Consider the following 72,089-nt stretch of genomic DNA (forward strand, 5'->3'; position numbering starts at 1 on the left):
TCTTAATTTTTTTGATACAAGAAATCTATACTGCTTATAAAGTGAGAATAGGGTCTGCTTTTCTAGAATTTTCATTGGACATAAAGTATCCCTTGATCATCATAATTTCTTGGGGATAAATGTACACTTTGACAAAACACCATAATTAAGAAATTTAATATTGCAAAAACCATTGTTGAACCATAGAAGCCATTTATGTGGATACATCCACCTCGTCCTCGCATTAAAATTCACCCAATCAAAAAGAAACGTATCCTCAACTTCACATACACCATTGTAAACGTAAAGTTACCTCCTATTCAAGGGAACAAAATTTACAAACAGAAAAGTTAATTATAAGTATATGACAAGAAATAATAATTAAAGGAACGAAATCTAAATCTAATAAGTTACCTAAAAGTGCAAAAAAAAAAATGTTAACAATATAAAATACTATCATCATCATAAAAAATTGCTATATGCAAAACACATGCACATTTACTAGTAAGATAAAAGACATAAATTCTAATGAGTTAACAAATCTCTCATGGATAAATTCTAATACTCCTAAATTAAAATGGAACATATGGTAAATTTATTGATCCTGTAACCTGTGTCCCCAGACCCAAGCTTTTGTCATGTGTCTTTTGTTTGGGGCATTAATTGAGAAATGGGATGCTAGGTGAGGCCTCCCATAGGGAGGGAGAGATATGAAACTAAAGAACTTCAACAACCCAAAACGATGTAAAGGTTTCTTTCATTCAAAAATGCATTATCTAAATCTAATCCAACATAGGTAAGAAAAATTATGAGTAAAGGGATGTATAAATAGAGGAATAGATAAAATGGAAAACATAGTTACCTGGACGGGGAAATGGGTGATCAAGAAGGCCCATGGCCTAATTTGGCAACCCCCAGAGGGGTGCCCACCCAATAACCTCCATTGCACTGGATGTGTCAAGTTAATTTTCTTGCTTTGTAAGTTATTAGGACATAGGCCCAGCATTTTTGGGCTTAAATTCTGATTAAACGGATCCAGGTCGTGAAATATACATGGTTCAATCTTGGATCTTTGATGGCTATGATCACAAATCAACTCCAATTACAGGTCAGGCCTGGTCTAAAGTAATGGGTCCAGGCCTGGGCCGTGCTACGAATAATCAGCCCTATTTGGGTTGCCTGAGGCATTAACCTAACTCACCCTATTCTACACAAAGTTACCATTTTCTAATCCTAACCAAACCCTACATTTGTCCATTTAGGTTGAGTTAGGTTCAAGTTGGCCCAATTCAAGTGGCAAAGGACCAAGTAATTCTGTAACGGGTTGCAACTTGCAAGTTGCAAAGGTAGTATTGTCTCCGGTGTTGCAGCAACTGAGAGAAGCGGGGAATTAGGTTAGAGCATCCCTGAAATACGAGTAATCAAAAATCAACTGCCATGGAGGAACCACAAATTCTAATTCAGGTTCTTTTGATTTTAATGGTTTTAATGGTCTGCAGTCACCATTGAATCAGACTCTTTATTGGCAATCAATTTTCAGAAGAAGAATGAAGGAAATATTTCATGGACCAGTCTTCATATTGAAGATAGTATTAGATAATGTGTTTAGTTTCTATTTATTTATATTTCATCCCTCATTCTGTTAATCAGACAGATCATGTAATGGCTCCACGTTCAAAATCTTGAACTGCAAGTGCTTTATCTGAGGGGACCCCTCTAGACTGGTTAATGCCTACTGGAAGAAGAGGGATGCAAATGAATGGAGTTTTAGTCCATACATTATATATTAATCAGATATCAAATTGAATTCGGATATCAGATTTTCATCGGATCATATTTAGATATACCCTACCCGAATTTGATTCAATCCACTTATAACCCTAGTTAGTAATTGCCAAAAAAAAGGATAAATAAAATTGTCATTTGTCAGTTAGGTAATTCAGTCTGTAAAGAAAAACTGTCAAAAAACAGAAACTTGGAAAGCTCATAGTTCTTTAATTCGAAACTTGTAAACTTGTAAAGCTCATAGTGCTTTTCTAAACTTGTAAAGAAAAACTGTCAAAAAACAGAAACTGTCAGTTAGGTAATTCAACAGTTTATTGGGTTCAATTCCAAGTATCATAAAACTGCAATTTAGTATTCGAATAATGACTAATGACATTACATTCTATACTTGATAAGTTCTTTAAACTCACAATCACAACTAAGAAGTTTAAAACCCGAGATGGTTTGTACTGGTTAGATAAAGCTCCAGTACAAGGTATAGAGTATACAGATAAGAGGAAATGCACGAGTAAATAATCTAAATTAAAAGGACCCCATAGCTGATGGATGGTTGTCTATAAAGCTTCCACAATTTAGTATTCAGGAAAGGTTTCTGAAATTTTTATAGAAGTTATCACAGGAATGATTCATCGTTTACTTTTTATTTTCTATTTGTTTCCCACTTTCTCTACCCGCTACACCGCTCCATTTAGAAGGTGGGCGGTTGGGATTCCAAACAAATGCCAACCCCAGCCAACAACCATCCTCTCTGGCATGTAGCCTTGGCGCTCTTAATGGGGCAAAGACATGTAGGTACAAGGGTTCACTTACACGTTCCACATGAAGTTGCCTTGAATTGGAGATGTAAACTTGGTTATCAAACAAACACCTTTAGAGTCAAGGTGGCAGCATTCACATGCAGCACAAGCAGTGTACATTTGGCCCAGGTGGTCGCACTGAGTTTGGTTGGTATAATATCAGAAATTATCAGTCAACACTTGGCCCAAGGTCGCATAAATGGTGTTTATCCCAGAGTGGGCCATGGGCGGATGAAGCATTCCTTGAGATTATTTTACTAAGAGAGGTGAGCTAAAAGATGCTCTTCTGTTCACTTGGCTGCAGCACCATAAAGCACCAATAGGGTCCCAGATCTAGTACAACAGCCTAAAAATTGATAACAACAGAAGGGGAAAAGAAAAAAAAAAAGAAAAACATAAAAGGATAGACAGCTAAGGTGATTATCATAATTTGATAAGACTGCATTAGGGTTTCGTTGTTTATTGAAGGTACTGTAAAGATGGAAGAGCCACTAGAAATCAGGAGTTGCATATTCATTGAAACTGTGTTAATAACAGGAGTCAAAATAATTAATTCCATCAATGCTTCAATGAAAATAAAATGTACATGTCTGATCTAAAAGGCCACAAAGAGAAACTTGGGCCAAGTTCACTTGAAATTATATCCATGTAAGTAGGAAACAGAATGGTTTCTGAAGCTCCTGAACTCGTCAAATACCTGAGCAGGAAACTCATGAGTCAATAAGAGTCAAATCTGGAACATGTTTTGTTGAATCTGAAGAGTAAGTTTTGGTTGATATTCTCTGGAAAGGTTATGCTAAGTACTGGAGCTCAACAGCATGGTTGTTCTTAGTATGCTCTGCATTCTATCTATTTACAACTGAAGCCTGTCTTATTTTATGGCTTGCAGGGGATGATTCTCAGACCCTCCTAAATGTTAAACTTCTGTTTCTTTTTGTCCATGCATTATCCGGTCACAGATGAGAGAAAACCCATGTCTCTTTGATTTAGCTTGGTGTTTAACCTTATTCCATGTAAGACATTCCATTTAGCAACACACAGATGTAGAAAGAAATGAATCTCTATGAGGCGAAATTGGTTGAGCTAGCATATCCTCACTTGCTTTGTGGTAAAGAATTTTCTGCACATAGTAAATCAAGTAGCCTTGTGAAGCTCTCACCACCCCTTCACTAACTTGTGTAATCCATGCATCATCACATTTGTACCATTGGTTCTTCAGGCGCAAGTATGTCACATAATGGCCAGATTCAAGCTTCCCAGAATGAGTAACAACTGCAAACACATCAAATTCTGTAGAAATATCTGCTTCGTCACTCTCAAAAGCAAATATCCTGTTCCCAAACCTATTCCTCACGATTGAAGATGATAGATATGGGGTCATGTCTAATGTGAAAGGGAACTGCAAGTACCGGTTTATCTTTCTTGACATTTTTCGGATTGGGGAATGCTCAAATCGTTTTATATGGAAACACAAGACCAATGGAAGCCGTCTGATGGACATTTGCTTCAATGAGTCTCGTCTTACTTGACAGTGTTGGCAGTATAGCTTCTGGTCAGAGCCCAATTTTTCTGGCCTTGTGAAGAGGTCTAAGCAACCAACAAGAGTAGACATGTCCTTGGTTTCACTTTGTTTGATGAACCCATCAGCTACCTCCATTGCACAGCCGTTTCTTGGGTCTAAATCAAGAGATATATCCACACAGGGATCATAGGTTGTTGAAGTGAACCCACATGTTGTACAAGTAACATCTGATCTCAAGACCCCAGAGAATACTCTATGAGTAATACAATGGCAATCTCCATTATCTGTGTAAAAAAAAAAAGAAAAAGCTTATAGAGAATCATAAACTGGGCTAAATTTAGAAAAGCAAGTTACTACTTATGGGCGCCATTGTACTCATTTTGGGCCTAAAAATGGATGTCAAAGTGAAAATATGGAACAACATTCTAGAATTTGATACTTGTAAGTAATGCTAGACCTTGATATTTCAAATACCTTTGTTTGAGGGTCTGGCTTGTTCCCCCCTTTCATGGATTCTGTCAAGGAGTGAGATGAAAAATTCATGTGCATCCTGTTGTTCATAACTGGCAAGATCTGCTGAATGCTTCCACCAGCTGCAGGAATAACAACAGTGTTTTTGAAATCAATCAAGAAGCTCATACTGAGTGACTGCTTGTAATGAATCTCCCTAGACATTTTGTAAGGGCAAACAAAGTAACAAGATCAGGAGATCTCCAGCGTTATTGGACAACAAGATGAGTTTGAAATGCCTAATTCAATAAAGTAAAGCAATCACCAAAATACTTTTTCCTGCCATCAACAATTGAATCTATTCAATTCGACCACATTTTAGAAGATGGTAGAAAATCGCTGCAGGGGAAAAATCCTTTTTGAAGTTTACAGCTGCAAATGTAATTTTGTATCTTTAACAACACGCATAAACCATAAGAAATATTTATGAAAGACATCTCGATTATCAGATTAGTGTACTGAAATGCAAGTGAAGATGGTGATTTTTGTAGCTGACGGATTGTCATAAAAATTAGATAGATGACTAATAAACATAAATACTATTTAAGCGAGAATTACAGAATACTCTTGGCCTATTGTACAGAAGATAGTGATTTCTGTAAGCAATAATTACAGCTGACGATACATTATCTTACAAACACTTGGTGAGAAACCGCACGGTCCGCACCCAATATTTTTGCCTATTGTACAGATTCCACTGAAATTGATAATGGAAACCACTGGAAATAACAATTAACAATTAGCACAGAAAATAGCAGAGATAAATCAATGTCTCACCTGTAAAGAAACCGGGCAGGACTGTAAGGTGCCCGATCCCCAGAAAAGAAAGCAGAGAAGAGAGTGGCAATTTCGCAGCGCAAGCAGAGTCCATCAAATGAACTCTTCCGGCAACTTTCCCGGCTATGCTGTTCAGTAAGGAAGTAGTTCCTCAATGGGGGTGCATGAAGCAATGCTTGCAACACCGAGTTCATGAAACAAGTACTGCCCAGATTGTTCAATCCCCTCAAGCCCCAAAGAAAGCATGAATTTGATTCTCGACGCAACCTCATAACCAAATCCCTTGAATTCTTCAAATCAAGGGCGGTCTTCTTCGGAGCCACCTTTCTCCTCTTATTTGAACTCTCTATACTAACATCAACAACATTGTTGTTACAGGGCATCTCCATAATCTGTTTACACATCACCGCCTTATCAAAATCGGGATCATAGACCTGATCACAGCATACACAGCAAAAGAGCTCGGCTCTTTCCATGTCCACAGCAATCTCATGACCCTTCACAGATTGGGAATGCAAGAAGGCGTGGTTTAATTCAAGCGAGCTAAAACATGAAACGGAGGAACAGATCAGACAAAAATAAAGCCTCCCTTCATACCCAGAACAAAAACTGCATCTGGGTATCTTGCTCTGGTCTCGATTCATGGCAGTTCTTCCATTTGGGGTTGTTTTGAGGCTCTTCTGAAGTGAGTTGTACCCATCCAAACCATGTTTTAGCTTGTAATCTGCAAGATGTTTGCAGGGTTTTGGGTTGGTATACGTGGGATTTCTTCCAGACATGTTAATAAGATAGAAACGTACCTAAATTTATCAAACTACCAAGATTCAGGCCGAAAAGCAAAATCAAGTAGTAAAGGCACAGGGTTTGAGCTTGGATTTGCGGGTTTTGGGGAGAGGAGAAAAATGGGTTGTTATTAGTTTTAATAACAGCTTAGTCGGTTGTGGTTGATTTGCTAAATAGGAAAGTTCAGACTAATCGACCAGCGTGGTCTCAATGTGGAACAGGAGACTTGGGCTCGCTCTCTGTGTTCAGTTGTTATTAGAGACAGTGGATGACAAATCTCATTCTACATCTCTCTTAAGGTAAAGCATCTTGAATCTTGGTAGTCCAAATCAGTGCCACGTATAACAATCTAATCCATTCATTAAGTGGGTCATCTTAGGTATTGTTCATTATTCAAGTCAAACGTCAATGAATCTGATGGTTGAAATTTGCAAGTCATAATGATGTTTGAATTTGGTACATCCAGTATTTGATTATGTTCTACCAAATTACTGGTTTGGGGTGTTGAATCATTGATTAATTGAGGGTTAGGGGGGCCACTTGTGCCTGCTTAGATGACCAACTCCACCAACTTCATTGGAGTGTAATGGCAGAGCACAAGCACACATTTAGTTCAAATGGTGCACTTTGAAACCAATCTTTTCTTTACTTTAATAGAGTTTTATCATTCCAATCCATAAAATCATGAAGAACATACCCACTACAAGAGTTTTAGTGTATTGCTTTGATGATTACTGGTTAATCATTTCACCCATGTCAAAATGAGCAGTGTTTGGTGGTGAACATCATCAATGGGCAAGCTAGCTTGGCCTCCAAGCAGATCGAACTCAAGACTAGAGCAATATGACTAAATCCAGCTGAGCCCAAATCATCATACAATGGCTTATATTCTAAGGGTTAGCAAAGCCCCATTGCTCCAATTGTTCCCATGGACCAGTTGAATCATTGAATTTAGGTAAGAAATTTGAACACTGGTAGGAGAAGTCAGGACACCTGGCAAAACTAAAACATTTGATCATGGCTTCAGCTTTCAACAGCTTAATCCCCATCAAAAGCATTACTTGTTTTGCTCACTAATTTCTATCCTACCAGCTTGAATGCTATTTATAATCCCCCAATAAACTGATCAAGACTACTTCAGACGGTTTGACATTAATGGTTTCTAAGGTAAATGCTAAACTCATCAAGGGCCATGTCTTGTGTTAAAATGTGAGTTCTTGGGTCTTTCTCACTCTTCAAGGCCAATTCTTCATTGTTAAGGCGAGACAATGCATAGTCCTTAGTTGGAATGGAAGTATTGAACTGTAAATATCATACAATCAATCGTGAACTATTGTTTGGAGCTGCACTGTTTTCATCATTCTGTATACTTACAGAAAGAGGAGTTTCAATGGGAGCCTCCAATGAATCATTTATTAGAGAGAATAGTTCCTCTCATGGCCGTTAGCCAACCAATCACTGTCGTAACTTGGAAGAAAAATATTTCTATATTACTCAGTGAATAATGTAGGCATGTGGAATGGTTTGGATTATCCAAAACCAAATCGATGTGACTTGTGGGCCAAATTAAATCCAATAAGAAGAAGCTGCCAGATAATATAGGATGTAAACAGATGTTGACTACATAAAACTAGCGCCATGAATCAGAGAAAAGTTTTTCATGCAATTATTTTCTATATTTAGTTGATAATTTGATGGCTCATGGATGTATAAAAAGCAAATTTGAAAAAGTAAAGCTTGACACTTTGACAGACTTGGAGCGGACAGAAAATTCGAAAATTCACCGGGGACTCCAAAATCTCACTGGGTCACTGGTTCAACAGTCTAATCTGGTCTGAGTCTGATAGAACCCCATCTTAGGTTGAGACTGATTGCTGATTTCAAGAACAAACAAGGCATAAAAGTGCTTATTTCTGTTTTAATGGCGGATGCATAAGAGAATTTAATAACTATAGACTAACATATGAAACAATGGGGAACCAAGAGAGCTTTCTTAGCTTGGAAGCAAGGAAGACTATCCAACGCTATTGCTACCCCACAAATAATAAAAAAAAGGGTATCTTTTGGACTTTTCCAGCTATCGCTTCAACGATATTATTTATTAATAATCATTCACTCAACAAGCCTATCCATCCGTTCTTTGGTACATTGCTATGACTTTCTTTTAGTCTAGTCATTTACTTTGACAATTTTGTCAAACCAATTTAGGTTGTGTTTGGTACCGTAGGTGTTTCAATCAAAGCATTTTTGGTTTGAAAAACTGTTTATTCTTCCAAACAGAAGTGCCTTCACTTATGCTTGAACCAGAAGAAACCTCTGCATCGAGCTGGTTTCAAAAAGATGTGTTTGGATCTCTTATCCATACATTGAGAACATCTCTCGTATTTATATGTTATCATTCATGAGAAATGATCCTAATGTACAGTTGTAGAGTCTTGTGGGTAGGTATGAGTATGAGATCTGAATTGTAAAAAGATGCCCACGTTACATTCAACTTCTTAACCAAATTGGTTGTGGGTGAGGTTGGATATGTCATATTTAATTTTTTTTTATTTTAGAAATTCAAAAAATATACAAAATTTAAAGGAGTTAGGAAGAAACGTGAGGAATCTGACGTCGACAACTACAATTTAAGTATAAATATACTTAGACTCTGTTTGGTAGGAAATATGTGTTTTTTCATCCATATCAAACCACATTAGCACCAAACCACTAAAGGCTTTGAGACCTTGCCTCCCTCCCACAGTAATTTGGCTTTTAAACACCCCTTGACATGAATTTTCATCAAAATGCAGTGTTTTTACCAAATACAATCTCCAGCCAATTAGAAATTTGGCCGTTCAAATCTAATTAAATGCCTATATGGTGCTGACATGAAATCATTTCAAATCATTTTGACTCAAACCAAACAAAATACAAAACACTTTCCTAAAATGGTGTTTGGAAACATAGACGTTTTTTGGGACTCATTTAAAAAAAAAATGTCCACACTTGCTAGACCCGCTTTTTACAAAAAAACACCTTTATATGGTTGATAGTGTTTCTGCCATGTAGGCATTGAGTAACACTAATGTTATTTGGTAAGATGATTTTCGTCACCACTTTTTATGTATGTGCACATACATGTAAGCACCACATCATTCAACCATTGGGGGAAACGGTTCACTGATCATGCAGTGGTTGGGATGTGATTTACGATGCATGTCCATTTTTTTAAAAAATGCTTGGAACATGTTTTAATTGATTTCCAGTGGTTTTTTATGAGTCAAGGTAAAAGGATTATAAGCAAGGTTCAAAAAATCAATACAATACGCCTTGTATCGGATGTATCATATCGTATCTTTTGAGTCCTAAAACACCAAAAACCAACTTTTAGCTCCCCATTTTTTTAATAAAAAATCCATTTTTATCTCCCAAAAACCAAAATTTGAAAAAAAAATTAAAAAAAAATGTATTTCCATGTGTTTCTAAGTACCGATATGCAAAGGCGTATCGATACTTTGAACCATGATTATAGGAGGGAAAAATTGGGATTTTAAAAAGATAAACTATAAGTGATATAATGTACAAATAGATCTCGACAAATTATTATGGAAGGGAGATCTCTATCCCATAATTTCATTGGACAGGAAGGTTTAAATCCATTTTAAAAATAGAAAGTCAATATAAATACAAATATGTAGAGTGCAAAACCTTTATTTGTTCCTACAAAGGGTGTATCGGGGTTTTGACCGATTCAGGGGTGGACAGACCTTATACCGGCCCCTCTAAACCAGATTTAAAAAAAAAAATCACTAATACTACCCAATATGCCTCTACCAACATATCAAATGTATCGATATTTTGAATCTTGATATATATATAATTAAAGGAATATAAATACAAATATGTAGAGTGCAAAACCTTATATTTTTATGTATTTGTATTTTATATTCTTTCCAAACTAAGCCTCAAATTCAAATTGAAACTCACCGTCGGGTTAAGATTAGATTCAAATATTATATACCATTAATAAATTAAACAAAAATTATCAAAACTTACCAATTATAAACTAAACTATAAATGACTTTGACGTAATAGCTTCAATGAGACTTCAATCTATGACTTATATTAAATATATTACTTTCAAACCAATCAGATTCAAATGACTTTGATTGGATTGGATTCAAATTTGAATGCAGGCAGATGGATACATTTGCATCCCTATTTCAGTGCTATAATCTATGAGGCCACGACTAATCATCTACGGTGGATTCATTTCATGAACATTATGGTAAATTAAAATTAGTTCATTATAAAATTTTAAATAATTACCTTTAGTTCTATTTAGATTTTAGACAATCAAGTAGGTGTTTGGGAAAATAATGCCACATCAGCATTATATCAGAAATCCATTTTCTGAGAAAAACCTGTTGTTAGGTTGGCCGTTTTTCTGAAAAACGTTTTTCAGACCACACCTTGAAAATCGGGAAAGATCTGGTCTGCTTTTCTACTGTTGCTAGCAATAGTATTGTAATGTGACATTGAAAAACACTTATATGGCAGCAAAAGCAATGATGCCAAAATGAAAAATATGAGAAAACGCTTGCTAAAAAAACAGCATGCACCATTTTCTGAGAAAATGCCTCTCAGGAAACAGCATCTATCACAAACACCGCCTAAGTCTATCCATAACCTTGTCAGAATTGTACCTAAAATGTTCAGGGTTGATCAATACAAATTGACGAAAAATAAGTATTATCACATCATATAAAAATGCGTGTGGAACTGATCTTTACGGTTTAGAGTTTGAAATGTCAAAATTGACAGTGAAGTAAAAAGAGCAATTTGTGTCACCAACCCAAAAAAGTTTCAGGTAGAAAAATTATGTTTCATAAGTTTATATTGGCCAACTCCAAACGTTTAAGGTAGAAATGGCAATTGTATCTTCCTTCACCCTCAAGATTACAGATTCAGTTCCGACTTCTTTCAAGATTATTTTAAAAGGTGGGGGAGCCCATCTAGGCAAACAACTCAAGGAAGAAGGCACTGGAACACAAAAAGAAAGCTAAAGAGATGAATGAGAACAAAATGCTGCAAAATGAGCTGCAGCCCAACTGTCCAACCATGAGAGATGGCTCAAGAAGATTAGAATCATGGTCTGTCCAATGGGCACAATAATCCGGAGTTTCATGGAGTTAGGATTGCCACAGTGATTCCTCTAGTCAATGTTATCAAGCTCAGATCGAACCAGATGCTTGAACCAGTAAACCAGTGATCTAGTGAGGTTTCTATAGCATGGTTCAAAATTGTGTATCACGCATTTCAAACACTAAATCCTAATAATTAGAGTTTCAGTGACCCCGAAAATCAATACGTATCATACCAATACTTTGAAGTTTGAACCATGGTTTCCACGCCTCAGTTTTTTTTTTTATGGTTCTATGTTCTGATAAAACCAGTATAACTGTGACTTAGGGAGATCTTCGGTTTTTCTTCTGGTCCCATTCTAACAACACTGCTTTCTAATCAACAGATCATATGCAGTACCTGTGCCTCATGGAATATCATCAATGTAGGCTGCAAATAAGCCACATTACATATATGCCACGGGGGTCTTTCATGGCTATTCCACAAAATCCCACCAAAATCATCTTCACTTCACCTGAGTAAGATCTAGCAGTATTAAAGAGCCAAAACTTGTGATTCTGGGAGTCCTGCTTAAACCATCTAGGGACCTATCCAAATCCAACAGAGTTTTGTATTTGTGGATGGACTACATCTCTGTTATTTGGTTGATTCACATGAACATCGATTGGATACTGGGAAAATAAGAATCACTAAGTGAGACCTTCTGGTTCCAAGATATACATTTTTCTCCAAGAAAATCCATGTTGATACAACAAAATATGGGTGCAGCGTGGGCTCAATATCCATAATAAACACCATGTACCTCTATCTCAGGTGGCAAAAAGTTTAAAACCTCACCATGACAGAGAATAGGTAAAAGGAAGCATGATTGGCTTACCACTTAGCAGAAGGGAAAAAAGAAAACAGAAGACTTGAAGCTTGGACAGCTAAATGTTGATGGAGTTAGTAGCTTGGGCAATCCAGGACCCTCAGGCATTGGGGGAGTATTCAGGGATGATGCAACATTTTGGGTACGTTTTCAGGTCCCTTGGGCATTGAAGACTAAAGCTACTGTAGATGTGAATGTGATGTGGGCGCCGACCGCAACAGCAGTAATTTAGTGTTCTCAGCAGCAGCAATTTAGTGTTCTCATCCTATCTTATCTATTCAGTATTCTTACCTTATCTGCTTTCAGTAGCAGGGATTAGTAGGAGTCTTATCTATTCAGTTATCTTATCTTATCAGTTCAGTAGGATAGATTAAGGGAGTCTTATCTTATCTAATTACAGTTCTTATCTTATCTTATCAGTTCAGTAGGATAGATTAAGGAAGTCTTATCTTATCTTATCAGTTCAGTCTTATCTTATCAGTTTAATAGGATAGAGTAGTAGATTAGCAAGGAGTCTTCCTAAAAGTAGGATTCTACCTCTTGTAATCTCCTATTTAAGGAGCTGATATTATTCAATAAACACATCGAAAATTTCAGTCAAGAAAAGAATGAGGAGAGTTGGTGATCTCTTGAACAAATCACCATTAAAGCACCAAAATAGGTTCCTCAAGAAAAGGGAGGAACAAGGGAAAACAGGAGGTTTTCCCCGTGGACCGACCCGTTACGAGATCCTATTCTCTGGCCCATAACAGAATGCTATACTGCAGGGCCTTAAACTGGATAGAGCAGCTAATTTCAATAACATATTTAGTGGGCACCTCAAAAAGTCATTATAGGGTGGCTGAAGAATGAGGAAGAAGGGGCTTGGAATTACAGATACGCAGAAGAGAATGAATCATTTAGTTTCTGACTTAAATGTTAAGTTTCTTTGGTCTCCAAGGGATGCAATATACTGCAGGGCCTTAAACTGGATAGAGCAGCTAATTTCAATAACATATTTAGTGGGCAACTCAAAAAGTCATTATAGGGTGGCTGAAGAATGAGGAAGAAGGGGCTTGGAATTACAGATACGCAGAAGAGAATGAATCATTTAGTTTCTGACTTAAATGTTAGGTTTCTTTGGTCTCCAAGGGATGCAAATTCTATGACAAATGGGCTGGCTAAGTTAGGGGTAAAAAGATAAGAATTGTTTTGGGCGATGATTATACAATGTGATGCAATACTGTTGGCTAGCTGAAGCTAGCTTCATCCTTGTATCTTGCTTTTTGTTTTTTTAAATACATTTAATGAAGTTATCTGTTACTAAAAAACAAAATAACTAGCAGAGTCTGTGGCTAAGGCTGTGTTTGGCTGCAGTACAAATTTCATTTGAACTGGTGTAAATGCATGGGAGTGCAAATAGGCTGTGCAAATTCTTTTTTTTTTTTTTATCAATATAGGATGTGTAAATTCTGGTTTACTGTTGCTTCAGATTTGACTATCTTTTCTTTTCTGTGAAAAGTAAAATACTATGGTCCCACCTTATGTGCAAGAGAATAGAGGCAGGAGGGTTATTGAGCGACATAGGATGCTAGAAGATGTGGTCCCCACTTTATATGAGAGAGAATTGGGGTAGGAGGAAGGTGGTGCAAATTTTGCATCAGTTTTTGATATGCAAAATTTACACTTCTAATGAATGCACATGAGACAAAAAGTACAAATTTGTCATGTAAGATTGCAAATTATAGCTACAAACAAATAAATGAAAACTGAACAGGGTGCAAAATTTATATCTGGTTTACATTTTTTTTTTGATAAATATATCTGGTTTACATTTTCAATGCAACCAAACACAGCCTAAGGCTCAATTTGGGAAGACTGCAAATAAAAAGTTTAGAAATACCGTATACAAGGCTTTGCACTGTACATATTTTCATTTGCACTCTTCCCAAATTCTGGCTCCATTTGGAAGGAGAACAAATACAAATATGTAGAGTGCAAAACCTTTTATTCTGTATGTATTTACCGTACATAATTGTATTTGTACTCCTTCCAAACTGAGCCTTAATGAATAAATGCCTTAACCTGGCACTAACAGCCATCCCCATGAAAGAAAGATTGTGTCCATCTTCCGTGATACAAGAGAATGTCAGCAGTTGGAACAATGATCTATGATTCTTAAATGAACTTAATATAATAGAAACAAAATTGTAATAAAGAAGGAGGAATACTTGGTCACTAAGCATGGATTAGTGATGATGCTGGGGACCTGATAACAAAAAAACCCCCCCGTGTAGTGGTTAATGGTTATGCAGTGCTATGAGACACTCAATGTAACATTCCTTCTTCCTACTTTGCTGATAAGAGGAAGCTATTGAATGGATGGACTGCTTTTTTCTTGAAAAAGATAGATTATGAGTCACATAAAATTAGAACTTGTCCAGAATTGTTTAGTCTAAATCATAAAAAATCAAGATGTAGCCCTACTGATTAGACAATTTGCTTTCCACTGTGATGACAAACCTAAATTTTAATCACAAAAACTAAGAGTGAGAACATCACCATTTGTTTGGCCTACTGTAGATAACAGCCCGCAATCAGATGAGCCAAGAAAGCATTGCCCCAGGAAAAACGAAAACATTAAAAAAAAAAAATGAAATGGCTTCCAAAATAAGAACTTTGGTGGTAGCAGTCAAAGTAACCCTGGTTAATATAGGTTTTTCTACCTTTCCTTTCAAACCAAACACAACTAAAGAAGCTTCCTTGGCTCCTCAGAATTCATTTCTTTCCAATAAACATCCAAACAGTTCTTTCTGATTCTATGGAAGTGCTTCTCCACGCTTATGAATATCCCAAAATCTCACCATAACAAATTCAAAAGCCAAATTTTCTCTTGAGAAGAGAGACCTCTAGAAGTAATTGAGTTCTGACAAAACCCATCTTCCTTTTGGTTTATTCTACAGAAAATCTACTGTACCCTCTATAGTTTTCTCCTGAGAGCAAAATCTTGCGGTGTTTAAGGAGAATGAAAACCCCAACAAAAGTCACAGAAAATAGAAACATAGCAAAATTAATGGAACCCATACCGCATTCAAAAGTCACAAAAAGTAGAAACAGGAAAAAATTAATAAAAAGCCATACGACCTTCATTTATTTGTTAATCTACAAAGTTTCATTCAAATTCAGTACCATTCTGATCCAAAATCTCACTACTCCATTATAGATATTAACCAGCATAGACCCACTTCACCAAACAAGGATAAACCCACAAACCAAGTAAGACCCAGAATATTAATTCGATCAGAATATCTATATATATTAATTCGACCAAAGCATCTATATGTATCTGAAAGATAAAGAAAAGAGGTCTAGACAACGCTGCCAACAACAGGATACTTAGCTTCAAATTTCTTCTCCCAGTCGTTGAGAACGCCCATCTCTTTCTCAGACAGGCCGTCCAGAGAAGCACAGATGTCTTCTTCGTTCTTGCTCATCTTGGCCAAAGCTCGACTAGCATCTTTTCCGGCGAACATACAGTAGGACCCACCTGGACCGTAGAAGTTCTTGCCGGTGGAGACATCAAAAACCCTCCCCTTTATAGCCACATAAATAGGCTTGCTCGAATCAGAGCCATTGAATTGCTTCAGTTGCTGCTCTGTGAACTCCATTTTCAGAGTTGGACAAATTACAAGCAACGAAGAAAAACGAGAGATCGGCACTGCGCTGCAGAGTTAGGAGGGAGACAAGATTTATTCGATGTTTGCAAGGGAAATCTCAGACTTTACTCTCTTATTTGGTAATGGTGATTTGTGAGGCTCTCACTCGCCTACTAGAGAGAGAGAGAGAGGGTTAAAGGGCAAATATGGAAACTCACTTAACAGGGTTGGTGGAAGTGGTAGTTAATCAATCACGTGCTTCACAACTTATCAGTTAGGGCACAGGTGGTGGGATCAAGCTAAATTATAAACCCGGATTGATCCGTTCCTATATAGGTAGGTTAGTGTAGCACTGTTAGGCTTATTCGGGTCGTCGGGTTTAGGATCATGTTAGGGTTTCGGTTTTTCACTCAAGTTCGGGATCTGCTTCCCAACCCGCCAAGTCATGATAGCCCTACATGTTCTTATACGAATTTGTCGAGGGAAAGTAAAACAATAGAAACGGATAATTATTATAAGAGTAATGCAATATTGTTTAAAATAATTAATCATTATTTTATTAAATTTTTATAAAAATAATTTAATAATTTGGATTAATTATACAAATGATTTTTAACAAAAATAATAAATTATTGTTAATTACTTCACAAAATAATTAATTTTCCATATTACCTATTAGTGTTCAATTTTATTTATTTTACCTTATTAATGATTAAATGTTACAATTTTTTTAAATATTAGTAATTATATAAAATTAGGTTATAGCCATAATTAAATTAATGTATAGACTAACCTTTTTAGAAATTCAAATTAGCTAAACGCAATGATTTTTTAACGAGCTGTGGAATGCGTGGAACATTATAATTGGTTCCATAATTTGACCCAACCCATCCAAGTTATACCCCTAAGATCAATGTGATATTCGTAATTAGACTGAACCAAACCGAGTATGGCCCATGTGTGCATTTTTTTGGGTTTTTAATTTCTTTTAGACTAAAATTATTAATATTGTAGCTAAATTACCTATTGAGGATGGGCTACCCCCATTGTATAGCCCAATGAACCAAAATTAAAAGATCTTGTATCAGATTGTGATGGTATATTAATAGATTTTAAGGTTGCTTAACCCAATCAGGCGCACAATATATTTGTTTGGGCTTGGGGATAAGGGTAAGCTTTCCCATGTTAATTACAATTCCCGTATCTAGTGATACTTCACCTATATATGCTTGGTCCTTGCTTGAAAAACTTATTTTTGCGAGGTTAATGGCACTTTGATTATCAAAATGCAACATTACCACAAAGCTTCTTAACTTGCCTCAACCATAACCATATTTTGCCTCTATGAAAGAAAAGGCAATAGTGAACTGAAGGGTTAACTTCCAACTAATAGGACCCACCTGCCAAAGTAAACAAGTAGCCCATTATTGATCTTCTTTTTATTAAATTGCATACATAATCCATATTAGCATACCCAACAATAGTCATTGAACCTCCTTAATCAAACATGAGACCAACTGGGCAGATCATGGCTGAGCTGGACATAAGAGACACGTGGCTGCCCAATTATTGTGAGACCATTGGGGCTACGTCGGTATATCTCAGCTCCACCCAGGCCGGGCTATGCTACTACTATGACCCCGGTTGACCTCACAGTGGATATCGGTTCTGCCCAAACCGGACTACACTACTACACCTCACACAGATAAGCACCACTGCGGATAAGAAGAAAGAGGAAGACAACTCCATTGGGGACAGGACTCTCTCCCGAGAACCTCAACGGTTAATCCCATCCCAGTAACCCCGGAAGCCTAGTCTAACCAAGACATGGCACCTTCAGCTACAAAAGAGTATTCCACGCTCAAGGTAAGGGATTCCAACTTCTAGCACACCTATTATTGCTCTACTCGAACCAGCTCTCTCATTTCTCGGCCCGACCATCCATTACCCCCCCTACTGACTTGAGTGTCGGAGTATCTATCTAGGGATAGCTCCTCATTGGGCCTCCGACATCTTTTCTTGATCACAGGTCTTAAAGCACGACTTCGTCCTTCCACCTCGGCTCTGCCCTATTGGCAAAGACTATCTGATTGCCCTCCTCGATTCGTGCATTACCTTGGATCGAGCAACATCATATCGGCGTCGTCTATATGATACACACAAAAAGCCTTTCCTGAAATCTTTTCTTCCTTATTGCGTAACCAAGAAAGTGACCAAGATGCACAAGAACCAGTCTGAACGTTCCGTAGTGCGATCCCCATCTTGGGAATCTTGCCGACACAACCGCCCGTGGCAAGAGAATCAACAGCCTCCCACCGTAGTGGATCTTGTGCAGTTCCGAGCAATGCAAGAGAAGGTCGATGAGATCTTTGAGATAATGCTCACACTAGGGTCCATGGCACCACCCAATTAGGCCATTCCCTCTCACACCTCAACACGTACGAAGGACGATCCTCACCCTGAGGACCCCAAAACGCGCCGACCAGAGAGAAGAGGAACACGGTCCCACCAAGAAAGGCAAGACATGAAAAGAAAATCCGCCTCTTGCGTCCGCTCTCACGAGAACCGCAATAGAACACATCAATCGGCCTAGGTCCCTGCCAAGGAAAGGCTCGGCAAATGGACGCTGCCGCCCTACATGGTCTCTATCGCTGAGTCAAGCTCGGTAAAAGACCGCTTTGCAGACCAAGGAAAGGGCAGCGCACGGCGCGGTCCAGGACAACAATAAAGAAGAAGAAATTCGGGATCTCTAGTGACGATTGGAGGAGCTAGAACGCAGCCAGAGGAGAATGACACCACCCGTAGATCAGCCCGTGCGACCAGCAACTCAACCCGTCAAAGAGTCGCCCTTCGTCCAAGAGATAGTGGAAGAAGTGCCTCCCACAGGGTGGTGCGCCCTGCAGTTCAATAGATATGATGGGAAAACAGACCCTATTGACCACATCGACGCACTTAAGGCCCAAATGATGCTCCATGGGGTGTCAAAAGCCTTGATGTGCAAGGCGTTGGTAGCAAGTCTCAAAGGCCCGGCACTGACGTGGTTCTCATCCCTTCTGTCGTGCTCTATCGCGTCGTGGGAGTAGCTAGAGACCCAATTCCTGGCTCAGTTCACAGCCAGCCAAAAGCATTGGAAAACTTTGGCTAGTCTCATGCAAGTGCAGCAGAGGAAAGGGGAATCTCTCAAAGGCTATCTAGCGAAGTTCAATACTGAGGAATTACAGGTCTGCAAATTAAACCAATCAGTAGTCGTCACCGCTATTCAGCACGAGCTCCGCCCTTTGCCCTTCAACTTCTCCATCTCTAAGAACCCTTCACAAACCATAGGCATGCTGATGACGCACGCCCAAAAATACATTAATGCGGAAGAAGCGTAGGCCTAGATGGGGGAAGAGGACGAGAAGCTTGACAAAAAGAGGAGGGATACAAATGAGCAAAAGTTAGAAAGGTCAGACTGGAACCACAAGAGGCAAGATCGCTGGCCCGACCACAGAGCGCGGACACCTCCACCGACCTATCAGAAATTCACGCCACTGAGTATACCGCAGTCTGAAGTTTTCATGCAGATCCACGACTGCAACTATGTCCGGTGGCTCGAGAAGATGAAAACTCAAAGCAACAAGAAGAACCGTAACAAGTACTGCGAGTTCTACAGAGACCACAACCATGATACAGACAATTGCTTTGACTTGTGCAACCACATTGAAGATCTGATAAGGCGTGGATACCTCGGTGGATTCGTCGACAAAAATGAGAAGCAAGAACAGGAAGAACCCCACATTGAAAATGCTCGGCCGCCTCCGCGAGCTCCTGCTGGCGTGATTCATGTGATATCCGGAGGTATTGCCACAGGGGAGAAAGCAGCTCGGGGTCCAAAAAGTATGCTCAGTTGTGCGAGGTCGACCATTGTGAACAAAAGAAGAGGCAAGATGATCCGATTACCTTCAGAGAGGACGACCTCCAAGGAGTGCAGACCCCATACGACAATGCGCTAGTAATCAACAGACATCCTTTTCGAAGAAGCATTCGACAAGCTCAGCATAGATAGGGATCGCCTCACCCCAATCAATACTCTCCTAATGGGCTTCTCTGGGGAGTTTCTCATGCCAATTGGGAGGATAGCCCTTCCCCTGTTGATAGGAGATGGTGACATCACCACAACGTCCATGGTGGACTTCATTGTGGTCCGTTTCCCTTCCTCTTACAATGCCATCCTCGGCAGGCCGACCCTTAACGCTTTGTGAGCCTTCATCTCCACCTTCCACCTCACCGTAAAATTCCCAACCCAATATGGTGTGGGAGTCACACGTGGGGACCAGAGGACCACATGACAGTGCTACCTGACCTCTTGCCAAGGACCATGCCCAGCCGTGGAAACACTGATGGCCAAGGCTTACGACCTATGAGACAAGGTTAGGATGCAACATAGCTAACTTGTAGAAGACCTCATCTAGGTGCCACTCAATGAAGAAGACCCCGAGAAGACGGTCCAGGTTGGATCCCTCCTTGACGACCACCTTTGGGAAGAGCTGATATAGTTGTTGATAGATCACACCGACGTGTTCGCCTAGTCGGTTGTAGATATGTCGAGGATTGACCCTGAAACCATCACACACCAGTTGAACGTCAACCCTCGCTACCGACCTATCAAGCAAAAGAAGAGGAGTTTCTCTACAGAGCGGTGGCAGGTGATCGCCGATGAGGTACAAAAGCCGCTCAATGTTGGTTTCATTCGGGAAGTCAAATACCCCGATTGGCTAACCAACATGATGATGGTGAAGAAAGCCAATGGGATGCGGAGGATATGTATCGACTTCACCGACCTGAATAAAGCCTACCCCAAAAACAGCTTCCCTTTACCGAGGATTGACCAGCTTGTCAATGCAATGGTAGGGCATGAACTCCTGAGCTTCATGGATGCCTTCTTGGGATACAACCAAATCCAAATGCATCTTGATGATCAAGAGAAAATGGCCTTCATCATTGGTCGTGGCTTGTATTGCTACAAGGTGATGCCCTTCGGCCTCAAGAACGTTGGTGCTACCTATCAACGACTGGTGAATGAGGTATTCAAGGATCAGCTTGGCCAAAATATTGAGGCGTATGTCGACGATATGCTAGTGAAAAGCAAGAAGGTTGAGTATCACCTTGCCGAGCTAAAGGAAGTCTTTGGCACCCTCAAGAAATACAGGATGAAACTAAACCCAACCAAATGTGCCTTTGGGGTCGGTTTTTGCAAATTCTTGGGGTTTATGGTGACACAGAGGAGGATCGAGGCTGACCCAAAGAAAATACAAGCCATCCTCGATATGCAATCACCTCGGACTCATCGGAAGAATAGTTGCCCTTAGTAGATTTATGTACAAATTTGTGGACCGATGCTTGCACTTCTTTAAAACCCTTAAGCGACCAAAAGACTTCCAATGGACTGAGGAGTGTGAACGGTCCTTTCAAGAACTGAAGCAGTACTTGAGCTCGTCGTCTCTCCTTACCAAACCAAGCCCAAGGGATGAGCTACTACTCTACCTTTCGACTGGGGATGAGGTCGTTAGCTCGGTACTAGTTAGAGAAGAAGACCGGGTACAGAGGCCGATCTATTACACTAGCAAAGTCCTCAGCGGCATGGAAACCCGATATTCTAACCTGGAAACAATGGCACTAGCACTGGTCACCTTGGCTAGAAAGCTCAGACCCTACTTCTAGGCCCATAACATTCGAGTGCTTACTGACCAGCCCCTCAAGCAAATCCTCCAAAGGCCGGAAGCATCTGGGCGCTTAGTCAAATGGAGCATAGAGCTGAGTGAGTTTGACATTGAGTACGCTCCCTGTCTTGCGATTAAGGCCCACTCTCCGCCCCACTCTCTGCCCGAATTCATTGCCGAACGCACATTTACCATCGATGACCCGGCCCCACCCCTGTAGGTGTGGACTCTACATGTGGATGGTTCGTCAAATTAGTAGGCCAGCGGGGCCAGCCTCATCCTACTCAACCCAGACAACACAGTGTTAGAGCACGCCCTCAGGTTTGAGTTTAAAGTGTCCAACAATGAGGCCGAGTACAAATCCCTGATTGCCGGACTCCATCTCACCCTAGACCTATGAGCTCAGTGAGTTGAAACCTTTGGCGACTCTCAATTGGTAGCCAACTAGATCCTCGACCAGTTTGAGACACAGATGCCAACAATGGAAAGCTATCTATAGAAGGTGCAAGATCTCATCCACTGGCTTGAATATTTGACATTCAGTAGATTCCTCGAGTTGAAAACATGTGAGCCAATGCGCTATCAAAGCTAGCTAGCTCTTCAAAGACCGACCTCGATGCCTCAGCGCGGTTAGACACATTGACTCAGCCGAGCATTACATTGATAGCCCTCCTCATCCTACCGGTAAAGCACAATTCATCCTAGATGAACCCCATCATGCAGTACCTTCGGGAAGGCATACTTCCAGATGATCGGGTAGAAGCAAAAAGACTCTAGCACAGATCAGCTCGGTATTGCCTCATCCAGGGCCAACTCTATCGCCGCTCACATTCTCTCCCTTACCTTAAGTGCCTCTCCCCAGTCGAGGTAGATTATGTCCTCAGGGAGATCCACGAAGAAATTGGCGAAGACCACCCCGGTGCATGCACCTTGGTGCACAAGGCACTCCGGTAGGGTTACTTTTAGCAAAAGATGAAGCAAAACGCAACCCAACTCATCCGAAAATGCGACAATTGTCAGCAACTCTCCAACTTTTTCATCTTCAGCCCGTGGTCCCCTTAAAGCCGATCACCAGCCTATGGCCATTCGCACAGTGAAGCACGGACATCCTTGGCCCCCTTCCCTACCGCCATTGCATAGAAAAAGTTCCTCTTAGTAGCGGTGGATTACTTCACCAAATGGGTGGAAGCCGAGGCACTAGCACGCATTACCGTGCATAATGCTCAAAAATTTTTCTGGCAAGGTATTGTATGTCGGTTCGACATTCCACGGGTCCTTATTACAGACAATGGGGCACAGTTCACCGACCGAAAGTTTGAGGCCCTCTGCACCAACCTGAGAATCGATCACCAAACCACTACTGTACATCGACCACAGAGTAATGGGCAGATCAAGGTAACCAACCGAACTTTATTGCACAACCTGAAAACCCGGATTGACCAGGCCAAGGGAAGGTGGGTCGAGGAACTGTTGAGCATACTCTAGGCATATAGGACTACTCCGCGAACGACTACTGGAGAGACACCCTTCAGCTTGACCTACAGGGCCGAGGCCATGGTACCTGTGGAGATAAGCTCCCCAACTCTCCGGACCAAGCTCTTTGATGAAGACCAGGATGACAAGGACCTTTGCGCAGAGTTAGACTAGGTAGAAAAGCCTGGAACTGAGCACACGTCAAAATGGTAGCACAATAGGAGAGGATAGCAAGATACTACAACTCTAAGGTCCGAAGACATGAGTTCAAGACAGGTGTCGCCCTCTGCCGCAAACTCGGGCCAAATTGGGTGGGGCCATACAAAGTCACCAGAGTTACCAAACCGGGCACCTACAGACTTGAAGACCTTGATGGCCAACCAATACTATAGAGTTGGAACATAGGAAACCTTAGGATGTACTACCAATGACTTATTGATAATGAAGAGCACTTTATCCAAGCAACGAGTTGATTGCCCGGCATATTGCACACACACACACACACACACTACACGACGCAACACAATATACAACACACACAGTACATGCAACACACACAATGCACGCTGCTCAACACCGCCGTAGCTCGGCACCTTGACTCGACTGATCTTCAAATGTCCTGAGCCCACAACGCATAGCTCGGTAGCATATTGCTGACCAAGCAACTTGACACGGTTGTCAATGGCTCGAGCCAAGGATGGAGAAGAATGCCCCTACCCACCAAGGCTTGAGGGCAGTCATGAAACTCCAGGCGTGCACTGACTAAAAGTTGGTTAGAGCTAGCTGAGCAATGGCCAGCCCTTGAAGAGCCCCAAAAGCTCCCGAGACCACTAACTAAGCACCCCAAAGGTGAGGGCTCAGAATGCACTCCGGTCCCGCTAACTGTTGACTAAGGATCTCGGCCAACCCCAAGCCTCGGCCACAACAAGACTAAGGAGCACAACAAAAGACAAAGGGGAGAGAAGTGGTACACAAGTTCGGATAAAAAATGAGCAGATTTTTTCATTAAGTTAAATATACCCAGTACATAGTCCAAAAGCTCGGCATACAGAGCTGTAAAAAAAAAAAGAATCATAAGAGAGTTCGATGCAACCCACAACAGTTCAATCCTCGGCAGGGAGGTTAGTAGTCTCATCTCCCTCCTCGCCGTCCTCGTACCCTTCCCCTTCCTCATTGGCAAGGTTGTTTATGGTGGGAGGCGTCATGTCATCATAAGCGTTGTAGGACTGTGCAGCCTCGGCCAGCTCGGGATAGTGACGCAGTGCTCTCTCCCGAAAAACGCAGAACCCCGCCTCTTAGGAACTTGAGGCGTATTGATCCATCTCTTGACGGAGCTCCTCTGAGCTCTTGTACTGTGCCACTACCTCCTGCTTTAGTCACTCCTATTCTGCCTTTAACTCAGTGATCTGCTGCTTCAAGCTACGCACAACATTCGTCTGCTCCGCCAACTGGGCCTTCAACTCGACTGCCTCCACTTCTAGCATGGCCGTCCTCTCCCTGGCTGCTTGGAGCTCGATCAGATGAGTCTTCAGGCTCAAGTACTCGGCATGTTCCTTCTCAAACACGGTCCATAGGTCCCGAAGCCAATCAATCAGGGTAATCACCAAGCATGCACTCTGAGGATAAGAACCGAGGTTAGAATAGGAGGAAATGACTTAAGAAAGTTCAAGAAATGCAAGAACAAGCTTACCTGAGCCACACCGCGGATAAGCGAGCATTCTAGTACACCGCTACCAGCGCTCGCAGCCTATCGAGTGATGGACATCATTATTATTCCCGTGGAGCAATTGCTCGGGGACCCCAGGCGTCTCAAGGTCATCCTCGTTATGGGCCAACCACCGTGACACATGTTTGCCCGAGCTGCTACCCCCAACCTCAGTCTATGAGTGGGATGCAACACGACGAACTTCATCCGAGTCCACCACCACTACATCCTTGTCATCGTTGCCCCGCTGCTGAACCCTTTTCTAGCAACAAGACGACCAGTCAAAGGACCGCGGTTGGGGGGCCACCTCCGGACGAGCCCCAATTTGGCTCTGCCTCTGCCGATTCTCTTTCATCCGATGAACAATCTCTGCATGGCTCGCCATTTCCACACCTGCACCGAAGAACTATAGCAGTAAGTATAAGGACAAGGAAAAAAGAAGATTTGACAAAGTAAACTAAAGTAGCGAAAAATAGACTGGCTGCCCTACACATTAGTCTGACAAGCATCAACATTTCAGAACAAGTATACGCCATCACGTCTATTTCACTGATCATACTCACGGCCAACCTCTCCTCCCAAGTGAGCATGGACCTCTGAGGTTGTGGCACTTTCGTCCTTGACACTTACTGCTTGGTTGGGAAAGGGAGGCCCTTGGGACAGTGCACGAAGAAGAAGGTCTCCTTCCAATGCTTCACACAAGAGGGAGCCCCGACCAGTAGCTTGACATTCTTCCTAGTCGAGAAATAGAAATAGCCTTGTTGGTGATGTTTCAGCTGGAAAAGGAAGCTCACCATACCCAGGGTCAACTCAATGTTATTTACCGCACAGTAAGACATGAAGCCAAACAAGAACCGAAAGGAGTTTGACATCAGCTGCACCGGCAAAACTCGGTACCACCCAAATACCTTGGCGATACTTTCACTCAGAGGAAACGTTAGCCCGGCTTCCAGACTGCTCTCGTACATGCATATCTTGCTTGGCCGAGCATCTGTTTGCATCTCACCAAGCTGCAAACACCTCATCCCAAACTCTTCGGGAATGTCATACATGGCTCGGGTCTGAGCCATATCCCCAGGAGCCAAAATGCTAGGGGTGGTCCCGAACCGACGACCAACCCATAAGGGACGCTCCACTTCTACCCTAGAAGGATCAACATTGGCCTCCTCAACCTCGACACTCTCAAAATCCCCAACCTCAGACTCATAATAAGAGCTACTAGAACTCGAAGAACTAGAACCAGAAGAAGAAGAATGGGAAGACAGGGAAGACATCTTACCGAGCTTGTAGCCACGAAATCAAAAACACAACTCGAGCAATGCAACAACCCTCTGCCGAGCTATCCAGGCAACTCCCCTCGCAAATGGCAAAGGAGAAATGCTTGTCCACCCATTTTATAACCCCAAGGAGCCCCAATCGAAGCAAGATCGACGATGGTGATCAAGAGCCGCTCTGGCAAAGTGTGGGAAAACCAACCGACATGCCTGTTAGCGCATGCGCGAGGCCTTAGGAACCAAAGCGTCGATATTGACAAGCCACGTGGAAGACATTTATTACCCCAGTCCACCCTGAAGCACCGATCGAACCAACATTGCAGATGCCTGAGGTCCGCCCAAGACTGCTGGTCCATCAACTCCTTGGGTCTTGCCAGGGCATTCGACAATGACATCAACCAAAGGAAGCAGCACTACGCCTCGACCGAGCACTCCACTCTTCCATATTAAAAATTATATTTAAAATTTAAAATATTAATATATATCCATGGTTAGGTCATTTTATTTTGATTGGTTCATAAATGGCCAAAGTAAATTTGATCCAAATTAGTCGAATTAGGAAATTTTTGAACCAAAGCCAACCTAAAATACTAGAAAACCGACCAACTTGGGTCAAGTTGATCGTGTTGGTCGATTTCATCAGTTTGATGAATAAACCTAACTAAAATTAATTATTGTTATTTTTGTATTACAAAAAATTTACTAAAAGTAGTACACAAAATATGAATATTTATTAATTATTTAAAAAGTTGAAAAATATATAACAATTGTATACTCTTATGTGATTTTATTAGGGTCATTTACTAGAACACATCTTATAGTTTTACATATTTACTTAAACCTATCTTATAGTTTCATTTTATTAAAACATCTCATATATTTTACAACTTATTTACTTAATCAAGCTTTCATTAAGGAGTGTTTGTTTTGCCATTAGGCCCATGATTTTTTATTCCAAAAATACCCTTAACACTTTTTTTGTATAAAAAACAAAATTAACCAAATATAGCTAATAGAGTGGTTGCCCGTGTCTTATAAAGGGAAAAAAATGGTATATTTATTTTTATTTTCTTTTGATTAAAATTATTTAAATGAACATTAGGTTCAACACTATCATCTAATGGGAGATTGATTAAATCCAATGCAAATTAAAAGTGGTATTTTAGTAAAATTTTAACTATAGGGTAGATTTTAGTGAACCCATGAAACTATAAAGGGTATTTTAGTAAATGACCCTTTTTATTATTTAACTTTCGCTTAATAAATCCCATGCATCGCACGGGTCCCTGCTAGTATTCTTTTAAGAAAAAAAACAAAGGTGCTACACAAGACAAGACGGGGTAGCACTCCTCCTCAGATCGTCTAGCAAATAACATTGAGATCCCAAGGGGGATTACCAAGGTTCATTCCCCAATGAACCTTACCCACTATCCAGTCAACCGCTTTATTAGCTTCTTTAAACGCATGTCTATGCTCTACTCTAAATCCAAGCTATCACTCTATAACAATATTTCTAATCGATCAGGGGGGCTTAACATTTCCCTTGAGGCAAGCAATGACAAGACTCAAATCATCTTCAATGATAATTTGATGATCTACTATGGGCCTCCCATGCAACCTAGGTAGGGGTGAGCAAAAAAAAAAAAAAAAAAAAAAAAAAAAAAACAAAATACTGAACCATCAAAAAAATTGACCAAAACTGAACCTAAAAAATCGATTAACCGAACTAGTCAGTTTGGTTTCCGTTTGGTGTTTTTAAAAGCCCAAAGGTATTGATTTTGTTTCGATTAACCAATATAGAAAACTAGTAGTTAACCGAATCGATCAATATACATATATTTCTATATATTTTATATATATTTATGTATATTATATATATTTTATATATAATAAATTAATAAATATGCATTATATATAAATATATATATTTAAAATATATGATATATTATTTATTATTTAAAATATAATATTTCATATATATTTATAATCTTTTATTATATATTTATATATATTTTTTATAATATATATTGTAAAAATTAAAAAGCCGATGAAGCGATGAACTGAACCTACGGTTAACCAAACCGGTCAACCAGTTAACCAACGGGCTTCGGTTTAGATTCGGTTATCGGCTTTCCAAAAACCGGTAGTATTGGTTCGGTTCAAAAAAAATTCCTACGATTTGGTTAACCGAACCGTAAGCACCCCTAAGGTCAGGCCTCCGCAGCGTTGATTGAAGAGATGCCAATGTTGTACCCCTTGTATTCCAACATTTTTGTCAAGGTGATTTCTCACCACTGCCACAATAGAGCATCTACCGTCACTCGACCGAGATGCATCAAAGTTGATTTTGGTCGTGCTATGGTTCGGTGGAAGCTAATAAACATCCACCAATTTCTTCTCTAGTCTTGAGGTGCTTGAACCCTACAAAAAAGAGACATACTCCCAGTTTTTTCTAGCTTGCAACACCACCACCACTTGGGGGGGCAGTAATATTCGTAAAAGTTTATGGTTTCTACTCTTCTAGATCTGCCAAAGCAAGTAAACACTCATTTCCAATAAATTGTTATTATTCTTTCTATCTTCCTCATATAATTTGACCCACCATGCTTTCACGTGAAGATCCACCATATTTTTATTTATATTTTCTTTTGATTAAATTTATTTAAATGAACATTAGGGTCAACACTATCATTGTCCTCTGTCACCTAATGGGAGATTGATTAAATCCACTGCAAATTATAAGTTGTGTTGTAGTAAAATTTTAACTATGGGGTAGATTTTAGTAAATTAATGAAACTATAAGGGGTATTTTAGTAAATAACCCTTTCTATTATTTAACTTTTGCTTAATAAATACCGTGCAATGCATGGGTCCCCGCTAGTATATATACCTGAAATGGTTTGACCCATTTGACCCGGAGGCAAAAGTGGATTGGCCCCAAATTGGCTTTTAAAACATTAATCAAAAGGACACCGTAGCTCTCTCTCCTCTTTATTCCTCATGAAATGGCCCGACCAATTAGACCCGAAGGAAAAAGTGGGTCGGCCCCGGATTGGCTTTTTTAAAACATTAATCAAAAGGATACTGTGGCTCTCTCTCCTCTTTATTCCTCACCCGGTTATAATTCCTCTTTCTTAAGCAAATTTAATTAAACTTTCTAAAAGCACAAACTAACCTAACCTGTTTAGAGAAGGGAAGGGATTTTCAGCCCTGCAAAGTGGATCATACGTTCACAATGTCACAACCTGAGTGTGAGTGAGTCATTTATACATTGACTAGGTGAAACCTACATAGTAGATTTGATTAGAATTTAGTCCTTTTTTTTCAACATTACATGTTTTTCTCATAATTCTATAAAACATTAATCAAGATATTTGTAACAATATACCAATCTTAATTTTCTAAGATAGAGTCGAAATTATTGGTCTCTATAGTCACAATTCGATCGTCCAATTCTTATGTCAAAATGAATTATGGCGAACCAATATATAGAGAAAACAATGGAAGTATTCTCGGGTTCTCTCGATCTCTCTTAATTCATTTCATAGGTAGAAACTTCTTTCCACCGCCCGATTAGAATTAGGGGCTTGGGTCCCACTCTCATGACCACGTCACACCTTGTGGCGCTCTTTGTTTCAATAATCCAAATTTGCTAGTTGCTACGAGTCTACGACCGTGTGTGTCGTGTTAAAACTTAAAAGTGAACTCTTTAGTGTTTTCCTATTTGTAATTCCAGTTTTACACTACTCATACTGCATTAATTATAAAAACCCAGTTGTAACTCTCATTTTCTCATTCTCATCAATACTCGCACACCAAGCTAGCTTTATTAATTTCTGCTTTTCCACTCTTCTCCCAGTTCGAGCTTTTGATTCAGTACTCAATCTTCATTCGAGCCTTCAAGATGCCATTCATGAACTTGTCTGCTTATATGGCCACTTGGAAGCCATTGGTCCATGATGGTTTGGATAGGTTCACCATCGAATTCCAGTTTTTAAAGACTACCACATGGATTCTGCAATCGGGGGATGAGGAAGGAGACGACGATGCATTAGTGACGATTGAGGTGGAGGGTCCCAGAATCACCAAGAACGTCTGGTTGAATACTTGCTGCTTACTATCCGACCTCCATCGTCCAAGGTTGGTATCTTACATTCTTTCCGAGATGGGCTTCTCTGAGCAGGCGATTGGGATCCTGGAACCAAGAATTTCTTCATTTGCCCGAGAGGTGGCCCTTACTGTTTCTAATGGAGCCCCCATTCCGGTTGCTTCCGTCCATATATTGCAGACGCTCACTGAACGCTACGACGAAAATGCTGCCATAGCCGCAGCTTCCATGGAATCAATGGATGCTGGCAATGGTGGGTTCGGAGCTGTCCCTGCATCTGCGTCCTCCATTGAGGCGTTGGAAATGGCGAGACTCGACGTCGATGGTGGTGGTGTGGGTTCCACTTCCACCATAAATTGTGCCATCTGTTTGGAAGAGCTTCCGATCGGGTCGCAGATCACTCGCATGCCTTGCTCGCATGTCTATCGTGGAGGTTGCATTTCAAAATGATTGCAGACGAGCAACTTGATTCAGATTTTTTTTTTTTTTTTTAATTTAGACTTTTATATTTAGACGTAAAGCGTGAGTGTCAAGCATGGGCCATGGTGGCGGTTACGGTGGCGAACTGAGAACATCACCCCTCCTGTAGGCTACGGTGGTGGCTAGCGGCGAGCCCTTTCCGTTCTGTTTCATTTTCTTGAGAAAGATGTTGAACAGTGTATTTTATTTTTAAGGGTAATTTAGACATTTTAAAAATTCTCAAATCAGACATGAAGTCAGGTGATATACATTACTGACTGTCCATTAATGGTAAGTACTAGATTGTGGCATTTCAAAAGTTACGAATACTAGATTCTCGCATTTTAAAATTCTGGTACTAAATTGGCACTCAACCTAAAGTATAGGATACCTATTGGGAATTTTCCCTTTTTTCAATTATTATCCATTAAATAAAAATTTTGATAACTATAGAAATAAAAATTGTTTCAATATATAATACTATGAGTCTAGAACTAGTGTACCACCATGGCCACCAACGGAATACTATTTCAAGTGGTTGGATCTTAGTGGTAGAATCTTGGCTCACCGGTGGGATGACTCGAAAAAATAGTTTGGGTTATGGGACGCCACTTCAATGGTCCGGGTTATAAAAGTCATCTTGCCTATAACAATTTTTTATTATTTTTACTATGTCTTGGAGTTAGGGGTGGCCACGAATCGAGCTCTTTATGAGCAATTCAAGCTCGACCCAGTTTCAACTGAGCTTCGAGCCGAGTTCGAATAGCTACATAATAATAATAATAATAATAATAGTAATAAAATTATAGAAAATAATATATATGATAAAAATATTATATATAATATTTTTATTTATATATATAATAATAACTAATTATTATAATTCTTAATTTTTAAATATCAAATAAAAAATATTTTTTATATATAACTTTTTTTATTTCCATAAAACATTTTTCTCAAATCAAGCTTGAGCTGAAGCAATCTTAAGCTTAGGAACTTTTGACTTGAGTCGACCTCGAGCTCAAGGTTCTAGCTATTCAAGCTCGGCTCGGCTCGAATCCACCCCTACTTGGAGTTAATAATTAGTTTATTGCCAAATGGACATCACGATTAACAAGAATTTGAAATTATTAGTATTTCCCATCCCACCTCAATTGCTTTGTAACTTGGATAAATAGCTTTAAAGTTGAATAACCCCTCCAAACAAGAACCTTTAACTTCCACAATATTCTTAGATTGAGAAGTTAGATGAACACCACGTCTATGGCAAAAGTCCCATATTGGTAAAGCATAAGAAGTTCTTGTTCCTTATTAGATCCATCAGTCCATTAGATGTTGCCGAGCTTGGTAGCACAAGCTTGTAACTCAAGCAAGGGCACCAAGGTGATTGAACGTTGGCTCGATTCTTGCAAGCAGGAGCAGTCGGAGCTAATTTGCTGGCACGCCCATTCCAAGTAGGGAGTTGAACCATGTGACTTGAACAAAAGCTTGGGTCTTATGGCTCTTAGAGTGGAGGGCACCGCGTCAGGCTGGCTTCACAGAGCAGCGAAAACCTCCCGCTCCTATCAGTGGAAGGACAACGAGCTAGTGCTTCCCTGTCCCAACAATTGCCCTAAGAGTCGAGCCTAATCGGACAATCACCTTTTGCTTTCTTTTTTTTTACTGTAAGTCTATAACAACTACTGGATTCATTCAAGGGAAGAGATTTGGGTTTTTATGGAATCTTGTAGATCAATTTTAATTTCCCTTTTCTTTCTCAATTTTCTTAGCTACTCCTATAGTTCTATGTGTCCATGAACCACTAAGGAAGGCGTGCGGCTGAATAGTTTTTTAACTGTCCATTCCATTCTTTGGAATTTGTCTAAAAATTAACTCTTAAAAGACCCAAAGGAAGAGAAAAACAAATGGAAAAAAACTCTTGTTCTTTAAAATTGGGTAGGAGAGAAAAACAAGCAGATCGAACTTGTTCTACTCTTTTCACTACTGGTTTTCAAGTTTTCTTCAGATTTTCAGGCAGGAACCACTAGGTTTGGTTGTTACATCATATGATATATGATATTCTGGAAACCTACAAATGGAAACATTTTGCCTTTCAGTGTTTGAATTTAAAGTGATCAAAATGGAGGAAATCCTAATTTGCTGAAGGTTGGTGATGATATCATTATCAACTGAAGTTTGTCTTATTGCCTTAATGGATTTGATGGCATGCAATTTTCAATTCTTATCCATAAATAAACAAATGATAATAAGTAAAATAATAATTGTTTCGTATAGCCATCCCTGCTGCCTGTCGTATATCTAACAGCCTCCGTTCTGCCTCATTCTCATTTTCATTTGTTTTTAGCAAGATCGCTCTTGCTTCTTCAACGGTGGTGTTTTCATTTGTTTTTATAGAAAGTTCGAGCACAAGCACCATAGGTTTTTTGTGAGCCTAGCTTTAATAGCTAGGTATTCAGCTCAACTCGGCTCGAATCCACCCTTGTTTGTAAATCGAGCAGGGGCATAAGGTAGTCAAATGTTGGCCCGACTCTAACAAGTGCGGATAATCGATGGAGTTTGTATGGGCACCCCATATGTGCCCCACAAAATATCTCAACCGTGCACTAGTAACATCTCCCAAAGCAAGTATGGGAGATGTTCCAATGCACGTTGAGATGTAGGGATGATAACTTTCCTTATCCCCATCAAGTACTTGGCCTTGGCCTCCAAGCAACTTGCAACGGCCGGCCAATGATACGAAACCAACTCATGTTTGATCAGTTAAACATATTCTCCCAGCTTGGGCTCCCCAAATATTTCTGCTCATACTTTCTAATCCTATAAGCTAATGTTGATCAAAGCCTAGTTGGATACTATATGCCACAGCCTAATCCAACTCTACCAACCTTGAGACTTCATTGTTGGGTTTAGGGCCTTAACAGCAGGAACCCCACCCACGTAAGTTTGTAGGTGGAGTCTTAACTAATGCAGCAATTTAGAATCCTAATAATGCAAATCAAAATTATTTTCTGTCCTTGCGTTGCAAAAATCCTGTTTATATTACCTAAACAAGAAGGTTTCAGACCAGTCCTATTCAACTACTACAACTTACCGTTGATTTAGGATAGGAAACGGTCACCGAGTTTCAAATTTAACAAAATACAATGGCAGTATTTTGTGACCCAAGTAATTAAAGAAAAAAAAAGTGAACTCTTTCCACGTACCGTCCGTCCGATTGGAATTTTGAGCTTGGGTCCCATGACCACTTTTAACGCTGTCGTTGTTGAAAGTGAACTCTTTACTCTTTCCAAGAACAAGTAGGAAATCCAGTTTGGGAATTAGAAATAAAAACTTCTAATTCAAGAACTAGCTATCGTCTTCCAGTTTTACACTCTTACTGCATTATAAAAACAAACCCAGTAGCTTTCGTCTCCCATGTTGTCATTCACATCATCAATACTCGCACACCAATTTCTGCTTAATTTTCCACTCTTCTTCCAGTTCGAGTTTTTAATTCACTACTCAATCTTCATTCCAGCCTTCAAGATGCCGCCATTCATGAAGTTGTCTGCTTATATGCTCTCTTGGAAGCCATGGGACCAAGATGGTTTCGATAGGTTCACCATCGAAATCCAGTTTTTAAAGACTACCACCTGGCTTCTGCAATCGGGGGATGACGAAGGAGACGATGCTCATGCATTAGCGAGGACGATTGAGGTGGTGGGTCCCGCAATCACCAAGAGCTTCAGGTTCAATACTCGCTGCTTACTATCCGACCTCCATCGTCCAAGGTTGGTTTCTTACATTCTTTCCGAGATGGGCTTGTCTGAGCAGGCGAATGAGATCCTGGAACCAACCATTTCTCCATTTGCCCGAGAGGTGGCCCTTGCTGTTTCTAATGGAGACCCCATTGCGCTTGCTTCCGTCCATATATTCCAGACGCTCGCTCAACGGTACGACGAAAATGCTGCCATAGCCGCAGCTTTCGTGGAATCAATGGATGCCGGCAATGGTGGGTTCGGAGCTGTCCCTGCGTCTGCGTCCGCCATTGAAGCGTTGGAAGTGGCGAGACTCGACGTCGATGGTGGTGGTGTGGGTTCCACTTCCACCATAAATTGTGCCATCTGTTTGGAAGAGCTTCCGATCGGGTCGCAGATCACTCGCATGCCTTGCTCGCATGTCTATCATGGAGGTTGCATTTCTCAATGGTTGCAGACGAGCAACTTTTGTCCGTTGTGTCGTTATGAGATGCCTAAAGTTTGATTAATTGACACAGTTTGATTGTATATTGGTTTCTGAATTTATGCTTATTTGTTTCATCTGATGAACACAGTTTTACAATTTTATTCTATTCTGGAATTTAATTTATTTATTTGATCGATGGTTTAGCGACAATCAATAGTTATTATACAAAATTGCTAATGATGGTATTTGTTCAAACAATAAGGCTATGTTTGGCTTGAGCTATCAAGTCTCGATCTGTTGCTCATCAAGTTGTGTGCAATATGGCTACGTAATCGGTTATGAGTGACAAAACGTCAGTGTAGTGTTCAATACAATAAGTGTGGGTCCCATGCATGTGCTTACGTAAGCTACCCAAGGTGTCAAAATCGAGCCCTAATTTCCTACTATGACAATTGTACCCACTCCAACCCACAAGACATCACAGCCACACATGAAAAACATCTAATGCTCTTATGAGATAACATCTTCTCCCCACAAAAGATTACCCCACAACACCCCATAATGCATCCTTGCCGTGTATTGAAAACATCTCCCGATAAAATATCAGAATTGATAATATCATCATCAAAAGATATTCTCAACACACGGCATGGATGTGCTATGGGGTGTGGTGGGGCCACCCCTTGTGGGGAGGAGATGTGAAATCTGCTCTTACATGTTATTAAGCATGGGGAGATGTTTTCAATGCATAGAGAAAGTGTTTTGTGGGTAGAGTGTGTAAAGTTCTTGTGGTTAAAAGATCTTGAGCTAGTGTCTTTTACAAAATGACAATTGAATTAAATAATAACAAGGTGCCAAATTGCCTAACTGGTAATATCTTTGTCTGGTTGTAGTAGAGATGTTGCAATAGAATCTGGCCTAAGCATGTGAATAAATCCAACGACAATGTTTTTACTCAATGGTGATCATTCGATCAAAGCAATAAAATGAACCATGTAATTGTCATGTCATATTTACATAAGTGAACCATGTGGCCATGTTGGGACGAGTTTGGCTTCAATCAATGTAATCCGGTGCTCACACCATTCAAACAACCTTTTGCAACATGCATTAGAAATATCTTTCCATAAAATAAATCTCATAAGTATAGAGATATTCTCAATGCAACCCTATAAAGACTGTTCGAATGGGCTTTAAGCCCAACTCGGTTGGGACTTAGAAAGCTATAAAAATATTGTGCTCTACAATCCAATGAAACGTAACTATAATCTATTAATCATTAACCAAACATCCGTGGCCTGAGTTTTCACGAAATGGCATTTAGAAGGTTGCACATAAGAGCTAGAGAGAGATTGGAATTTTTTTTTTTTAAAATCCAAATTGAACTTGGAGATAGAAGGGTGGGTCAAATTCAGCTTATTGTGCCTGATAATTAAGATGGCGTTAGATAACACTTTTTAGACATCTAAAGTCTGAAAATGTTACTTTTCAAATGCCACCTGTGTTTGAGTATGAAAGGATGATCTGGAATATGAAATTCTAAGACTGTGGCCCAACACTTAATGCATTTAGAAGCATTTTAGATCTAGAGAAAAGTCCAAAATGCCCATGAATAATTTCAAGAAGACAAGGTATGACCCTGTTTTAAACCCAAAATTATCTCATCCGAGTTTTCCTCTTGAACGACAAGTGACTTGCGACACTACACTTTTAGTCCAAGGTTTCACAAAGTAGAAAAGCATCTGCTGCATCTGATTTTCTTGCCATTCTGCACTTTCAGTTCTTCAATCCAATTTCACAATCTTCCTCATTTCTGATGTTTTTTGTTCATTCAGTTCCAATTTTAAAATCTAGGGCACAAAATCAGTTGGTTCAATCTCTACAATGATGAATATCTTTCGACTTGTAGGAGACGATGCATTAGCGACGATTGTCGTGTTCAAGTGATGCAAATTTTTCCTTTTGGAGTAGATAAATTATTTTCCCAAAGTGAAATTCCTCAATATTTTCTAAGATTTTTGTTAAGTTATTCAGGTGGTAGAATTGAATTCTTCTTGTTCTTGTATCTTGTTGTTGCAATTAGGGATTTTGCTTAAGATGTAGGAACTGTATGCACCGGTGTTCCTGGTTTGATACTTGGATCTCTTCACAACTTCATGCTCAATCCAATGTAAGAAGAACAAAAATGACGGGAGTTCAGAATCGACTTGATTTTACTATTTGGTCATTTCGATTTGGGTTTAACGTTCTGTATTTTGTTGTGTTGTCTTTCTTTGGGAAAAAAGGATTGATGAACAATGGTGATGGGAAAATCCGAGAAGTAGAAAATCTTGATTGGCAGACCATGGAACATACTTCACTGAGTAAGAAGGAAGGCAGTGAAGTAAACTTCTGTAGTCGACAATTAATAGATGAAGCCTCTACAGTGGAATCAAATTTTCCACCAACAAAAGTCGTAGAATTGATTAAGCATAACTTTCTAACAACACTTAGGAGCAATGTTTTAAAAAAGGGTAATTGTAAACACACCATCACTTTTTTCTAAGTTCTCTTAAACCCACCACAACTTTTCAAAATGTCTAAAAATCATCATGTCAGTGAGATTTTATTTTCTAAAACTCACCATTTACAACACCATTAAAGTTGAATTATCCTTGTTGTTCACGTCAACCTAAATGCATATTTCATGACTAAACTACCCCTGAATGGTGAGTGGGCCTGTTGAACAATTTTTTTACCGAACTCTTGGGTTTTGGATAGGTTTGGAAGTTGCACTAAAACAACAAACCTTGCAGCATCTGAATCTCAATATAAGATCTTTGACAGTAGTTCTTTGGTTTCTCAATCTCAATGGATGTCTTTCCCTAGAAAAATAGAGGAAGTAGAGAAGAAAGAATTGGTGTCTTCTGAATCCAAGTTTGGAGGTTTTCCTACTGAAGTGGAAGATTTCAGTGTTTAGGGAATGAGGTTGCAGAAACAGAGTTCTCTTTCTGAGAAAAGCAAGATGTTGCAGGAAAAGAAGAGTGAGAGCATCCTTAATAATACGGTTGGTGAGCTAGTTATTCCTAAAAGGAGACAAACCCACCATTGGCGCACGGTTGGCGTGACATTGCCGTTAACTTAATGCTCATTCATCTGGTCTGTTCCCGTTGGTGCACTTGTTTTCATTTTATTTGGACATACTTATCCTTGTTGAATGATTGAATTTACAACGATCTGCCATTTTGGTTTCTTTGTTCACCATGGGCATGGCAGTTCATAGCGTTTGGGTTCGCATGCACGCCACTGTATTTCATATGGGAGAAGGTTATGGGGATGCATTATACCAAGAGTATATGCTTGAGGGCACTGGCCAAGCTGCCGGTGGTCATCCCCATTTGGTTCTTGGTAATTATTTTCCCTTTCTTCAATCCTATCAACTCCGCCGTCGGTGCTCTCCTGGTCAGCTTCACCGTATACATCATACCTTCCATGGTTCATATGCTCACTTACAGAAAGGCCTCCACTTGCTAGGTAACCTACTCTCTCTTCCTTTGCAGACAGAGATGTCATTGCCCATTAATTTGCTCTGTCTTCTCTCTGTCCAGTGTTTTTGCTCTCAAGTTTTCAGTGCAGCTGCAATATCGTAATTGTCTTCTACTGCGCATTAATTTCTTGCAACCTCTTGCAATATTGTAATTGTCTTCTATTGAGAATTCCAGGATGGTAGATTTTGATGTTGGTTCACTGATGAAGATGGTAGACAACCGTGGCTTTGGTAGTTCTCTGAAGCACAATGTTACCGAATTGGGTTTGTCAGATGAAGGAAAAATCCCGTGAAGGAACCTTAATGGTGTATGTGTCTGTGCATAAACACGAGTAACAATATTCCGAATGCTTTTATTCTCAGATGATGAGAGAGGCAATAATCGACCATTCTTCTTCTCAGACGATGAGGAGAAGCAGCAGTCGGTGAGAAGTTGCAGACTGTACTCCGACTGCTCTTCTTCTCAGACGATGGGAACGGTCTTTAGGAGCATCCAACCATACTTCTTCTCTGTCCTTTTCAAATTGATCCTGTTCTTCTTCAAGCTCTCAAACAAAGTGGAAGTAGCGGCCGATGGAGAAAGAAAGTAGTGGCTAATGCTTGGGTTTTGGATTATAAATTGACGGGGTAATTTTGGTATATTGCAAAATGGGTCGAATATAATGAAGGATAAATTGGTAAATTAATGCTGCCTGTTAGTCAAGTTACCGTTATCTCACTGACATGATGAGTTTTGGACATTTTGAAAAGTTGTGGTGAGGTTAAGAGAATTTAGAAAAAGTGATGGTGGGTTTTGAACAATTTTCCTTTAAAAAATGATTCAGAACCGCCGTTCTAGCCACTGGATTCCGAGTTAACAATTCGACTATCTGGTCTGAATGAATGGCCCGTTCTAACAAAAATAATTAAAAAATAAAAAAATAACCAAAAACCATTAAATAAATTGAATGGTCCCAAGCCAAGTGTGAGGTAAAATGGAAATGATTGCCTCAATGGTTTCCAAGGCAAACGATCCAACCGTCTAAGAAAACAGTGGCTATTTGAGCAGCATCAATACACTACAAGAAAAAATCTTGCTAATATTATTACCGTTGTTACAATTATTTTTATCTAAAATTAATTGTCATGCACCTGAACATTTACTAGTCTTCATAAAAAAAAAGTATAAGCTTCATATTAAAACATAAATAATCAGAATTCATGAGAGAAAACTCAAATAGGAAAAGAAAGTTCATATAATATAGGGGGGCAATTTGGGCAAGTTGAACCTGAGCTAGGAGTGACCAGCCTACAATGGACTCGACCTAGGCCCAAAAGTTGGCAATTTCATTTTGGGACTGGATGTAGTAGGCACGTCAGGTAAGCACAATGAGTGAGCACGTAATAGCTATGTGACACATGTCCCAGTTAATGTGCCTTTCATCCAAATGTTTTTGTTACGTTAGACAGAAATTATCCATTATTTTATTATCTTTGTCAAAATAATTAAAAATAAAAAACAATGAAAAAGGAAAACGTAAATGAATCCCAAATCTCAACATGTTTAGGTTTTCCTTTTCCATTGTTTTTATTTTTAATTATTTTGATAAAAATAATAAAATAATGGATAATTTCTATCTAACGGAACAAAAAAGTTTGAATGAAAGACACATTAACTGGGACATGTGTCATACAGCTATTACGTGCTCACTCATTGTGACCCATTTCATTCATCAATCATATTTAGTACATTCCTGAGAAATTCCATATGATAGGAAATTGGATAATACACACCAATTACAAAGTAGGGGTGACAACTTTCCTTATCCCCAACAAGTACTTGGCCTTGGCCTCTAAGGAACTTGCAACGGCCGGCCATTGATACGATGCCAACTCATGTCTGATCAGTTATACATATTCTCCCTTCTGGGCTCCCCAAATTCTGCTCATACATTTTAAGCCTAGGGTCAATTCCGCACCATGAGCTATATATATGGGCTAATGTTGATCAAAGCCTAGTTCGGTACTACATGCCACAGCCCAATCCAATTATCCAACTCTACCATGCAACCTTGAACTTCATTTGTTGGGCTTAGAGCATTAACAGCAGGAACTCCACCCACGTAAGTTTGTCGGTGGAGTCTTAATTAATGCAGCAATCTAGAATCCTAATAATGCAAATCAAAATTCTTTCGGTTCAATTTGGAAGGAGTATAAATACATATATGTACACTGTAAATACATACAAAATAATATAAAATATAAGGTTTTGTATTCCTTTCAAACTGAGCCTTCCTATTTTCTTGCATTATGAAAATTATGGTTTTCAAAATTGAAACAGACCCGATGGTCGGACCGGAAAATCTGGCAACCGGTCAGGTGACCAGGTTCTTTTTCCCCAAAATCGTTGATTTTGGTCAATAAACTGCTGACTCAAACGATTAATCATTCGAATGATTTTAACCGTTTTTTTTAATTTTAATTTTTTTTGTTAGAACGGTCCGACAATTCGATTCGAAACAGTCAGACCATTCGACCTGACCCGTTCGTTCTGCAGGTCGGTTTTAAAAACCATGACAAAATTCCCGATTACATTACCAAAACATTAAGAAGGTTTTCAGACCAGTCCTATTCAACTACCTGATTTAGGAAAGGAAACGGTCACAGAGTTTCAAATTTAACAAAATACAATGGCAGTATTTTGTGACCCAAGTAATTAAAGAAAAAAAAAAAAAGTGATGAGTGATGACTTAAGCAAAGGATTGGAAAGTTCTCTCGATCTCTCTTAATTCATTTCATAGGTAGAAACTTCTTTCCACCGTCTGATTAGAATTAGGGGCTTGGGTCCCACTCTCATGACCACGTCACACCTTTAGTGTTTTCCTATTTGTAATTCAAGAACAAGTAGGAAATCCCGTTTGGGAATTAGAAACTTCTAATTCAAGAACTAGCTATCGTCTTCCAGTTTTACACTACTCTTACTGCATTAATTATAAAAACCCAGTTGTAACTCTCATTTTCTCATTCTCATCAATGCTCGCACACCAAGCTAGCTTTATTAATTTCTGCTTAATTTTCCACTCTTCTTCCAGTTCGAGTTTTTGATTCACTACTCAATCTTCATTCCAGCCTTCAAGATGCCGCCATTCATGAAGTTGTCTGCTTATATGCTCTCTTGGAAGCCATGGGACCAAGATGGTTTCGATAGGTTCACCATCGAAATCCAGTTTTTAAAGACTACCACCTGGCTTCTGCAATCGGGGGATGACGAAGGAGACGATGCTCATGCATTAGCGAGGACGATTGAGGTGGTGGGTCCCACAATCACCAAGAGCTTCAGGTTCAATACTCGCTGCTTACTATCCGACCTCCATCGTCCAAGGTTGGTTTCTTACATTCTTTCCGAGATGGGCTTGTCTGAGCAGGCGAATGAGATCCTGGAACCAACCATTTCTCCATTTGCCCGAGAGGTGGCCCTTGCTGTTTCTAATGGAGCCCCCATTGCGCTTGCTTCCGTCCATATATTGCAGACGCTCACTGAACGCTACGACGAAAATGCTGCCATAGCCGCAGCTTCCATGGAATCAATGGATGCCGGCAATGGTGGGTTCGGAGCTGTCCCTGCGTCTGCGTCCGCCATTGAAGCATTGGAAGTGGCGAGACTCGACGTCGATGGTGGTGGTGTGGGTTCCACTTCCACCATGAATTGTGCCATCTGTTTGGAAGAGCTTCCGATCGGGTCGCAGATCACTCGCATGCCTTGCTCGCATGTCTATCATGGAGGTTGCATTTCTAAATGGTTGCAGACGAGCAACTTGTGCCCGTTGTGTCGATATGAGATGCCTAAAGTTTGATTAATTAACACAATTTGATTGTACATTGACTTCTGAATTAATGCTTATTTGTTTGATCTGATGAACGCACACAGTTTTATACTTTTATTATCCTAGCAGTCAGGTATTTCATTTATTTATTTGATCGACGGTTTAGTGACAATCAATAGTTATTATACAAAATTGCTAATGATGGTATTTGTTCAAACAATAAGGCTATGTATGGTTTGAAGGAAAAAATAGGAAAGGAAGAGAAAGGTAAAGAAATCTATACAAAATTGCTGATTTGTATAAATTTCCTTATCTTTTCCTTTCTTTTCTTACTTTTTCCTGCAAACCAAGCATAGCGTAAGTAGAACCCGTCGGTAACAACAATCGTCTAGGGGGATACGATCCTCGGTGCTTCCATTTTGCATTCCAATTTCCAGTAGGAAATGGACACTTGTCCTCTACTAAATATTTTCTTTCGCTCAGCACGTAAATATATTCATGCCTTTAAAAGGACAAAAGGAGATCGACCTCGAGTCTCTTTTGTTATGGATCGATGTTATTTTTGTTTAATAGGAAAGGGGGAATAGTGAATCAGAAGTAGTGTTTTCGTTTTTCAACTCGTAGTTGATCCGACTAATTGGACCGTTTGAACCGTTACTCTTAGTCTTGATTTTTTGTCAGCTCTATTGAAATTCGTTGATCGGTTAAAAACCATTAACTGATTAAAAACTATCTGATCCGGTCTCTGTCTAGTTGTAGCAGATATGTTACAATCGAATCTGGCCTAAGCCAAGGTATAACTCCAGCGATAATGCTTTTACTCAATGGTGATCATTCGATCATATCAATAAAATGAACCATCTAATTGTCATAGCCTGGTTTGGACGAGGTCGGCTTCAATCAGTATAAGCCGATGCTCACACTGTTCGAACATCCTCTTGCAATCTCGCATTAAATTGGAAATATGTTCCCATGAAATAAATCTCATAAGTAAAGAAATATTCTTCCTGTAAAGACTGCTCGAATGGGCTTTAAACACAAAAACTTATCAAACACATTCACTTGTATAGCGCTCTAGAACCTAATGAAACTTAGGTATAATCAATTAATCATCAACCTAACATGCATGGCTTGAGTTTTCACGAAATGGAATTTAGAAGGTTGCTTATAAGAGCTTGAGAGCGGTTGGAAAATTTAAAAAAAAAATTCCAAATTGAACCTGGAGATAGAAGGGTGGGTCGGATTTAGCTTATTGTGCCTGATAATTAAGGTGGAGATAGAAGTTTGAAAATGTTACTTTTCAGACGCCATATGTGTTTGTGTTTAAGTCTGAAAGTATGATCCAAAATGTATTTTCAGATCTGAAATTCTAAAACCGTGGACCAACACTTAACACACTTAGACACTTTTTAGACCTAGCCCAAAGTCCAAAGTGCCCATGAATAATTTTGAAAAGACAAGGCATGCCCCTATCCGATCCGAATGAATGGCCCGTTCTGATAAAAATAATTAAAAAATAAAAAAATTGCCTAAAATTGTTGAATGAATCGAATAGTCCTAAGCCAGGTTTGAGGTAAAATGATTTCCAAGCCAAACGGTCCGACCATCTGAAGAAATAGTGGCTATGACAACATCAATATTTATCTTAATTATATCCGTTGGAGGAGGTTTACACCACGAATGATGCCATGTAGGAATAGAGGCTTGAGGGGGGCTATAACTATGGTACTTTAGCTACGGTCAAAAAACTGTAGCTAAAACATGCAATATAACCACAGACAATTTCATTTCCGTGGCAAAAAGTTAAGCTTTAGCTACGGACAATTTGTTCATGGTTAAAGTTATTCTGTCTGTGGCTAAAAGATATTAATAGCCACGGTTATAATGTATCTGTGGCTATAAGTTACAAAAATAGAAGTTAAGCTTTAGCTATGAACAATTTGTCCGTGGCAAAAAGTTGAGCTTTAACTACGTATAATTTGTCTGTGGTTAAAAGTTATTCTGTTCGTGGCTAAAAGATATTTATAGCCACCGTTATAATGTATTCGTAGCTATAAGTTACAAAAGCAAAAGTTGAGATTTAGCTACGGACACTTTGTCCGTGGTTAAAAGTTATTCTGTTTGTAGCTAAAAGATACTTATAGCCACGGTTATAATATATTCGTAGCTATAAGTTACAAAAGCAAAAGTTGAGCTTTAACTACGGATACTTTGTCCGTGATTAAAAGTTATTCTATCCGTGGCTAAAATATATTTAAAGCCACGGTTATAATGTGTTCGTGGCTGCAGAAGTTGAGCTATAGCTACGAATAATTTGTCCATGGTTAAAAGTTATTTTGTCCGTGGCTAAAGATCTATTTATCACTATAGCCACGGATAACTATAATTTCATGGCTATAATTACGAAGTTAATCATCTTTAGCTACAATCATTTTATTCCTAGCTCATAAATAATAATCATATAATATTAATTTTAAATATTTACTATTTATTAATTACTATTTTACAGTAAATTAATAATTAAGAATTTATTAAAGTAAATGAATATAATTAAAATTATTAGCTCATTACTATTGCATAACAATAATAATTAATGATTTCCATTTAATAATAATTAAACTAGAAAATAAATTAATAATAATTTCATTAGTATATTAATAAAAAGAAAATAATTTCTAAAACAGAAATAAATAAGTATTAATTGTTATTTGATTAATTAAAACTAATCATCATAAATTAATTTAATTATTTAAGTAAATTAATAATTATTATAAAATAATAAACTAAATATGAAAACCACTAATAGTAAATTAATTAATTACCTATGAATGAAAATAATATTGATAACTAAACTAAATTATTTAAATTCATAAATAAATTATTAATATAGATAAATAATTATTAATTATTGTTTTATTAATTAAATAATAACTAATAATTTATTTCAACCACTTTACTAATTTTTTGCCTCAAAGTGTAATTTTTAACTTTTTTTATTTGTTAAAGATGAAAAACTAAAATAAAATATAAATAAATCAATATATATATATATATATATATATATTTATTTATGTATGTATATTCTACATATTTCAAAAGTTATTATACAAAATTGCTAATGATGGTATTTGTTCAAACGATAAGGCTATGTTTGGTTTGAAGGAATAAGTAGGGAAAGGAAGGGAAAGGTAAGGAAACCTATACAAAATTGCTGATTTGTATAGGTTTCCTTACTTTTTCCTTCAAACCAAACATAGCGTAAGTAGTATGTATGTATATATGTATGTATGTATGTATGTATGTATATGTATGTATATATGTAAGGTGTGGGCCAAATGGAAGTATTGTAAAGGTGCTTTTGTGTGGCCTCCTTTTGTTGAATTTAGTTGTGATGGAGGCCCATCCCAAGGCCCATCTCACTCCTAGGGGCGACAGTTTCTAGGATAAGGCCAAGAGTCCAAGATAAGCCAAGGAAGGATAATTCAAGATCCATCAAGACTCTTCCAAGACTCCAAGACTTATCAAGAATCCAAGCTTATAAAGACTCTTCCAAGATAATTCAAGAATTCAAGAATTATCAAAATTCAAGAATTCAAGATCCATCAAGAATTCAAGAATTCTAGATAATCCAAGATTCATGCATGGATAAGATCAAGGGAGATCGGACGGTGGAAGATCAAGCCCAAGAATTCCAAGAGGGTTCGACCTTATCAAGACAGCCCAAGAAGATCAAGATCAAGATCAAGATTCATGTTCTTTCCTAGTTCTTTTACAATTCCCAAATGTATTATAAATACTGCTATTTTCCCAAAGTTATTCATCAATTTCATACTTCAGATTTCAGAATTTCTTCAAGTTCTCTTCTTCCTATTTTCGCCACCTTTTCTCTCTCCTAGAGAAATCGTGTTATTCACTAGGTGCTAGCAAACGCCCAGTGCTTGCATAACCAGCTCCGGTTCTCATTGCTTCCACGCTGCGTCAGGTGGTATCAGAGCAGGGAATTCGCCAGTCATGTCCAACCTCAGACGGTAGCATTCGCAACCCACCCCGTGACGGAGATCAGGGGTTCCCAGCTGTTTGGAGAGCAATCGAAGAGCAGCGTATAGCCACACGTAACATTGAACGGCAGTTGGCAGAGGTGACTGAACAACTGCAAACCTTGTTACGAGAGGTTGTCCCACGAATCCGGGAAAATCCACAGCAGATCGCAGGAGACGACCACGACAGACCACCCGTCGCTACTGCGTCCCGACGCCCAGTTCTTGACGATGACAGTGATGACGATTTCGAATTTGGTGGTGCTCCAGTTCTTCCCGGCAACGACAGAAATGGTAGAAATTGGCACAATCAAGGTAATTTCAACCCCCGTAGGAATAATGATGAATTTAAACTCAAGGTAGATATTCCTACTTTTAGTGGAGATCTTGGGATAGAGGGACTTCTGGATTGGATCACAGAAGTTGATAGGTTCTTTGATTACATGGAACGAAGGGTAAAATTAGTAGCTTTCCGATTAAAGGGAGGCGCATCTGTTTGGTGGGAACGGATGAGAGAGACCTGGATGAGAGAAGGAAGGGGTCCTGTTCGAACCTGGAGGCGCATGAAACAATTAATCAGAGGTAGATGTTTACCTCCTGACTATGAACAATATATGTTTGAATCTTATCAGAGGTGTGCGTAGGGTTCTCGTAGTGTTAATGAATATACATCTGAATTTTTGTGATTAGCTGAAAGAAATCAATTATCTGAAAGTGATAACCAGTAAGTAGGCAGCCCGTTATCTAAGCGGTTTAAGACCGTCTATCAGAGATAACATTGGTGTACAGATGGTTCTTAGGGTGCAGGAAGCAATGAACCTAGCCTTGAAAGCAGAGTTAATGTTCCATGACAAGGCATGCAGTGATAATTATCGCCGGTACAGCGGGAGCGACAACAGACCGGCAACTGTCGACAGGAACAAATTAGTTCCGGCAGTGCAACCTTCTCACCCGGCAAGTACAAGTAACGCCGGTAAGGCTACTACAGGAGGACATACTCGAGGTAATCCTTCCAACCCTCCAAAACCCAGTAACCCTTATGCAAGGCCTGCTCCTATTAAATGTTTTAAATGTAATGAGGTTGGACATAGATCCAGTGACTGTCTTAGGAGGAAGGTAGTTAATATGGTAGAAAGGGAGGAGGAAGAAGATATTGAGGATGAAGTATATTGTGGACCTGATGGGGAAGATGAAGATGGTCCATATGAACATGAGGAGTATACTTGTGTGGTAAGAAAATTAATGTTGTCCCAGAAAAATAAGGATACTTCTCAAAGGCACAGATTATTTCGTACCAGATGTACTGTCAAGGGAAAATTATTTAATTTAATTATTGACAGTGGTAGTCAGGAAAATATTATTTGCAGGGATGTCATCCAACAGTTACAGCTGATTCCTGAAAAACATCCAAACCCATACACAATTGGGTGGATCAAGGAAGGAGGCAGCGTACGAGTGGAAGAACGCTGCAAGGTACCTTTTTCAATTGGTAAGTACCATGATGAAGCATATTGTGATATTGTAGATATGGATGCTTGCCATATTTTGTTAGGGAGGCCTTGGCAATTTGATACAGATGCAAGGCACATGGGTAGGAAGAATACCTACCAACTTGAAAAAGAAGGTACGCGTTATACTTTGTTACTCATAGCAGAAAAAAATATTACAAATACTCCAAAGGCACATGAGAAAAATTTCCTTACCATCACCCATCATCATGCTGAATTTGTTAAAGAATGTAAGGATACTCATGAGATACATTTGTTAGTCGTAAAAGGAGATGTTAATGATAAAAATACAATTCCAGCTGAAATACAGGAACTACTGGATGAATTTAATGATGTAGTTCCAGAGGAGTTACCAAATGAACTCCCTCCCATGAGAGATATACAATACCATATTGATTTTGTTCCAGGTGCTAGTCTACCTACCTCCCACATTACAGGATGAGTCCCAAGGAGAATGAAATTTTACGAGAAAAGGTAAAAGAATTATTGAAAAAGGGACACATTCAAATCAGCATGAGTCCTTGTGCAATACCTGCCTTATTAACACCTAAGAAGGATGGCAGTTGGAGAATGTGTGTCGACAGCAGGGCCATTAACAAGATCACCATTGGGTACAAATTTCCCATTCCTAGGCTGGACGACATGCTGGGCCAACTAAGCGGAACTGTAGTTTTCTCAAAAATAGATCTCAGGAGTGGATATCATCAAATCAGGATCCGTCCCGGAGATGAATGGAAGACAGCATTCAAGACTAGAGATGGCTTGTTCGAGTGGTTGGTCATGCCCTTTGGACTAACCAACGCACCCAGCACTTTCACGAGGCTGATGAACCAGGTATTGCGCCCCTTCATTGGTAAATTTGTGGTAGTCTATTTTGATGATATTTTGATATACAGTAAATCTATCACTGAGCATGTGGGACATATAAGGGAAGTCCTGAAAACATTGAGGGAAAATAAATTATATGCTAATTTGAAGAAATGCATCTTTATGAATGATAATTTATTATTCCTGGGATTTATTATAAGCAAGGATGGTGTGAAAGTAGATGAGGAAAAGGTGAAAGCCATTAGGGAGTGGCCGACCCCATCCACTGTCACAGATGTCAGGCGATTTCATGGGTTGGCAACCTTCTATAGGCGTTTTATTAAGAATTTTAGTAGTATCATGGCTCCCATTACTGAATGCTTGAAAAAGGGAAAATTTCAATGGGGGGAAGAACAAGAGCAAAGTTTCGCTCTCATAAAAGAAAGGTTATGTACTGCTCCTGTTCTTGCCTTACCAGACTTCAACAAATTATTTGAAGTTGAATGTGATGCCAGTGGAGTTGGCATAGGGGCTGTATTGTCCCAAGAGAAAAGGCCCATTGCTTTCTTTAGTGAAAAATTATGTGAAGACAGGAGAAAGTGGTCTACCTATGACAAGGAATTTTATGTTGTGATAAGAGCCTTGAAAACATGGGAACACTATTTAATTGCAAAAGAATTTGTTCTCTATACTGACCACCAGGCCCTAAAATATCTTAGTGGGCAAAAGCAATTAAGGAGTGATTTACATGCCAGATGGTCTGCTTTTCTAGACAAGTTCCCATATAAAATTGTGTATAAGACAGGACAACAAAATAAAGTGGTTGATGCACTTAGTAGGTGTGTAGCTCTCATCAAGACCCTCAGCGTTGAGATTGTGGGTTTTGAGTGCCTAAGAGACTTATATGCCCAAGATGAAGACTTCCAACAGGTATGGGAGAAATGTGTGAATAAGCAGTTAGCAGAAGACTTCTTTATTTATGACGGGTTCCTTATGAAAGGGGAACAATTGTGTATCCCTTGCACCTACCTCCGCGAAAAGATCATCAGGGATTTGCATGGGGGTGGACTAGCAGGACACTTGGGAAGGGACAAAACAATAGAAGCTATTAAGGGGCGATATTACTGGCCGAAATTGAGAAGGGACGTCTCTACCATCATAAGTAGGTGCTATGTTTGTCAGACAGCTAAGGGACAAACCCAGAACACAGGTCTCTACATGCCCCTGCCCGTTCCTACTGCTATATGGGAAGACTTGTCCATGGACTTTGTGCTAGGCTTGCCAAAGACCCAGAGGAACATGGACTCCGTCTTCGTGGTGGTTGATAGGTTCTCAAAAATGGCTCACTTCCTCCCATGCAAGAAAACAGCAGATGCATCCGCAACAGCCAAGTTATTTTTCAGGGAGATTGTTCGCTTACATGGGGTACCCAAGACCATCACTTCAGATCGTGACACACGGTTCCTCAGTCACTTTTGGATGACCCTGTGGAGGTTGTTCGATTCATCACTTAATTTCAGCAGTACAGCCCATCCGCAGACAGATGGACAAACAGAGGTGGTAAATCGAACCTTAGGGAATTTAATTCGCAGCATATGCCGGGAACGGCCGAAACAGTGGGATTTCGCCATAGCCCAGGCTGAGTTTGCCTATAACAATGCAGTGCATAGTTCTACAGGCAGATCCCCATTCTCCATCGTGTACATGAAGGTCCCTAACCATGCACTGGATTTAGTGAAACTACCCAAGGTACCCAGCGCCAGTATCTCAGCAGAGCAGATGGCAGAACAAATCCGGTCCGTCCAAGACGCCATGAAGCAGAAGCTAGAGCAATCCAACGCCAAGTACAAGATGGCCGCAGACAAGCACCGCCGACCTCAAGTGTTTGATGTAGGTGATGAGGTTATGGCCTTCTTAAGGAAGGAAAGAATTCTCGTAGGTACCTACAACAAGTTGAAGCCTCGGAAGTATGGTCCATACAAGATTGTGAAGAAGATTAATGATAATGCCTATATAGTAGACCTACCAGATCATATGGGTATATCCAAGACCTTTAACGTTGCTGACCTTCACCGGTACCTGCCAGAGATAACACTTGCCTATCCTCGTCACGACTCGGGGTCAAGTTCTCTCCAAGTGGGGGAGAATGATGGAGGCCCATCCCAAGGCCCATCTCACTCCTAGGGGCGGCAGCTCCTAGGATAAGGCCAAGAGTCCAAGATAAGCCAAGGAAGGATAATTCAAGATCCATCAAGATTCTTCCAAGACTCCAAGACTTATCAAGAATCCAAGCTTATCAAGACTCTTCCAAGATAATTCAAGAATTCAAGATTATCCCAAGATAATTCAAGAATTCAAGAATTATCAAAATTCAAGAATTCAAGATCCATCAAGAATTCAAGAATTCTAGATAATCCAAGATTCATGCATGGATAAGATCAAGGGAGATCGGACGGTGGAAGATCAAGCCCAAGAATTCCAAGAGGGTTCGACCTTATCAAGACAGCCCAAGAAGATCAAGATCAAGATCAAGATTCATGTTCTTTCCTAGTTCTTTTACAATTCCCAAATGTATTATAAATACTGCTATTTTCCCAAAGTTATTCATCAATTTCATACTTCAGATTTCAGAATTTCTTCAAGTTCTCTTCTTCCTATTTTCGCCACCTTTTCTCTCTCCTAGAGAAATCGTGTTATTCGCTAGGTGCTAGCGAACGCCCGGTGCTTGCATAGCCAGCTCCGGTTCTCATTGCTTCCACGCTGCGTCAAGTTGGTGGGCTCTTTTTTGGTGGGACGGACCCGCTTGTAGTACTCTCTTCTCTTCTCTTTTCTTTTTTTGTATACTTTTTTTTTGTGTATGGGTTCATTAACTAGTACATAAAATAACTAAAGGTGCAAATAGACCAGGATAGGGTCATAAGGGTCTCTTAGTTTGTTAACAATCTTAGAATTAACCCGAGAGCATGATTTTGTATGTAAGAAATGTACCCAAAGTCTAAATTATTAGCTTGTTGGAGGCCTAAGTAGAGCCCAATCCTATGGATAACAGGAGGTGGGCCAGGTTGCAAAATGGTGAAGAAATATTTAGTGGAGTAGATTTAGAACCAACCAAACAGACATGATGTGTCATATTTGTTGGCAGAAACTAGCAATTTCTGTAACTTGCTTTCTACTTGAACAAAAACATAGAAGGGCACAGGTGCTTTCAAGAACAGATATTTTGTTTGGGGCCGGGCCTTTCAAGAACAGATATTTCATTCTCTAGTGATGGGTCATTAGAAATCAAACCAAAGAGCAACCAAAACCCAAGTTTGTTTATTGTTCTTCTATGGCAAATAGAAGTGCAACATATTCACTTTTAAGCCCATGTCATTGTGTTAGCCCAGTTTTGAGGTTTTAAATGAAATGGAGTTGCTTTTAATGGACCACCCGGCCTATCTACTACTGATAATTAGGTAATTCACACTTAAAAGAGCTATGAAGGACAGATATTATCATAAACTCTTGATGACTACAGTCCAATTTTAACAAACTTCCAAGGATAAAGAAGAATATAAATAGTTACCAATATTTACAGTTGGATGTACCCAAAAGATACAAGAATAAATGTAGTTTGCTTGGATTCATTTGGGGTTCCATGAGCAGCAAAATTTGCTAGTTCATTAGAAACACTTGTCTCCCCACTTCTTTATGTAATGCTAATCTAGCTCTTTAATGTTCCTTGAAAGATCATTCAACTTAAAGAATTCAAGATCTAACAGCGAACTAGTGAAGTTTGTAATGCCAATAAGGACTAGTGTCCTTTCTATTCTATTTTTATTTACAACAGAAAATAGAAAATGACAAGATGGCCTCCTGTACATAAAGACCCCATTGATTTGGCTTGCTTTGCATCACCTTTAATCTTCCACTGATTTGGATTATAGTTTAATACTCATTGGTTCTCTTTTTTATGAAAAAAGGATTAATATTATTCTTTGAATGTACTACTCAATAAGTTCACCTATAACTTATGTTCTTTCTCCAACATAGCACAACAAAAACATGAAACACCCTAGTTCTAACAACAAAACCAAAGAACCAATCCTGTAATTAGTTGTACTTCAACTTATATATAACTTCTTAATTCAACAAGAAAATAGGCTTCACCAGTCATCCTAGAACATGATTATTTGTGATTCTGCTATTTTGAATGTCTGGATCAAATCAGAAAGACATGAAGAAGATGATTTTCAAAGAATAAGCATACATGACTGGGAGCTTTGGTTCTCAAAATGCTCTCCTTCGTATAAGAGACTAAATCACGTACTCCCCATTCAACTTGTGCTGCTCCTATACGAATATTGAGAGAAACAACAGTGTTGTAATGATTGGGGCGGTGATGAGGTGAATGGAGAATGGAGAAGAAAGAAGGGGGAGAGAGAGAAACTCTGGTGGTCTTCAAGCCAGCAACAGTTGTGTGGTAGCAGTGGTTTGGGCATGAGTATTGGGTTGACGACTGAATGAGAAAGAGAAGCAGGAAAAGAAAACAACGTAGGAAGGAATAAAGGCGGGATAAAAAATTTCAATGTTTTTGGAGTTCAAGACTCTCGTACAGGCCTATTCATTTGTTCTGAAGTCTGACATCTTAAACTGTAATAATTACATTAAGAGGTATATTGGTATTAGTGAACTAAACCGAGGGTTAATATAAAGGAGAGCGGCAGTTCAATTAATTAGTCTAGCGTTTTTAGATTGAATCGCTCATGACTTGCTCTCATGCCAGTATGAAGTAAACTTCCCTCTATTTCCAAAACATCAAAACGTGCGTTACTTTGTCTTGTACATCAAAAAGTTGCACATTGTAAGTTCCCTCCTCTTTTTAACTTCTCTTCATAGAAAGTATTTACTGGATTGCAGAGATTTAATCGAGATTAAACCTATATAGCAAGTCCATGTAAGTTCCCTCTATCTAATGCTCGTCTTTGAACTTCAATGTGATCGAAGACTTGGCGATAAATATTTCGATCAAGTCCATGTACCCATCAAGAAGCTCCTCGATAACAGTGGAGACGAGAAGCCCATCCAATACATTAGCTATCAAGGCAGGTAACCATCTGAAAAACCTAACGGTCCATTTGGTTGCTGAGAAATGCATGGAAGGGTAGCATCTTTGGGGAATATTCCCTTTTGTATGCTTTGTGGGGCTGTAGCAAAATGGTGAAACCTCATTGAGAAAAGAAAAAATAAGCAAGTGGTGAGAAAATATTGTCGAGAGCTATCCGACCAGATCTTGTCTCCTTCCTTCGAGTCGTCCAATAGTAACATAACCGACACCATCTCTAGCATTTTTGTCGAATGGTAAGCTTCGATCTGACATTTTCTCGTCATTTTCGTTCATTTCTATACCATTTTTGTCTTGTTCCATTGGATGGGTTCCCCTCCAAATCTCACCGCCAGCTCCCTCCGTACTCGGTCATCCAGATCTGGCTTTTGGCATGTTTGATATACTCTTCAATGCCATCCTTTCTCCTTTATGGACGACCATTTGAGTTCATTCATCAGAGCTCCATCAGATCTGATGACTTTGGGCATATGTTTGTTCCAGATTTGGAGTTCGTCTTATCACCGAACATTAAGGTGAACTTAGATATGGCTTCTAGCATATATTTGTTTCAGATATGGAGTTCCTCTTAGTGTCCAGCTTTTGATTCAAACCATTTTTTTGTTCTATTGATCTCAAATATGCTGTTTTTTGTTATGATTTTTATTTATTTTTTTCTTTGTATCATCGCAAACAATAAAATAGGGGATTTTGGCTTGAGGTAACACATTCTCTCTTTCATTTTCTATGTATTGTTGATCGATGGAAATCTGTTGCTTCTTTTTGTGATTGATGGTTCTACTATACTAATGTTGGGAATCTTCTGAGAGTATTGTTGTTATTTTTCTGTTTTGGCCAAATTACCAGCCTGAAGATTAACATTTTGCATTTTGTTTTTTGTTGAAATAAGCATAAAAAGCCCAAACAAGTCATATGGATTGTCATATAGGTTGGCTATGCCAACCCCTCAATATTTTATAACTAAGGTGGCTGAGCTGATTATTCTTTATCTCAAATTGTTACAAATTAAACCACGCTTAAAATTTCAGATGTTTTGGTTGTTGGTTAATCAACAGACTTGCATATTCCCTATTTCAATTTTCCGTGTTATTCAAGAGTGGGTTTCATGCCCAGATCTCATATCTCAGCTATTAGTTTTTTTCTTGAAATTTCAAAATTATAGATAGAACATTATTGCATGGTAATAGAGTGCTACTTACTAAATATTTTCTTTCGCTCTCAATACATGAATGTATTCATGTCTTTAAAAGGACAAAAGGAGATTGACCTCCGCGTCTTTTTGTTATATCTTATTTATTAATATTTATTACAGATTAAACTATTATTTGATAATATACTATTGATTGACTAAGTTTATATATTTTTAGTACTTATTGTATTTTTGTATTTATTGTATTTTTTCATTATCAATATTTTTTCAATAATTGTGTACTTTTGCTATAAAATTTCAGTAATTATTGAAAATTAAATTATTGTTATTTATCAAATATGAGACTATTAGTTTAGTTGGAATTATGAGTGTTCATGAGTTGTTTCGGTTCGGTAGTAGGCTATTTGGCCAACGAAATTGACCTGGTCAGGTTGGGGAGTTGGTCAACTGAAATCGACTGACCATTTGTGAAAACTGACCCACTCAAACTGTATCGGTTAGGGTCGAATTTTTGGTTTTGTAAGTTGGTTCAAAAGATTTAAACTTAAAAACTAAATTTAATTTTAAAAGTTATAGTACAATTATTAAAAAATTAGATTTATGATATAAAACATTTTCGACTAAGAAATATGGGAAATTTTCCACTTTTCCATATCAAAAATTATATTTAAAATATATATCCATGGTTAGATCGTTCTATTTTGATTGGTTTACAAATGGCCAAAGTGAACTTGATCCAACTTAGTTGAATTGGGAAATTGTTGAACTAAAACAGACCTAAAATACTAGAAAACCGACCAACTCGGGTCGAGTTGATCGGGTTGGTCAGTTTCTTCAGTTTGATGAATAAACTTAACTGAAATTAATTATTGTTATTTTTGTATTATAAAAAAATTATAAATAGTAATATATAAAATATGAATAATTATTAATTATTTAAAAAGTTAAAAATATAAAATAATTGTATACTCTTATGTGATTCTATTAGGGTCATTTACTAGAACACATACTTATAGTTTTACAAATTTACTTAAACCTACCACATAGTTTCCATTTTATTAAAACATCCCATATATTTTACAACTTATTTACTTAATCAACCTTTCATTAAGGAGTGTTTGTTTTGCCATTAAGCCCACAATTTTTTATTCCAAAAATAACCTTAACACTTTTTTTTGTACAGAAAACAAAATTAACCAAATATAGCCAATAGAGTGGTTGCTCGTGTCTTATAAAGGGCAAAAATGGTATTTTTATATTTATTTTCTTTTGATTAAATTTATTTAATTGAACATTAGGGTCAACAATGTCATTTTCCACTATCATCTAATGGGAGATTGATTAAATCCATTGCAAATTATAAGTGGTGTTTTAGTAAAATTTTAACTATAGGAGTGATTTTAGTGAATCCATGAAACTATAAAGGATATTTTAGTAAATGACCCTTTCTATTATTTAGCTTTAGCTTAATATATCCCATGCATCACACGGGTCCCCGCTAATATATATTTTTTTTTATAAAACAAAGAGGTGCTACACAAGACAAGACGGGGTAGCACTCCCCCTCAAATCGTCTAGCAAATAACATTGTGATCCCAAGGGGGATTACCAAGGTTCATTTTCATTCCTCAATGAACCTTGCCTACTATCCAGTCAACCGCTTTATTAGCTTCTTTAAATGCATGTCTATGCTCTACTCTAAATCAATGCTGTCACTCTATAACAAAATTTCTAATCGACCAGGGGGGCTTAACATTTCCCTTAAGGCAAGAAATGACAAGACTCAAATCACCTTCAATGATAATTTGATGATCTACTATGGGCCTCCCATGCAGCCCAGGTAGGGGTGAGCAAAAAAAAAAAAAAAAACGAAAAACTAAATCGACCAAAATTGAACCGGTTAGTTTGGTTTTTGTTCGATTTTTTTAAAAACCTGAAAGTATTGATTTGGTTTCGATTAACCAATATAGAAAACTGGTGGTTAGCCAAATCGATCAGTATACATATATTTCTATATATTAAATATATATATATATATTTAAAATATATGATATATTATTTATTATTTAAAATATAATATTTCATATATATATTTATATCTTTTTATTATATATTTATTTATTTTTTATAATATATTGTACAAATCAAAAAACCGATGAAGCGATGAACCTAACCGATGGTTAACTAAACCTGTCAACCAGTTAACTGACAAGCTTTGGTTCAAATTCGGATATTGGCTTTTTGAAAACCGGTACTATAGGTTCGGTTCAAAAAAATACCTACAGTTTGGTTAACCGAACCGTGAGCACCCCTAAGGTCAGGCCTCTGCAGCGTTGATTGAAGAGATGCCAATGTTGTACCCCTTGTAGTCCAACATTCTGTCAAGGTGATTTCTCACCACTGCCGCAATAGAGCATCTACCATCACTCGACCGAGATGCATCAAAGTTGATTTTGGCCATGTTATGGTTCGGTGGGCGCTAATAAACATCCACCCATTTCTTCTCTAGTCTTGAGGTGCTTGAACCCGACAAAAAAGAGACATACTCCTCCCAGTTTTTTCTAGCTTGCAACACCACCACTTTAGGGGGGGGGGGGGGTGTTTCTATTCTTCTAGATCTGCCATAGCAAGTAAACACTCATTTCCATTAAACTGTTATTAATCTTTCTATCTTCTTCATATAATTTTGATCCACCATGCTTTTACGTCAGGATCCACCATATTTTTATTTATATTTTCTTTTGATTAAATTTATTTAAATGAAGATTAGGGTCAACACTATCATTGTCCACTATCATCTAATGGGAGATTGATTAAATCCATTGCAAATTATAAGTTGTGTTTTAGTAAAATTTTAACTATGGGATATATTTTAGTATATTCATGAAACTATAAGGGGTATTTTAGTAAATGACACTTTCTATTATTTAACTTTCGCTTAATAAATCTCATGCAATGCACGGGTCCTCGCTTAATATATATATACCTGAAACGGTCTGACCCATTTGACCCGGAGGCAAAAGTGGATCGGCCCCAAATGGGCTTTTAAAACATTAATCCAGTCATAATGTTTTTACTCAATGGTGATCCTTCGATCAAAGCAATAAAATGAACAAACAACCTTTTGCAACGTGCATTAGAAATATCTTCCCATAAAATAAATCTCAACAGTACAGAGGTTTTCTCAATGTAACGCTACAAAGACTGTTCGAATGGGATCTAAGCCCAACTCTGTTGGGACTTAGAGAAATATAAAAAATATTGTGCTCAAAAATTCAAAAACTATCCATTTTGCTAATTCTGAAACCAAGAAACCTGCCGGAAAAACTTATCAGGCACACATTTCACTTGCGGTTGTTTCCGTCCATATATTCCAGACGCTCACTCACCGGTTGTTTCATGGAATCAATGGATGCCGGCAATGGTGAGTTCGGAGCTGTCCCTGCGTCTGCGTCCGCCATTGAAGCGTTGGAAGTGGCGAGACTGGACGTCGATGGTGTGGCTTCCGCTTCCACTTCCACCATGAATCGTGCCATCTGTTTGGAAGAGCTTCCGATCGGATCGCAGATCACTCGCATGTCTATCATGGAGGTTGCATTTCTAAGTGGTTGCAGACGAGCAACTTGTGCCCGTTGTGTCGTTATGAGATGCCAAAAGTTTGACTGATTAACACAATTTGATTGAATATTGACTTTTGAACTAATGCTTATTTGTTATGGATGGAGTTGACTTTTGCATTTTTGTATTGTAAATCAACTCAGCCCACATTCCCATGTTAATTTTATTTTTACTTCTCAATTCGTTAGATATATGCGTGCATGAACCCCTCAAAAAGGCCTCTAAATAGTTTTCAAAGAGTAACATCAGATTGCGTTTGCCGGGAGTCGAACCCGGGTCTATTGCTTGGAAGGCAATTATCCTAACCGTTGGACTACAAACGCTTTGTTGATTTGATGAACTAGTCACACATAATCCTGAATTCTGGAATTCTAACCAATTCTTATAAAGTAGGTTATAGGTTCTGCCTTAGAACCCAATAAAACCCATGGAATTCTGACCAATTCTTATAAGGTAGGTTATAGGTTCTGCCTTGAAACCGAATCCATGCGTACCCTTAATCTCAAGTCTCTACTACAAATATGGATATGTCTTTATGGTATTTACTTCTATTTTTTTAATTATTAGTCATTAAATAAAAATTTTAATAACTATAAAAATAAAAATAAAAATAAAAATTATTTCAATATATAATACTAGGAGTCTAGAACTAGTGTACCACCATGGCCACCGATGAAATACTATTTCAGGTGGTTGGATCTTAGTGGTAGAATCTTGGGTCACTCGTGGGATGATCCGGAAAAATAGTTTGGGTTATGGGATACCACTTCAATTATCCGGGTTATAAAAGTCATCTTGCCTATAATAAATTTTTATTATTTTTACTACGTCTTGGATTTAGGAGTGGCCATGAGTCGAGTTCTTTACGAGCAATTCGAACTCGATTCAGTTTCAACCGACCTTCGAGTCGAGCTCAAAAAGCTACATACATACATAAATACATATAATAATAATAATAATAATTGATGAAGGGTGATTTGGCCTGACCTAGTAAACAGAGGACACGTGGACGTGACCTGTCAGTTAGACTGTGAGTCAGCACTTACCGCCATCTTAGCACCACTTTCCACCTCGGTGGGCCAAGCCACCTCAGGCGTCTCAAGCACCTCGGCAATGACTGAGGTATGGGTGGCTCAGGATTGCATAACTCACCGAGGTAACACATCAGACTTCTAGAAGCATGCCAGCTATCTCCGAGCTCATCAGGATCATGCTGCACAACCGTAGGACTTATCCACATCGTGCCCAGATTAGACGGACACGATAGGCCTTATCGGCTAGCATGCTATCCATTAGCTTGGGTCATATGGCACTTAGAGTGGAGGGCACCGCGTTAGGCTGGCTTTACAAAGCAGGGAAAACCTCCCACTCCTACCAGTGGAAGGACAACGAGGCAGTGCTTCCCTGTCCCAACAATTCACCTAAGAGTCAAGCCCAATCGAACAAACACCTTTTGCTTTCTTTTTTTTACTGTAAGTCTGTAACAGCTACCGGATTCATTCAAGGGAAGAGATTCTGTTCTTTGCTTCTTGGGTTTCATTCTCTCTCTAGATCTCTTATGGGTTTTTATGGAATCTTGTTGATCAATTTTAATTTCCCTTTCCCTTCTCAATTTTCTTAGCTACTTCTATAGTTCTATGCGTCCATGAACCACTAAGGAAGGCGCGCGGCTGAATAGTTTTTTAACTGTCCATTCTGGTGTCCTTCTATTCTTTGGAATTTGTCTAAAACATAATACAATAACTCTTAAAAGACCAAAAGGAAGAGAAAACAAATGGAAAAACTTGTTCATTAAAATTGGGTAGGAGAGAAATACAAGCAGATCGAACTTTCCTTGCAGAATGTTGCTCTACTATTTTCACTGCTGCTTTTCAAGTTTTCTTCAGCTTTCCAAGCAAGAATCACTGGGTTTGATTGTTTCATCATATGATATATGATATTATGGAAACCTACAAATGGAAACATTTTGCCTTTCAGTGTTTGAATTTAAAAGTGATCAAAATGGAGGAAATCTTACTTTGCTGAAGGTATGTGATGATATCATTATCTACTGAAGTTTGTCTTATTGCCTTAATGGATTTGATAGCATACATTTTTCAATTATTATCCATAAATAAACAAATGATAATAAATAAAATAATAGTTGTTTCAATATATAATTCTAGGAGTCTAGAACCAAGTTACTGCCATGACCACCCAATTGGACACCTTTTCAGGTGATTGCATCTTAGTTGTAGAACCTTGGTTCATTAGTGGGGAGGCCTGGAAGAATGACATTCAGTTATGTTCGCACCCATTGAATCAGTTTGACCCAGATGATAAAGTTATATCTTGCCACATTGGACATTAAGATCAATGTCTAATATTCTGCATATATTCCTACTTAAATTGCTTTGGATTGATTCCCTTACCATCATCACACTCAGTCACATAGCATCATGTGACCAATATTTTTTTTTTCAAAACTTCTGAAAATACCCTTTCGATCTCTCTCTCCTCACCTCTTTCCCCACATGATGGACTGCTCTAATAGAGATTAACTGAAAAACCTTAGATCTGGTACATAGGCTCCATGCTCCTTCGGTGGTCAAATCCAGTCCAAATCTCATATCTGAGAATCTCTTAAACTCCATGTCATCTCCCTAAACAATGCTTAAACTCCATGTCCTCTGGGACCATTATAGACACTGGAAATATCATCACTTGCTTGCCACCATTAGCGGCTCTCCGATTAGCTCTCTGACAAGCAATGCCAGGTTATCCTTCGGTTACCAATGTTAGCTTGGGGGTGCCCAGGATTGTTGTTGCAGAGAGCATAGCTCTAGTATGTTTATCTTTTGTCGGGAACGATGACCCAGGGAAAGCAGCCATAGGAAAAAAAAAAAAACAACAATAGAAACTAGAACCAATGGCACCGACCTTGCTCTCTCTCCCTCCCTCTCCCTCTCTCTCCCTTGCTCCTCACCACCACCGACCTCATTCCAACCATTTGCCCATTTGTCATCTATTGGAAACATTGGGTTCCAAGACCGGCAAGCAACACTCGCTGAAGTGAAGGAGAAGGCCTCAAGAATTCACTCCACATAGATTTCTCTGAATTAGCCATCCCTGCTGCCTGTCTTATATCTAACAGCCTTCGTTCTGCCTCATTCTCATTTTCATTTGTTTTTAGCAAGATCACTCTTGATTCTTCAATGGCGGTGTTCTCATTTGTTTTTATAAACCAACAAATACAAAAAACCGACAAATGGCTTCTCCTAGTGTGTGTGTGATGGTTCGAGTTCCAACATGAACTGTTACTTCCTCATCAGTGTGAATGAGTGATGAAGAATGCATTATTAATTTGTTTTGAAGGGAATTTTCATCCTCAATTGAAATTTGATTTAAGGGGGGTGGTGCGGCCAGGAGGATGGATCTAAGTGGGAAAGGGTTGATGGAATGAGGTGACAACTTCAGGGATGGAGATACAACGGTGGTGTGTTAAGACGTTCTTTCGGTGAAAGAGGAGGAGCAGACTGGGAATTGTGAGCGATGGAGAGAGGCATTCTTTTAGTGGAAGAGGAGACAAGGAACTATAAACAAATTCCTGGGGTTCATGGTCATGCAGCGAGGAATCGAAGACAATCCTGAGAAGATCAAGGCCATCCTCGATATGCAATCACCACGGACCTAGAAAGAAGTGCAACGTCTCACCGGATGAGTGGTCGCCCTCAGTAGGTTCATGTCAAAGTCCCTAGATCGATGCCTGCCCTTCTTCAAGTCCCTAAAAAAGATTATGGATTTCTAGTGGACCGAGGAATGCAAATGGTCCATCTAGGAACTGAAGAGGTATCTGAGTTTGCCACCTCTACTCACAAAGTTGAGCCTCAGAGATTTGCTACTGCTCTATCTCTCGACTGGAGATGAGGTGGTCAACTTGGTACTAGTAAAGGAGAAAGACTGGACACAAAGGCCGATCTACTACACCAACAAGTTCCTCGATGGCACAAAAACCCAGTACAAGAATCTAGAAAAGGTCGCCCTAGCCCTAGTCACCTTGGCAAGAAAGCCCAGGCCCTACTTCCAAATCCACAACGTCTGGGTGCTTTCCGACCAGTCTCTCAAATAAGTCTACAAAGGTTGGAAGCATCTGACCACATAGTCAAATAGAGCACAAAACTAAGCGATTTTGACATCAAAGCCCAGGCCTTGGCCGATTTCCTGGCTGAGTGCACCTTCTTAGAACAAGATCCAGTTGCACCACCACCGGTTTGGAATCAAAATGTGGACAGTTCATCCAACTAACAAGGCAGCGGAGCCGAACTTATCCTCCTCAACCAAGACAACACCATATTAGAGCATGCCCTCAAGTTCGAATTCAAGGCATCCAACAATGAAGCTGAGTACAAAGCTCTGATTGCTGGACTTCGCCTCTCCCTAGACCTTGGTGCCCGACGATTCGAAGCCTTTAGTGATTCCCAATTGGTTATCAACCAGATCTATAACCAATTTGAGGCAAGGACACCAACCATGATGAGCTACCTACAAAGGGTGCAAGAACTCATCTAGTGGCTCAAACATTTCACCGTCGAATTGATCCCTCGAGTTGAGAATGTACAGTTTGACGCACTCTCAAAGCTTGCTAGCTCATCGTAGGCAAACCTCGACCTAACGGTCCAGATGGATACACTAGCTCAGCCAAGCATCTCAGCAACAGCCTTCCTCATCCTCCCCGTTTAGCAAGGCCCATCCTAAATGGACCCCATAACATAATACCTTTTGGATGACACGCTACCAAAAGACTGAATTGAGGCCAAGAGGCTCGTACATAGGTCGGCTGGTACTAGCTCATCCGGGGACAGCTCTACCACCAGTAACACACTCTCCCTTACCTGAGGTGTCTCTCCCCTTCTAAGGCTGACTATGTCCATAGGAAGATACATGAAGGTATCTACGAAGACCACCTCGGTGCTCGAACCCTGGCTCATAAGGCACTTCAAAAAGGCTACTTCTGGATGACCATGAAGCAAAACGTAGCTCGACTCGTCAGAAAATGCAACTTTTGTCAGAGGCACTCCAACCTTCATTAGCGAGTAGTTCCTCTGAACCTGATCACGAGTCCGTGGCCCTTCTCTCAGTAGGGAATGGACATCCTTGGACCTTTCCCTACCGAAGTCGGGCAAAACAAATTCCTCCTCATCGTAGTGGACTACTTCACCAAGTGGGTGGATACCAAAGCCCTGGCACACATCGCTGCACAGAATGCCCGAAACATCTTTTGGTAGAGCATTGTTTGTCGTTTCGGCATTCCTTGAATCCTCATCACTAACAACGACACTCAATTCACTGATCGTAAGTTCAAAGCCTTCTACACCGACCTAAAGATAGATCACCGGACTATAACTGTTCACCGACCATAGAGCAATGGACAGACTGAAGTGACCAACCGAACCCTACTACACGGCCTAAAGACCAGACTTAACAAGGTCAAGGGAAGCTAGGTCAAGAAATTACCGAGCATTCTCTAGGCATATAGGACCACACCGTGGATAGCTACAGGAAAGGCATCATTCAACCTAGCGTACGGGGCTGAAGCCATAATCCCCGTGGAGATAGGCTCTGTTATGAGCACCCGCACCACACAGCAGCAGTTGAGGCAGTAGCGCGCACAAGACCGGCACCGCAAGGCAGCAGCACCATGAGACGCGCGCACGCACTGCGCAACAATGTCATCGCACGCACTGCGCGCAGCGGCGGCACCATGAGCCGTGCGCACGCACACCGGCAGCAGCAGCAGAGCGGGGCCCACACGACAGCTCATAGGGTGGACCCACCCTTATCTGGACACGTCAAGAGAACGCGCCTTATCCCTTATCCCATTCTCCCTTATCTTATCCCCTATTCGTAGAAGGAACTGTAGTACCATTAAAAGTAAGTAGTCTAATTAGAAGTAGGAGTTTGAGTTCGTTTAGGACTAACCTAGCCGAATCCAATAAGGAACCCTCCTCTTGTAATCTCCTATTGAAGGAGACGCCATTATTGAATAAGGATATCGAATATTCAGTCATGAAAGAGAGTAAAGGAGAGTTCAGTGATCTCTTGAACAAATCACCCACGAGATAGTCAAAATAGGGCCTGTACGCAAGGCTAAGGGCAAGGAAAGATCTGAGGTTCCTGTGGTGGAGCGACCCATGACGCGATCCTACGCTTGGGCCCATAACATCTTGGTATCAGAGCCTACCGTCATGGGGGAACAGGAGCCGTTGTCTTTCAGAGTCCATGAACTGGAGCATAGGCTCGCAGAAACCAGTATGGAGGTCCGAGAGGTCAAAGATGACGTTCGAGAGCTGCGTCGCCTGTTAGAAGCATTCCTCTCCAACAAAGAAAAGAACTCGAAGGGACTAGCCTCTACTAGCAGTTGCCGCACGGACGGGACAGAATCAGCCAACGAACATCAAGCCATCGCATCGACGACTGCAGTTGTCCCCAAGTACAGCCGGCTTGAATTTCCATCTTACGACGACACCGGAGACCCATTAGGTTGGTTGTACCACTGCGAGCAGTTCTTCCACAACTAGCGCACGGATGACAGAGACAAGGTTAGCCTGGCAGCTTTCCACCTTACGGAAGAGGCACAACTCTGGTTCTATCACGTGGAGCAAGAAGAACCCGGGCTCAGTTGAGAGCAGTTCAGGTCCTATTGCCTCCTCAGGTTTGGACCCCCGATGACGAGCAACCCGCTGGGTGAGCTAATCAATCTCAAGCAAATGGGAATCGTGGCTGAATATCAACGCCAGTTCCAAACCTTGCTTGCTAGAGCGGCCACGGTTAGACCAGATCAGCAAGTGGACATGTTCACAGCAGGGCTGATAGAACCCTTAAGGGTAGACGTAGAGATGCAGCACCCCCCAAATCTGGTTACGGCAATGAACCTCGCCTGCGCCTTTGAATGGAAGATGCAACTTACTCAGGGACCCTTCAGCATTGGACGGCCAGCCACGACTTGGGCACCGTCAAGGCCAGCGGGAGTGTCTACCCCTGCACCCAACAGGGAGCAGAGGACCCACACCGGTAACCCCTCCAGATCAGTATCACAGATAGGGAGCAGCAGGGTGTCACCCCCCATCCGGCGTCTGTCCCGAGCCGAGATGGCAGAACGGCGCACGAAGGGGCAGTGCTTCAATTGTGATGATCTATACTCCGTAGGGCATAGATGCAAGAAACTATTCTGCCTTCTAGTAGACGAGACTGAAGAGGATGAGGAAGAGCCATCACTAACTGAACCCGAGATCTCACTTCACGCAATCACAGGGATCAGAACCTCCCAGACAATGCAACTAAGGGGCGCTAGTGACGGGGAAACCCGTGCGCATTCTGGTAGACTCTGGAAGCACCCACAATTTCATCAGCAATCAGGCGGCCCGCAAGTTAGACTTGCCCATGGAGGTCAGGCCACAACTACAGGTGGCCGTGGCGAACGGGGAAGAGTCCACAACCCCGGTATCTGCAAGAACACCAGAATTCAGGTTAAAAAAAAGTCCTTTCGAGCAGATTTATTTGTACTATCCTTAGACGAATTTGACATCATCCTAGGCGTCAAATGGCTGATCACGCTAGGCCCAATCCTATGGGACTTCGCTGCCCTGACCATGACCTTCCAGTTAGATGGCAAACCGGTTACTTGGCAGGGAACCCAGACAAGGACCAAGACACAACTACATGCACTCCAGGGGGAGAATCCGCGCGCAATTGATGTGGAGAGACTTCTCACCGATTACTCAGTCGTTTTCCAAGAACCCAAGGGCCTCTCTCCTCCTAGAGCCTGCAACCACCGGATCCCTCTAATTGTAGGGTCAGACCCGGTCATGGTTCGACCCTATCGCTACCCCCACCGACAGAAAGATGAGTTAGAGAAGCAATGCGCAGATATGCAACAGCAAGGGATCATTCGGCCTAGCCACTCCCCTTTTTCCTCCCCAGTTCTGTTGGTACCCAAACAGAATGGAACTTGGAGATTTTGTGTGGACTATAGGGAACTCAATAGCCGAACCGTCAAAGATAAGTTCCCGATCCCCATCGTAGATGAATTATTGGATGAACTCCACGGCGCACAATTCTTCTCCAAATTAGATCTCAGGTCAGGCTATTTCCAAGTTAGGATGTCTTCCGCAGATGTAGAAAAGATAGCCATTAGGACGCATCATGGCCATTTCGAGTTCCTAGTTATGCCATTCGGCCTCTACAATGCCCCTTCCACATTTCAGGCCCTGATGAATGAAGTCTTCCACTCCCACCTCCGTAAATATGTATTGGTCTTCTTCGACGACATCTTGGTCTATAGCAAGACGTGGGTGGAACACATTCAACACCTACGGGTCGTGCTCGAGCTCCTAAAGCAACACCGACTCTTCCTTAAAAGATCCAAGTGTTCCTTTGGGGAACACCAAGTCCTTTACCTTGGACATGTAATCAGCGGGCAAGGTGTAACGGTGGACAGCTCCAAAATTCAGGCCATCAAGGACTGGCCCCGGCCACAGTCCACCAAGGCCCTCCGTGGGTTCCTAGGGCTAACAAGGTACTACCAAAAGTTCGTACAGAATTACAGCCTGTTAGTAGCCCCGCTTACCAACCTGCTCAAGAAAAATGCCTTCCACTGGGATAGCACAGCCGATGCAGCCTTCGTAAGCCTAAGGGAAGCCCTCTCTTCCACACAAGTCCTCCAGCTACTGAACTTTGATCTTGAGTTCACAGTCGAGTGTGATGCTTCCGGCACAGGCATAGGAGCCATCCTTCAGCAGTAAGGGCACCCGATAGCCTTCTTCAGCCGCAAGCTAGCTGACCGCCATCTCAAATTACCTGCCTATGAATGCGAGCTCATTGGCCTAGCCAAGGCAGTACAACACTGGAGGCCATACTTGTGGGGCAGACCCTTCGTCGTCAAAATAGACCATTACAGCCTCAAATACTTGCTGGAACAACGACTGACCACCTCCCCACAGCAACATTGGGTCAGCAAGCTTCTGGGTTTCGATTTCCGAGTGGACTACAAGGCAGGATCCCTGAACCGTGCAGCAGATGCCCTGTCCCGACGAGAAGAAGATAGTATGCTCCTCCATGCGATCTCCCAACCACGAGCCACCCTGCTAGAAGACATTCGGAACACACTGCCACAATCATCAGAATGGAACAACCTGGTCCAACAAATATAGTCTGGGTCTGCTAACCCGAACTGGTCTCTTCACGATGGGCTGGTATTCTACAAAAAGAAGATCTACCTACCCGCCGGTTGCCCCCTAATCCCCTCCATCATCGCCAGCATACACCACTCGAAACACGAGAGCATTCAAAAAACGCTGCATCGCATTCACGCTGACTTCCACTGGCAAGCTATGAGGGCCTCGGTGCGGGACTTTATCCAGAACTGCACAGTTTGCCAACAGCAAAAATGGGAAAATCTGCACCCAGCAGGCCTGCTCCAACCCCTCTCCCTCCCAATGCAGATCTGGGCTGATATTGCCATGGATTTCATCGAAGGGCTGCCCAAAGTCGGGGGAAGTCAGTCCTGTTCGTGGTAGTGGACCAGTTCTCCAAATATGCTCACTTCCTCCCTTTATCCCATCCTTATACCACAGTCTCGGTCGCCCATACCTTCTTCACCCACATTTTTCGCCTACATGGACTCCCCGAGTCTATCGTCAGTGACCGGGACCCGATCTTCACAAGTACATTCTGGAAGGAGCTCTTTAGATTACAAGGCACGGCCCTCGCCTTCTCCTCAGCCTACCATCCACAGTCAGACGACCAAACAGAGGTGGTAACCAGACAATTGAGATGTACCTTCGCTGCTTCGTGGGTGACCAGCCGCGGCGCTGGGTGGAGTACCTCCCATGGACTAAATACTGCTACAATACATCCTATCACTCCTCCCTTGGAATGACTCCATTCAGAGTTGTGTACAGTCGAGATCCTCCACGCCTTCTGTCCTACGAGCCAGGCTCAACGCGGTTGGAAGAAGTGGACCGCAGCCTCCAAGCTCGCAATGCCCTCCTGGTCGAAGTCTCCTTACGCTTATAGCAGGCGCAGGCACGTATGAAACACACCTACGATCAGCGGCACCGCAAAGTCACCTTCGAACCAGGGCAGTACGTTTGGCTGAAAGTCCGACCATACAGGCAGCTGTCTCTCAGGCGCTGGGGGCCCTCTAAGCTGGCCCTCAAATTCTACAGGCCCTTCAAGATTCTAAGGAAGATAGGAAAGGTAGCTTATCAACTCGAGCTCCCGGAGCACAGTAGGATCCACGACATCTTCCATGTGTCCCTCTTAAAGCTTTATGTTGGCACTCCTCCCGACCATGTGCCTCCCCTACCCCCTTTGCAGGACGGCAGACCTATCCTCCAGCCCCGTGCCCTCATCCAGTCCCGCATCCATCAAGTCACCTTCGAGGTTTTAGTCGAATGGGAGGGACTACCTCCAGCAGAGGCGACCTGGATCCCTTGGACCGATCTCCACAATGCCTATCCCGACCTCGAGCTTGAGGACAAGCTCGTAGTCCAGGAGGGGAGTGATGTTATGAGAACCCGCACCACATGGCAGCAGTTGAGGCAGTAGTGCGCACACGACCGGCACCATGAGCCGTGCGTACGCACTACGCAGCAGTGGCACTGCACACACACACCACGCGGCAACAGCACCACGCGCACGCACACCAACAGCAGCAATAGCAGAGCGGGGCCCACATGACAGCTCATAGGGTGGGCCCACACTTATCTGGACACGTCAAGAGAACACGCCTTATCCCTTATCCCATTCTCCCTTATCTTATCCCCTATTCTTAGAAGGAATTGTAGTACCATTAAAAGTAAGTAGTCTAATTAGAAGTAGGAGTTTGAGTCCATTTAGGACTAACCTAGCCGAATCCAACAAGGAACCCTCCTCTTGTAATCTCCTATTTAAGGAGACGCCATTATTGAATAAGGATATCGAATATTTAGTCAATAAAGAGAGTAAAGGAGAGTTCAGTGATCTCTTTGACAAATCACCCTAAAGATAGTCAAAATAGAGCCTGTATGCAAGGCCAAGGGCAAGGAAAGGTCTAAGGTTCCTGCGGTGGAGCGACCCGTGACGTGATCCTACGCTCGGGCCCATAATAGGCTCCCCAACTCTCCAGACCAAGCTCTACGACGACGAGTAGAACAATGAGGACTATGTGCAGAGCTCAACCTAGTAGAAGAAGCACGTGACCGAGCATACCTCAAGATGGTAGCGTAGCAGCATAGGATGGCTAAGTACTACGACTCAAAAGTTCGAAGAAGACAATTCAAGATAGATGACCTCGTCCTTCGCAAAGTCATAGTACCCACACTAGGAGAAGGGAAGCTCAGACCAAACTAGGAAAGACCATATAGTGTGACTGAAGTCGTTGGACCTGGTACCTACAAGCTAGAAGACATTGACAAAATGACCGTGGCACCCGCGCACAACTCTCACTCGTTACTACACACACAATCACACTTTGGCAATGTGTGACTGACCAAGTTGACTAGCTAACTCGGCCGACAACGGCCAGAGCCTGAAGTGGGAACGACGCTCCCACCTCCTAAGGCTAGAGGGCGGCCATCGAACTCCGCACACCCAACTCATAGCATGTCAAAACAGAGCTAGCTAAGGAACACGGCTTGCCCAAAAAGCGCATAAAGCTCTCCAAGACCAGGTGCCTCTAAGCATCCCCCAAACGACGAGAGCTCAAAAACACCTCAGCCAATACAAAGCCGAAGACTAAGGACATCAAGATCTCAGCTACCTTAGACCTCGGCTAGGATAAGACCAAGGCTTACCCACCCGCTTAAGTTCAACAAAATAAAAGGAGATGAAAGAGGAAGGACACATAGCTTGGAACAAAAAGCATCTTTTCATTCCAAGCCGTATACTTTGCAAAAGGCTTACGACAAAGCCATACATCCCAGAACAAAAGCAGCAACAACACTAACCTAGGACGAATTGCCACCTATTACTATATAACTCATGGGACTACATCTACATATAATGATCATTTAAAGACAAGAATATGCGATAGTGAGACAAGACGAGAAGATGGAAGCATTGGCGCTGGACGAGCACTTCATTCCTTGGGCGGGTGCTCCTCAACCAATTCGGGCACCTCGACAGCAGCAATTCCATCCTTGGTAGGCGTAGGGGGATCAAACAGGTCCATACCCTACACGACCTCGGCAATGTCGGGGAGCCGATGCACAAATCCTCTCCCAGCAAAAGTGGAACCCCTCTGCCCAGGACTGAGAAGCGAAGTCATCCATCTCGTTTTGATAAGCCACTGAGGCCTCGAAATTGGTGACCCCTTCTTCCTCTACCCGAGCTACCTTTTCCTCAGCCTCTTCTTCAAGGCCTCCTGTGCATCCTTCATCTTGGAGACATTACCCTTCAACTTGCGAATGGTGCCGCTACGTTCATTGATGCTGTGCTTCAGCTCCGATTTCTCGGCCTTGAACTCAGCCACCCGAGTTCTCATCTGCTCGGCCTTCGCCTCTCGTGCCTTGTAAAGGCGCCGAGCAAGCATTCTGCAAAAAGAAACCAACTATTAGTATAGTAAAAGCAGTAATCAACCAAAGAAAAGTAACCAAAAAATTGCTCTCATGCAGAGCCATGCTCTCCAGAGAACTGCTTGTTGAGCTGGCGAGTTCATGCCAGAAGGCCGGCGTCAGTAGACCCCAAACTAGTTGCTCGGGGACGCCCTTCATCTCCAGCCCGTCTTCGGGCTGAATAGTCCACTGTGGCATGTAGACAACAATGTTGCCGCTCTCCGGCACATTCTCTTACGGGGTAGGGGAGTGGTCGCCCTAAGCACCCTCCTTCAAGTTGACCACCACCATTTCTTCCTCGGAGTGTCTCGACCTCTTCTATTGTCGGGGCGTGCGCTTTGTAGACCTCGGCTGCATCTCAGCAACCTAGGGCTGAGTCCCTTGGGTCCTTCCAGACCGCACCCTCTTCGCCATGGCCCTCATGCATCAAGCCATCTCCTCACAACTGGACATTTCAACACATGCACAAGCCATACATCGAGTCAGTCACCAAGTGAAAGAGCTCGGAAAAATCGGAACGGTGCACAGACTAGTGATCTCATCGAGAAGGATGTGCATTCCATCACATCAATCCTTTTGATCATCTTGATCGACACCTTCTCCTCCTCGGTGAGCTCAGTTGCACTCGGCGCCTTTACTTTTGTCCTCGGCTTTCAAAGCTATGCTGGTAGAGGCCATCCTCCAAGACAGCACACAAAGAAAAACTTCACCTTCCAGTGCTTCATTGAAGATGGGGCCCCAACCAACACCTTATTGCACTATCGGGCCGAGAAATAGTAATACCCCTACTGGTGAAGCTTCAGTTGAAGGAACTAGGCGAACATCAGCAGGGTGATCTCAAGGCCGTGGACCGAACAGTAATAGAGGAGACTAACCACAAACCCAAAAGGGTTTGGTATCAACTGAACAGATAGGACCTGGTACCACCTGAACACCTTAGGTTATAGGTTCTGCCTTAGAACCGAATAAAACCAATGGAATTCTGACCAATTCTTATAAAGCAGGTTATAGGGTTTGCCTTGGAACCCAATACAATCAATCTATGCTTACCTTTAATCTCAAGTCTCTACTACAACCAACTAGCTATTTTTCATCTTGCATAGATTACCTTTAATCTCAAGTCTCTACTACAACCAACTAGCTATTTTTCATCTTGCATTTTCATTTTTTTCGTTGGGAAGACCCAGTGTGGGGGGTAGTCGATTAAAATTAAGGTGTAACATTTCGAGGCTAGAATGGCCTATACTATATATGAATATGTCTTTATGGTGTTTATGTCTTTATAGTATTTATTTA

The 72,089-nt window shown here is 40.6% G+C and overlaps 3 protein-coding genes and 2 non-coding genes across 6 annotated transcripts; 2 read left to right on the forward strand and 3 right to left on the reverse strand.

The window, feature by feature from the left end:
- Positions 1–3,042: 3,042 nt before the first annotated feature.
- On the reverse strand, positions 3,043–15,115 carry LOC104605437 (ubiquitin C-terminal hydrolase 22-like). 2 transcript variants are annotated; one of them, XM_088893472.1, is made up of 4 exons: positions 6,171–15,115; positions 5,371–6,094; positions 4,558–4,676; positions 3,043–4,367 (listed from the first exon to the last, which is right to left on the reverse strand). In XM_088893472.1, exons 2-4 carry the CDS (start codon positions 6,012–6,014, stop codon positions 3,589–3,591), a joined length of 1,542 nt encoding a protein of 513 aa, XP_088749598.1. In that variant the 5' UTR covers positions 6,015–6,094; positions 6,171–15,115; the 3' UTR covers positions 3,043–3,588. The 2 variants fall into 2 exon arrangements, with proteins under 2 accessions (XP_088749598.1, XP_010268522.1); XM_010270220.3 differs by having other exon boundaries at positions 5,371–15,115.
- Positions 15,116–15,254: 139 nt separating this feature from the next.
- MAPR2 (membrane-associated progesterone binding protein 2) lies at positions 15,255–15,938 on the reverse strand. The gene has a single exon (XM_010270219.2). The coding sequence runs from the start codon at positions 15,796–15,798 to the stop codon at positions 15,499–15,501; it is 300 nt and encodes a 99-aa protein (XP_010268521.1). The 5' UTR covers positions 15,799–15,938; the 3' UTR covers positions 15,255–15,498.
- Positions 15,939–31,841: 15,903 nt separating this feature from the next.
- LOC148789770 (signal recognition particle RNA) lies at positions 31,842–32,149 on the forward strand. The gene has a single exon (XR_016079976.1).
- A 1,880-nt stretch (positions 32,150–34,029) lies between these two features.
- Positions 34,030–34,746, forward strand: LOC104605483 (uncharacterized). Its single transcript, XM_010270262.2, has one exon. The coding sequence runs from the start codon at positions 34,030–34,032 to the stop codon at positions 34,744–34,746; it is 717 nt and encodes a 238-aa protein (XP_010268564.2).
- A 23,726-nt stretch (positions 34,747–58,472) lies between these two features.
- Positions 58,473–58,544, reverse strand: TRNAG-UCC (transfer RNA glycine (anticodon UCC)). The gene has a single exon. It is a non-coding gene; the product is annotated as a tRNA-Gly (tRNA).
- Positions 58,545–72,089: the final 13,545 nt, after the last annotated feature.

This window comes from Nelumbo nucifera, chromosome 8 (genome assembly GCF_055504915.1).
Source record: "Nelumbo nucifera cultivar China Antique chromosome 8, China Antique-T2T, whole genome shotgun sequence".
Lineage (NCBI taxonomy): Eukaryota > Viridiplantae > Streptophyta > Magnoliopsida > Proteales > Nelumbonaceae > Nelumbo > Nelumbo nucifera.

Bases quoted from the DNA above. Each gene is read 5' to 3' on its own strand.
- LOC104605437 (XM_010270220.3), bottom strand. From the start codon at position 6,149: ATGTCTGGAAGAAATCCCACGTATACCAACCCAAAACCCTGCAAACAT. The intron at 4,677-5,370 runs GTGAGACATTGA...TTATTCCTGCAG, and splicing joins CCTGCCCGGTTTCTTTACAG to CTGGTGGAAGCATTCAGCAG. The intron at 4,368-4,557 runs GTATTTGAAATA...TTTTTTACACAG, and splicing joins AGCCAGACCCTCAAACAAAG to ATAATGGAGATTGCCATTGT.
- MAPR2 (XM_010270219.2), bottom strand. From the start codon at position 15,798: ATGGAGTTCACAGAGCAGCAACTGAAGCAATTCAATGGCTCTGATTCG.
- LOC104605483 (XM_010270262.2), top strand. From the start codon at position 34,030: ATGCCGCCATTCATGAAGTTGTCTGCTTATATGCTCTCTTGGAAGCCA.